We start from the raw sequence: 72,089 nt of genomic DNA on the forward strand, positions 1-72,089 counted from the left end.
AATGAATAAATCGAAGTTTATGTGAAGAACTAGGTCATAAGAGATTCGGAATCGGACCCAAATCGGGTCAACGTATTTGTGAAGAGTTGGGCGTTTGCGCCGTTATGATTTAAGGATGGGTTAAGGTAGGTGGTCTAACAGTTATAAATATAAATGGTTGTAAATGGCGACGACAGTGGGTGGCGGTGGTTGTAGATCTGATGGTTGTAATTGACGGCGGCAGTGGCTAGTGTTAAAAATGGAGATTGAGGTGGGTGAAGGTGGTTTTTCAAACATTCCTATACTGATATTCTTGCCACCGTTGTCGTCTCCAGTCGGAGTTGAAATCCGATCTCTTCTTGCTCTTCGTGTTTATCGAACTCCATTTAATGGTGGTGGTTGGTGGTTGTGATGAACTGCGGTAAGTAGAGAGGGAGAGAGAGCGAGAGTGTGTAACATTTAGGGTTTTTCCATACTCATATTTGTATTCGTTTATCGGGTTATGAACCTTATCGGATCTTTTTCATTAATAAAGTTATGCAGTTATTATTGAAATAATTATTTTTATCTTAGTTTATAATTCCTTAACTTTCAGTTGTGCCAAATAGCCCTTAGAAACTCTTAAAATCGCTTAAAATCGTTTTTGGAACTACAGGGACTAAAACTATCAAAAGTTGTAAGGCCCCGAACCCCGGGAACCCTACAGTTGATATTCATACATAATACTTGTAAAAATACTTAAATTTGAAAACAGTTCATTTCATTAAAACAACCAATTCAGAGTATAATTCAGCGGAAAACCATAATTAATAAAATAAGTTCCCAAAACTCGGGAATAATGCCCAAAAACCAATTTAAATATATTTGATAAAACTTTTAAAAAGAAATGTTTAATATTTAAATCTTCCATCCAAGTATGCCCTTCACCGTCCAAGTAACTTCATGCATGTCTAAGCGGTAAGGCATCCTTCTCCTAACATGAAAACTCACACTAACATGCACACAAAGTCAGCTTGAGCTGAGTGAGTTCAAGTTTTAATAAATAACATCAATGATTAATAATCATAATAGTCAATCCAAGTGTTTAAAAGTAAAAAGGGATTCATCACTTAAGCAATCATCATCGATAAATAATCATCCTTATATATATATATATATATATATATATATATATATATATATATATATATATAACATCCAAGTAATAACATCTGGGTCGAGCAAACGTACAACCCAAACACGTAACATCTCATCAATGTATGCAAACACAAAGTAGGCATCCGTAACATCCGTAGTCGATAAAGACTACTAACATCGCCAAATATTGGCCATACAATATACATACATACATACGATAGTATCATCTCAAGGCCTACCCTATACAAGTAAGCCCATCCAAAATAGTTTTAAACAATCCATCAAGCAAAACGCTTAGGTGTGCATGCTAGCCCAAAATATTAAAAGAGTAAAAAAAGGGGCATCATGAACTCACCTGACACAAGACACGTATTCACCCTGAGCTAGGAAATCCCTAAGTAATCCCAAAACTAAAACACCTGTCGGTTTACATACAAACATTACAATTCACATCGAAAGGACTCGTTTATCCTACGAGACGCTCTAACGTGGTTCGAGTTACCTAAAGCCTCGATCTTATCAAACTCAATCATAACAGCCCCCGGGGCCTTACATGTGACAATCGTCAATTTCAGGTTAACTCCGTTAACTCAACTCCGTCAATTCAAACTTAAGATCACTGAATCTATAACGCACACCTCATTACATTTAAACTAGGGTTTAAATGACGCTTAACACTTACTACATGTATAGTCTTTCGGGAATTGCACCGAAACGCAAACGAGTTGACGCAAATGATTGGTGAATAAACGAAAAACGTCAAAACAGTAATTATGTGATAATTATGTGTTAGACTTATGTGTTGTGTGATAACATCGTTATAAACGTTAACTCAATGTACTAGAACTAGTTAGTTAAGCTAGAAAAGCAACAATTGAAAGTTGAGGGACTTGAGTGTAACATATTATTATTATTAATAATAATAAACCTAAACCCTAACTCATTCTTTCTCTCCTCCCTCTACCCCGATCAGAACCCCTCTCCCTTGGCTCCCTTGGCTGCCGCCATTCACACACACATACAACCAAGTTTTCAAGCTTTTGATTGAAGATTAAGGTGCTAGGAAGGTATAAACGACTATCCCTTGCATCCCTTATACTTAATTTCGATGTTTAATGGGTTAATTGAAAACCCTAGGGGCCGATTTATGTGTGTAATGTGTTCATATGATTGATGTTGATTTGATGATGATTTGATAACTAGAATGGATATTGTTACATGTTAATTGCTTGTGTCTTTGATTTGAGTTCAAACAAAAACCCTAATCATGTATGTAATGTGTAATTGATGTGCATGGATAGTGATTATGGAGTCTAGAGTGTTATATGAATGAATGATGGTCCATAGATAGTTAATATGTTAAGTTTGGATGCAAACAGTTTCTGGACAGATTGTGTTATTGATGTTTAATTGACTGTAACGGGGTGTAAATGTGAAAATTGGTTGAGATTATTGATACTATAGTAAACTAGGTTGAGTCTAGTTTCTAAAGAATATAAATTTGCAATTTTTGGACGTGTAAAAGTTAACTTTTATGATTTTACAAAGACGTTGTGCAAAGCTGAGTTGTTAGACCTGCTGTTAGGTTGTTTTGTAAATATTATATCTCATGAACTACGAGACCAATTGGGTTGGTTCCACTTCTGGAAGTTGACTTATTGAGTTAGAAACCTAACCCAAGTAGTCTTGCATTTATTGGAGTTTTAGTTTAACGGGAATTTCAAATAACATTCTGTTGCGCATGAATTTGACTGTTATGAGTTTGCTGTAATTATTTGATTATTGTGAGAAACCTATGTGGAATAAAAATATAATAAAATATGTTCTGGAAACCTAAGACATATATGCTTTTGTGATGATTTTTGGTAAATTAATTGTGATGCTATGATCGGTGGGATAGACTAGTTTTTCAAGTAGAATTCTGTCGTTAAGAAACTAGTTGCTGAGCTTTGTGAAAGTTGCATGAAACAACGTGATTGCTAATTGATTGTCATGATTTGACCAAATTGCCCTCATGGGGAATAATTGCTAGTTAATTGTTATGTGTTGACCAAATTGCCCTTACGGGGAGTAATTGCTAGTGATGTACATTATGAATACATGACACGTAAATAATTGCTTACACATGTAACGTATAACAAATACACTTGTTAAAGTCACACACGATTCACAAACGAAACACGAAACATGTTGTGTGCATAGGTATTATGTGCCGGGTCTAGAGACTCGATAATATTCCGACACTTAGAAAAATCTCTTTGTTGTTTTAGAACGCTAGAGAGAGTTTTTCTGTGACGCGCATCTTGGTGAATTATTTTGGGAATACTTCGCAAACAGTGAGTTTCACTTTCCCCTTTTTAAACTTTTACACGCTTTTCACTTGGGGGAGATAACATACTCCGAAAACGCATTTAAGATTTTGTTAATATAGATTATATATCACTTGTAAAGACTAAGTGGCAAACGCAATAACTAAAGTCCTTCATTCACATCGAACCGTTTAATATTGGATAATAGCGAGTCATTGTTGAGTAGTACTACTGGGTTTGACAAACCCCACCCAACGCTAAACTCGACTGGAGGTCGAGTGGGTGTAATCTTGGCTAAACACATACCATGGTCGGGATAGACCTGGTGGCAAGGCAAATGATAAACAGTCAGCTTCGGTGTCGAACACTTAGTGATACTTGTTTTATAGGCTAGCTACCTATAGATATATAATTGACATAACACTATCTGGTAACGCAAAACGCTGTAACGCAAAACGTTGAACGCAAACGCTAAACGCTTTATTTTATATAAACTTGTGAACTCACCAACCTTGTGTTGACACTTTTAGTATGTTATTCTCAGGTAGCCGAGGCGGGCGCGCGGTTTAGGATCATGCATTGCTTGAAACACTTTTAATAATTTTTAAACTGTTATCATTGGGTTTTAAGTTGTCCTGTGTGACGCAACTTTGGTTTCTATGGTTTTTACGCTTCCGCATTTAATTACTCGTAAACGTTTTCATGGTTTTGAAACTTTGTTTTATGGTTTGATTATAACTAATGAATCCGATCCTGTTAGTTCACACCCTCTGACGGTAAAACTCCGTTAGTGGATTTTGAGGGTGTGACATTACATTCCCCAACACGACCATTATATACTCCCGAGAATAAGAAATCCCCAATTTACCCCCGGAAGCACTATGTGACACTAACAAGTGCGTCTAAGAGTCGTTTAGGCCATTAACATCCAACTCAGCCCCATGTGGACCCAATATGACAAAATCACAGCCAACAAGTCCACACAACGCTACACGGGTTAAATGGGCCGGTAACTCGCAAGTACAACGCACCAACTATTCAATAAACGAAATTGCGCGTTGTACAGACCTGTTTGAGCAACCGACAACCAATTCAGCCCCATAACTTATAAAAATGATTTTTCAACAGCCCGTACATCAAAACAAGTTCCCCCGAGCTGAATTGGTCTTTAATCACTTCAACCCTCGCGTTAAACGCATTAAACTACAATTCTAGTCAACCGAACACTAACAATCAAACTACAACTAGTGGACCAATCTAACGAACACCAATGAACATGATTTTTAAGTATGATATACTACACATACCTAGGAGGATTTTGGTGCAAAAACCTCACTCAAAACAGTCCTGGAAATGCTCAATTGGATAGCCACCCGGTTAGCCTACAACAAGCCATTAATCGATCAATACGCGTGTTATAACGACCAATTATGGTGTAAAAGACTTGGGGGATCGTAGGACTAACCTTTAATTGATGTTTTATGCTCACACCGTGGCTGGAAAGAAGAAAATCGCACCGGGGGGGGGACTATGAAGCTGCCGATTGGACCAAGCAATAGGGTTAGGGTTTTTTTTTTTTGTTTATTTTTATAATATAAAATTGTTTCATCCTAGCCCCTCAAATTTGAAAGATATGGCAACTTGAAAGGAAAGTTAAATGTTTTAACGTACCGGGATGACGAAAAGGTTTCTGGGAGATGTCGGTTAAATCCCGAGAATTGTACATACTTTACAAGCCCCGAATCCTTGAACCGAAATTAACGGGCGTTACAAAAGTTGAAAGTCTGATGAAGCTGCACCTTGACGCGGCGCGAAGCTGTCAGCCTTGCATCTTAGCGCGGAGCGAAGATGTCACCAGATCAACCATTTTCGTTTCAGATCTTCGTTTAATGCTAAATCTTTCCTAAATCAACCCTAAATCACGAAAATTGATCCACAAGTTATTGTATTTAGTGTGTAATAATGTCTAGGTTCATATTCAGTAATTTGGTTAATATATCGATGATTATATGACACGATTTCATTCTTAATTGTGTGATTCGGTTACCAAAATCGACCCATTTCTTGTTCAACAAGTTGATTTAACCTCTATTTAAACCCATCATAACTCCAAACCCTAAAGGTTACTGAAACTAAGCATTCTCAGCCGTCACCTATCATCAACTGACGTTTGTTTGCTCGTTTTTGCTCTTTTACGTGAAGTATTGAAGCTGCAGTTTGACTTTGTTGTTTAGTTAAACCTTTGACCTCGATTTCTCGCTAATACAAACACCATCCGGGTAAGTTGTTAACTGATCAAATGTTCATTAATACTCACTTTCCGATAACCCTTAATCAATTTATGAGATTGAGGAATATTGATGGGCCCGTTTAAGGGCAAAATAGTCAATAACTTTGACTATCCGTTTTCTCATACTTCTGGTCGGATTCGATGTTCGGTCCATAAGACTTTTATTCTCATAACGAAATTTTAAGGCTATTAACCAAAACCCAAATTCCGACTCGCTGTTCGGATTCTGGTCAGTACCAGCTCGCTTAAATCTTAAAGATAACATAACTTGAATTCTAAACATCCGTTTGGGTTGATTCTAGCGGAAACAATTTCGTTTTTATCTATATTATCATATCTCAAAGATTCAGATTCTGATTGTTTATATCGTTTGATGTGTAGTGGACGACTCGCTTATTCATTAGCTCGTTTAATCGCATTTATTAATCGCTTGTCATTAATCTAAGGTGAGTTTTATCATTCCCCTATTTTACTCAGTTTTCTAAAACGTTTTGGGGACATATGCGTATATATATATATATATATATATATATATATATCAAACAATAGCAAACGTGTAATTGTTTGTGATTAATCAAATATACTTGTTATGTGCTTACTTGTTTATGTGCGCATTCATGTTCGGGAGGTCCCGCATATCCTCTTGTATAGGGTTCTCATTATTATTGACCAACGCCCGATTAGCCTGGAAACGGTCTTATTATTACTTGCTCATGGTTGATTTACTGGCGCCCGATTCGCTTGACAATGGTTTAATCGACAACTTATTTACTCATGGTTTGATTTCATTACCGCATTTATTACGTTTTGTTTATTTCTTTTATCTATTTTATTAACATTATTTTATTGCAAACACTGGTGATAAACTCACTCAATATGTGTTGTTGACAAACTCTGTTTTCTACGCATATGTAGGTTGCTATTGAATTGAAGTCGAAGTATGGACACTTAGAAAGACCTTAGGGTTTTAATGAAGACAAACATGAATTTAAATTTGTTATATATACTTATTGAATGGTTTTGTTATATTTGAATATTGTGTGTACATTTGAAATAAAATAATTAAATAGATATTGTCACATTTATATTATCATAGTATCTTTGAGCTGTGAGCAATCGGATCACGCCCCGGCATTTTCGCCTTAGGTTGGGGTGTGACAGAGTCTTTATTCTTTAACTTTTATTTATTAACTAAATTGTGAAATTACAAAACTACCCTCATGTGCCTTGCACATGTCAAGATTTAACGAAAAAAAATTAACGTGGTTAGTGTCAAATGACGTAACATGAAAGAAATTTGAAACTCTGCCATTTCTTTTGTTAAAGGACGTCTACTGAAAAAACGATCAAACGTAAAGGACGTCTTTTGCTATTTTGTCTTAAATTTATATACGTGTTTGGAGTGGTTTAGGAGTCTCGCCGGAGCCGTCGGCCTTGCCGGAATCATGGCCGGAACTTCCATCAGGAATGCGGGGGGAACTGGTTGGTTTGTTTTAATTTCATTAATTTAAAATACTTACACATTGTACCCCTGATCTTTCAAGATTTATCAAAATAGAAAATAAAATAGAATTGCATTATTAACCCCTCAAGTTTCATGTTTCTTTTAAATCCAATTTAAACTATAATTAATATTTTACATCTTGAACTTTGAAGTATATTGAAGATGAAATAAAAGTTATTAATTTCGATAATTTCCTTATTATACCCGAAAGTTTGTAAATCATTTAATTGAGAACTTTAAACAAAAACGTTAATCCCGGAATTTCGTTTATCGAACCAAATGAATAGAAAACAAACTAACAACAATCTTAAATCATCGGGAATATAATATAAATGAGGAACATCGAACTAGAATACATTGAAACGATGAAGCGTGTCAGTTTTAACGATTACGAGTATAAATTCAAATAATAATTAGCGAATATCGCATAAATGCATTAAATGAGCTTGAGAACATTATAATATATATAAACAAAACCGAAAAATTCGAAATGGGTCGGGTTTTTATTCGGGTTTGAAAAATAACGAATGATACAATTAGCAACAAACAACGAGTGACTTTCATATTAGCATTTTATTTTTGTCACTGATTATGAAAGTGCACTCAAACATAATATGCTTTGAGATGCGAAGAGCTTTTCATGGGAAAAATGAAAGAGAATGTCACATACAAAATATGAGAAAAGATCACACGAATATCGTATCATATTGGGTAATCAGCACATAAAATTTATATATATATATATATATATATATATATATATATATATATATATATGAAAGTACTAGTCTTCGCATGTGTCTATTTTATATAGGTATTGAGCGCGCTTACCCCGATGTATTTTTTAAAAAACTAACGGTCACCGCTTAAATTTTTTTTATAGTAACCCCGCGTTTTTTTTTCTTTTTATAAAACATCGCATTTTTTATAAACAAATACTCTTCAAATACTAAAAGCTTTGTTTTTATAAAACTCAAACTTGAAGGGGACTATTTATAATAATAATAGTAATAATAATAATAAACTTGTTTAAACAAAAAGCAAATAAATAAAAAAGACTCGGGATGCCATTGGGCATAGGGTTTGGAAACCATCTAACATTCATTCAGTTCATAACTCAAAGGCACACACCTTCGTCCGCCGCCCACCAATGTCAGACACCGCCTTGGAGACAACCAGCCACCGCACACAGGACAGCGCCTTCAGCTTTGGAGACACCATACATGTCGCAACACTGAGTAATCGCACATCACAATCACTAATCATCAAGGTAATTGTTAATTTTAGTTTATTATTGAGTTGTTAAACATTGCATTGCATCTATATTGATTATTGTTCAAGGATTTAAAAAAATTAGCGTTTATAATTGTGGAATTGAGGATTTAGGAAAATTGATCAATAAGCTTATAATTGGTATTGTATGGTGAAATTTTGGCTTGACTCAATCCTATAGAATCTTTTTAATTAGGTAAATAATGGGAAAGCAAGACACTTTTCATTCTTTTTTCAAAAAAAAAAAAGGATGATGAACAAACGGATAATTCTTCTTCAAGGTACTCACTCTTCCACTCGCAATAACACGAATATTTTAGGTATTTATTGTTAAAAATTTACCTAGTTTTTGTTTTTTTATTATTATAAGAGCAATCGTTTGAATTTTGAATGAATGAAGAAAAATTAGATATTTATATTCCATATTGTTGACCCGACCCAAACCGAATCACCGACTAGAAAAATTTTGGGTCCATTACTTCGGTCAGTGTTATGACTATGGCCAAGCTTCGTCAATGTTGGGGCATTCTTATTTATTCACTCGTAGTTAATTTGTGTACAGATTAAAGTTACACCATTGTCTTTGTAACAAGCAACATCTTGTTTGGAGTGATCGGGAAAGGAGGTAGAAGGTCAATTTGATGGTAGTTGGATGTAACTTAAAGGGGTTGTATTTAAGTCCTTTTAGTGGGTTATTTTCTTATTTATCATCATTATACTTTTATTTTTCACTTTGTTCCCTCTTAAATTAAAATTTCTATTTGGATTCTTTTTGGGTAAGTCGTTTTAAGGATCCCCGCATATATGTATCTAACGACTAACACGTTAGATTTTTGGTCACTTGTTTAAGATTTGATTTTTTTGATTGATTTTTTTGATTGTTGGAATGGCCTAGACGTTCTAACTAGAAATTTGGTATATGAAAGTGTGTGTAAAACCACAAATAAGTTGTTTATGAATAAATTACAATCAGTCTAGGTGACAGGCTAAAGTTCAACCTTAAAACTTCTTAAGTAATCAAATTATTATATACTATATGTTTAATTATTTTTATAAAACTTCATTTCAACTTTACAATTTGGTGTTTACAATTGATTTTTTGAAAAATCAAGAGTAGAAAAAAAAATTGAAGGTATTTTTTAAATTTATATTAGTTTTCATTTTTTATTACATAACATAAAAGCCTTGTAAATTTAAAACTCCAATTTTCTGGGCTAGCCCAGTTGGCTATGACAATAACGAAAAGAACTAGACTTGATACGGGAGGTCACCAGTTTGAATCTGAGCCACACAGGGGGTTTTATCCTGCCGGCGTTTCGCTAAAGGGTTTCGACTCTTATGGCGGCGATGCCAAGTGGCATAAGAGGAGAGGGTTTTTTCTAGGACGCTGGGAGGACCCGGTTACTAGAGCTTATGCTCTTTGGGAGAAACTATCTGTTGTTCCAAACTAAAAGTTGACATTAAGGGAATGAAAAGACAGCTGGAAAGTGGAGTGAGCGAAAGAGAATGAGGCAAAAGACGCTTTAGCAGCTGGTGAAAGTGAGATTTATTTTGAGTGAGGGGTCAGTCAGTAAAGAATAGAATGGAGAAGGCATTGGTTAAGGTTGGAAGCATCTCCAAGAAGGCCAAAGAAGAGATCAACAACATTTCTCAAGATCTTACGGTATGTATGTATGTATGTATCTACGAATTTACTTCGAGTAGGAGCTCAATTGTGGATCTGCATTACTGATGGACTTGGAGAATTCATTCCTTTAGGTTAGGGTTTTCACTCCCAAGTTTTACTATACAATTGAAGATTTAGTATTAATATTCTGTGAAATTTTGATATCAATAGCATCGGAATTCATTGCTATTCTATTGCATAAATCATTTTCGCTTTGTTTTAATGTGGGATTTTCGTCATTATTATTATTATTATTATTATTATTTTTATTATTATTATTATTATTATGCTCCAACTTTAGGGTACAAAATCACGCTCTATTCATCTCTCCCACCATTTGTGATGTGACTGAGCTATAGAAAATAACAGAAATTTGTGAAGAAACATCTAAGGAGGTAGTAGGAATTGGTTCATGATCTTGATTATCATCCGAGGGGGTGTACTGACGAACACGCCACTATATAATGATTTGATCCATCAAGGTTAACTTTTGATTTAAGCTAATTAGAATTGGTACAATAATATGGCATTTAACATTTTTAAGACCGGCCTTTATGGGACCTGGATTGATGTGGCGACCAGAAACCGTTAGTCTTAGACAATTACCTTATATAAGTTACTTTTTTGATCATTTTTACAGGCCTAATGTGTGTGTTTGACTTTTGATCACCAATCATACACATGAGCTTTCCTGAAGTTCATGACTGCAGTGATGCACCAACAAGATCAATATAATTTTTGAATTTTTCGTTTAATCTTTTTATATTGTTGAAATTTGCTTTCATGTTGCAGACGTTCTCAAACACTGTGGAAAAGAAGGCTAAATGGGTGTTTGACAAGCTAAAAGGTAATAAATTACTTCTCCTGGTGACACGGTTTAACCACCATAATGCATAAAATCTCTTAAATCATTTAAATTCAAATTAGAACTTACTATAATAATATAGTTTTTGTAGTTACATCTTACAATTTAATTATTTTCCAAAAAAAAAAACTCTTGAGTGCAAATTCCAAATTAGCAGGATAGGGTCACACGACAGAAAAAAGTAAATGAAAATAAATAAACGGGCCAAATTTCTTTTGCGAGTTAAAAGATTATAATTGTTGTATAATAACTGATATTTCTTCGCAGGCAAGCCGTTGAAACCGTTGCCTGATTTCCTGAGAGAATACAACCTTCCACCGGGATTATTCCCACAAAACATTACCTGCTACGAGTTTTGACGAGTCAAAGCTAAAGCTCGTGGTCCACTTACCTTCACCTTGTGAGGTGGTTTTTAAGGACCAATCAGTCATAAGGTATGCGACTCGGGTCAAAGGGCTTGTGTCAAGGGGAAAGTTCACGGTGATTGAAGGAATGAAGACCAAAGTGGTGGTTTGGGTTAAAGTTTCGAGCATGGTGGTGGAGAATTATCGGTCTGATAAAGTCTGGTTCACGGCCGGCGTGAAAAAGTCACGGCCTCGAGAGGCTTACGAGACGCCTCGTGATGCTACTCGAGTTGAGGAATACTAAAGTGACAAGAGAATTATATTATTTTTCTCGTGATTTTGCATTTGTGTTGTTAATATTTGGTGTTTATGACTTATTCATTGGGAGGTCCTTGTTCCTGAATAACCTTTTATGGAAACTTATTCTTATGATTATTGATATATTCTTTTTTTCAAATTTTTAGTGTTTTTTAGCCTATTTGAGATTTTATTTTTTGTGATTAATTAAAGTATTGAGTACTTGAAATGTTACTGAATAAATAGTCCACGACAATCGGAAAACCTTCTGGCTCAACCCAGAACAAAATGCTCTTGACGAGTAGGCTAGACTCGAACCATGACCTCTCAAAAGGAAAGTCATGGGGCTACCGTTGAACCAATTGGTCCTTGATTATAACATTTATTACTAATTTTACTACTTAACAACGAATCACTACTGCTTTCTCACCGGCAAAACCGGATTGATTATCTTATGCTTCTGATGATCATCGATGCGATATTCGTTCTCGAATTTGCGCTTGACAAAGCGTACTATTCTTTTATATTTTGGTGGTGGTCGGATATGTTTACTAAGGTGGTGTTTGTTTTTTTACAAAAGATCTTCCTGGCCTTTTTTGTCTGCAGCGCGCAGACCACGCGCAGACATTGCCCACTGCAGATTGTTTGTTTTTTCGAAGACGTTTCATTAAAAAACGTCTGCACGCCCTCTTCTTGGTGCAGACTTGGACCATAGTCTTCCAACCTCTTCTAAACTCATTATTTTCATCAGATATCAATTAAGTTATTAAGTTCTTGTTAATTGAGTAGGTTTTTTTTTTTTTTTGTTCAATTATAATTTGCATAATTGTTCTAAGTATTATTAGTTTTTAGTTTAAAAAAGTTTGTAGAAAGTTTAGGATTATAAAAAGTCTATAGAAAGTTTTTAGTTGAAAAGGATTTGTAGAAAGTTTAGGTTTATGTCATCGGCTTGTGAGTTGTTTTAAGCCCGTTTCATTCATTATGTATGAACTATCTACTTTCTAAAACAATTGAAGAAACTTTTGGAGGAAAAAATATTCACGTGGAAAATTGTTAATGTAAGTTTTATAATTTGCTAGTTCAAAGGTATAGAATTTGGATTTACATATTTTTAATTGTTGCTGGATAATTTGTGTTTTTGATATAGAGCTTATATTGAAAGTTTTAACAGTCTGCGAACGTTAAAAAACAAACAGTTTTTTTCTTGCAGAGTGCAGAGGTTTGGTCCACCTCTTCTACTACAGATGTGTGTAGATGTGGTCCGCAGACTGTAGGCATTTTACCTCTGAAAAAACAAACAACACCTAATTATGTGAGACAAGAAAGACCAATAAAATTTTGATTGATTTCATGCCGAAGTAGCACGTGACGGCAAAACTAAAAAGTACGTACTAACATACAAAGAATGGCAGTGTAGGTGATCATATGTTACATAACATGGTAAAATCTAAAATTCTGACATATTAAAGTTCGTTACGAAAGGGTTATTAACAACATGTGAAGTTGCATACATTTTATATATATAGTTAACATAAACTCTTTTATAATTCTTAATTTCGGTTTGGACTTTAAGTGATTGTTCTCTAACTTTGGTGTATCAAAATTACTCATGTTGAAGTGGTTTGGGCTCTTAAGTGACTGTTCTCTAACTTTGGTGTATCAAAAATTACTCATGTTGAATAGGGTTGTTCACGAGCCGAGTCAAACCGAGCGACGAGCTGAACCGATGCTTGGATCCTTTACAACCGAACTGAACCGAACGGCTGAAATTCGAACCGAACCAAAATCGAAACGAGCCAAAATCGAATCGTTTTTCGCTCGAACATCAAGCGATTTTTGAGTATTATTTATTTAACTTTCACTCTAAAAATTTCAATAAGAAACAAGTTTGATTGCTATAAATAATATATTTTGTAAATAAATTAGTAGTTTTTAGACAAACGCGTAATAAGTTGTAAATTTTTAGGAGAAAAAAGTTTGAAGTAAGATATAATGAATATGCAAACAAACTTCTAGTATTATGAAAACTTGAATCGAACTAATGAAACTATAAAACTGACGGAATAGAAAAATTTTAAAAGAGTTTAAACAATTGTATACTAATATTTTGTGTGTGTTGTGTATATATTTATATATTTGTTCATATATAATTATATAAAAATAAATTAAAAATATTCGAGTCGAACCGAACTGAGCAGACCTTTGCTCGATGATGGGCCCGCTTACAAACCGAGCCGAACAGAGCGACTCGTTTACAACTGAGTGCAAAAACGAGCGAGTTCGAGCGGCGAGCGGTTTGCACGGCCCTAATGTTGAAGTGATTGTATTACTATAATGTTGACGATGAGGAAAATATTACATTTTAGCATCAACTTGCAACGTATCACTGTAACGTATTATAAAATCAAGTCGTCGCTAACTTGAATATTGCTAAAGTGACGGTGGAAATAAGAAACACATATATCTTATCATTTGGTCTATCAATTATTAAAGCTAGCATTGGTTTTGTCTTTTGCAACCATAACTATTGAGGGATTTTTTTTTGGCATCATGTTCATACAATCGTATTGGTGTTATTTTCTTATGTAATTTGTGATATATGAAAAAAAATAGACTTGTCAATGCTACTAACTTCAAAACACCCCAAACCCATGTAGTTTTTTGTTGGATTTAATCATCAGACATCATTCTCAAACTACAGAAATTTAATAAATTTATGTAACATAAACATATATAAATCATAGAGCATTCAACATAATGTATTGTCTTAAACAAAACATAAGTTCCACATAAAACTTCTTAAATAGATGTTGGTCTCTGGTTTGGATCGCTCACTGATGCAGTGACGCGCTCTTTGATGTGGTCTAAAATATACATAATATTATATAAATATTTCCTATACTTTCAAGTATTTTGAGTAAGGTTTTTAATGAATATATTTCTATTTGGCTCATATTTGAATTTTAAAGATTTCAAGATTGAACGAGCTATAAAGTACTTTTACTAAACTTAAACTGACGAGGGATAACTTTTGTTATTTAATTGATATTATAAGTTTGTTGTTTAATATAAACGTAACATGTTTATAGAATAGAACTATTCTAACTTCTATTATATGAAGTTAATTTAATATTGAGAGAATTCAATAATTAATGCATATTTTGTGATGTATCAGATATTTGTGAATAGAAAGCATGGGCTACGGTTTGAGAAAGAATTAATCTTTAAAGTCCTACCTGATAGCCCATGTACACATATGGGTTTAAACCCATCATTGAAGGCTAATAAAAAGAAAGATATAGGGCAGATTGAGGACGCCAATTAAGAGGCTGTAGGGAATTCACCCTTTGGTTCGACCAATGGAGGTTTTAGAAACAGAACAATAAGTTGTCACAAGGAGAGAAAGAGCAAGTCTTTGGTTCAAGTAGAGAGTGTCCGAGTTCAACACCTTCTCATCCAAACAATGTTATAATTCGGTTTGAATTTATTATTTTCGTCATGAATTTATTGTTTTAACCTATTTATTATCTTTTGGTCTTGAATATGGTTATTGGCTAAACCTTTAGACTGCCTAGGCTTATGGTGAACCTTTGATTGACGTTTGATTTTATTTGGGATTTGCTTTTCGTTATGGGTTTATGAATCAGTAAAGAGTTTAATATTATTTATTTGATGCATATATGTGCTTGGTTTTATTTGGTGAATTTTATTGTTTCACAGAGTCTTTGGTGATTGCCTGTCATATAATAGGATTCTCTTAGGTCATTTACTGTGTATTCTTGACCAGTTTATGATTGATTTATAGTAAGATCATAGAAACAATATTATTAATCAAATAAATAAAAGTGTGCTGCTAACCTAAAAAGGTGTAAGGTGATAGGTTATTTGATAGGTCTTGGTTGATTAAGATTGCTAGATTTAGTTCTTCGTAAGGAATCCGCCTAGGTTTGATTTTTCAACTTTGTCTATTAATGTTGAATAAATTTATTAATTGCCTTTGATTTCTGCGCTGTAAGGTAGGATTTCGAATAAAGGTACTCGTTCATAATTAATTAGATAACAGTAAGGAAGTTTAATATTAAAGCTGGTGTTTTTAAGAACTTAGTAGAAATCCATAGGTGTCTTTTTGAGAAGGTTCAGGGGTATGTTCGGGTTTTATTTTAAGTGAGTATTTTATGATCCCAGTTCCATAACAAGCATTTTCCGATTAAGTGATAACTAAAACTTTGAGGATTCTAGCCTAGGTGGTTTTCCATCATTATCTGAATTAAGTCCAAGTTCGAAGTTTAGTCGTCTTAAGTTTTATTAATTAGCTATTAAAATTATTTTATTAGTACCCCCCCCCAATAATAATAAATAAATAATCGTGTATGTAGTTGAGTCTAATTTAGCTAGTTTACGTAATTAAAAGAGTCTCGTGGGTTCGATATCCGGACTCACTAAGTTGTACTAGAGTCGACCGGTTCACTTGCTGGTTAGTAGTTTTAGTTAAGTTAAGAGTCTAGAATTATTACTTAGTGTCTATATTAGCGTTCATTTAGTTAATAAATTAATAACTACTTTTAGCACATCATTCCTCCCTGGCTTAAACACATATGCAATCAACCTGATGTGCATACCAAAAGAAAGCGTCACACCCCCCCCGCACATGGTATTAAATGTTAAAACTCATATTAAAATAAACCAACATATTGTTCAAACCAAACATAATCCAAATAGAAAATATGACATAGCAATTTATTCATTAAACCTCTAAGTCTGACTCATGCCTTATATGAAACTTCAAGAAACATCATAACTTAATTTTCATCACCTGAAAAACATGCGAGAGTGTCAACTAAAATAGTTTGTGAGAATATAGGTTTTAAAAATAAATTTTATGTTGAAACATTCCATATGTGTTAAGTCACTTGTATACTTTTGTGATTACAACCAAACCTTTGACACGTTAAGCAAGTCGTCTAATCCACGATTAGACTATTATGTTTAATGTTTAATGTTTAATGATCATCGGATTCTAAACACACAAGCCTCTACCCAAGGCCTGAGTGGGCGGGTCAGGCCAATAGATCTATCATCATACTACCACGGGCTTAACAAGTTAATGGTTATCAATGCAAATATGTATACACACTTGTAATGATCACACATAATGAATATTATGAAATAAAGCTCGAATCAAATACCATTTATAAAACACAGAATAAATAAGTTGCATGATTTCACCTTAAAGTATAAAGCGTTAAAAAGCATGTAAAAAGGTTTATTGAGCAAGAACATGAGCCATTTGAGCAAGAACACGAGCAAGAGTTTATTGAACCGGTCAAGCGATGCCCTAGATTTAGTTTTGATTTTTAAATTAGTTAGACTGTCGCATACTATAATGCTTTAAACCAAGAGCATGACCTCCAGCAAGTTGATTCCCAGGTAAGAGTCATGGGTCCAATGGGATTATTGTAGGTTCCCAGCCGGATCTACACGAGATATCGCGTTCTACGTAGGTGCGGAATCCCTACGTAAGACGTTACGAGTATAGAAAACAATACGAGCTAACACACGATACGATAACCAAACACACGTTGTATTCCAACCGTAAACACGTGATACAATGACCACTGAATACAAAACTCTCTGACTCGAATACACGAATAAACTCTGATTCTATATTATAAGCCGTATACAAGATAGCTTATATAGACACGACAACTTCGCCTGGCATGTTCAGGCGAAGTTGTCCCTAACTTCGCTTGTCTAACAAGTTCGCCCATATAAGCGAACTTGTTAGTAACTTCGCTTACATACAAAACTCAAATCTAACTAACACGATTACAGACACTCGACACTGAACTACTGACATCATGCACCAACAGACTCCCCCTTGGCAGTAGCTTCATCTCTTTAGCTTCAAACACGTGTCTTGTAATCTTCAATCTTCTATCTTCAAGCATGTACTCCTTCTCGAACACAAACCGAGACAACTCTTTGATATTTCCTCGCTTCGTCCTTCCAAGCAGGAATATAAAATATCTTCTTGTCATTCAACACCTGCAAATCAGCTTGCGATAAGTTTACCAAGTGCATCGGATCGTACACTCTAAGCAGCTCTTGTTCATCTTCGTCTTCCATCACTGCCTCAGCTGTCTCACAATCTACAAACCACCACTTCAGGTCTTTAAGCACATCCTTGGGCATTAGCTTCATCGGTACTTCTTTCAAACACCGGATCGGTTTATACTTCATGATCATCCAAGGCTTTCCATCAGCTCTCAAACCTCTATCCTTGTCTTCAACAAGTTTTCCCTTTTGTGGCTTCAACAGCTCAAATTTCTTCTCTTTTATACTCTCTTTCCACACAATTTTCCCAATGACTCTAGCCATATTATCGTCACTTCTGTTTATCAATCCCAATCTGGCTAAGTCTTTCACTTCACATTCTGGCAGTGTATTCAACGATCTTAACATCCTTCTAAAGTACTGAACACCGTCATACCTTTTAATCACGAAGAGCCTCAACTGCTCATCATATATCCAGCAAATAATCCCTTTATTCGCTTCAGCATAGCCTTTAATGTTGTAACTCTTCTTAAACATTGTAGGGACCGCCGGTTTCTTTGTTTTGACGAACCACTGAGCATAGCCTTCCTTCCATCTAGGCTGCTCTTCCCATTCAGACTCATCACTTGCCATCTCTTTACTCATATCTTCTTTCTCAACATCTGGAATGTCATGCTCAATATTTTCCTCAACTATCTCTCCCTCTTCTATCTCTGTATCAATCACAATCTCTTCACCAATCTTCTCTATCACATTACTCGGTAGTACATCATCATCACCAACCAAAACATCATCCATCTCCTCTACATCCACCACCACCACATCATCACCACCAGCTGCAGTTGTCGACTCCCCCTGAGTTGTGGAAGTTCCAAGAGCTTGATCAGTTCTTGGCAACTCACCACCTGCATCTTTCGATGCATTGGGATCATCGTCTCTATCATTTCGTCTCTTGGTCCTCAACTCGTCGACTTTACAGCTCGTCTCCCCCTGAGATGCCAAGAACTCCTTGAAAGCATCTATGATTTTTCCATGTTGTACCAGCAGGGACGACTGCATCTGATTCTCTGTAACCAGGCGCTGAATAGCCTGGGTCTGGATAAGATTAATCCTTGACTGCTCTGCCACGACCTGTTCCAGTGCTGCTATTCGTTCAGAGTCTGATAGGGTTGCATCGAAATCGAACCTCATATGTGATATATCTTGAGTGTACTGAGGAGGGATTTCCGATGTCACCGGGACCTCAGAAGTAGAAATAGACGTAACCGCAGGTGGTATCGTCACCGATAGCCCTGCAGTGGCCACAACAGTCGACTCTATAAATTGTGCCACGACCTCCGATGGAGTAACGGTCGGAGGCGGCAATGAAACGATCTCAGGAGTCGAAAGTTGGAAAGTAGTTGGTGGGAGGCCAAATGTAGACGAGGTAGCCACCACGGGAACACTCGTAGCGCTTGGCCTTGTAACCTGTAGTGATGAGGGAACCATTGTCATACCAGATAGTGCTGGTGGAGTGAAACATACCACCCCAGAGCTCTCACCGGCTCCTGATCCTGCACCTATCCGTTCCCTTCTTGACCTCCGGATCAACTGTTGTACCTCTTCCTCATAATCAGACTCGCTATCATCAACAGTTCTCTTTCTCTTCCCATGTAGTCTTTCTCGAGTTACCATAATCCTTCTTGCCTCTGCCACTTCATCATCAGAATCTGAGCCAGCCACCGTTGTAGCTGCCCTAGTAACATTCACAGTCGAAGTACGCTCAACCGGAACCTGAACGTTCTCCTCTGGATCCACCCGATCCATATCAAAGAAGCCTTGACCACCAAATTCTGCATCAAGGTCCACGTTCTCCTCCGGTGACACAACAGGAGCAGCAGGTATAGCTTGAGGTGCTCCTGCCTGTTGTGGTGCCGGGTCCCTAAACTCGTCCCCTTGAGCAGGCACATACCCCGGGTTGATCAAGTACCCAAAGAGTGGAGTATGTCGAGGACGGAGCTCAGGTTTGCTCCTCGCACTGGAGGATCTACATTGGGCGAAGATCCGTTTGTTCACACTCTCAACGTATCGGATCGGACGGCGCTGAGGAAGCGTTGGAGCAACATGATTCAAGATCATTTGTAGGAATCTTGGATACATGATGAATCGCTCACGCGCCATCGCTCTTCTTGGACGATCAATCTCATAAAAGACCATCTGACTAAAGCTGAATCGCTTGTTGTATGTCAGAGCAGTCATCGCTGACTGCATGGTCGCGCCCATGCCATCAGTGCCCGCCTTTCTCCCTGACATGCAAACGATCATAACATGCATGAGAAAGCGCCACTGGTCAAGTAAAAATCCTTTCCTCCTCTGTGTATCCCCCAAGGGACCAGAGTATCCCATCCTCAAAAACGCTCCATCACGGAAAGGAGCTACAAACTCTGTTGGGTCATCCCTTGTCTCATTCCCAAATCGTAAAGCCGCCCAGATTTGTTCAGAAGAGAACTGAACAATCTGATTGTTGACTGTTGCGTGCATCACCGGGGGCTCGACTCTACAGTCGTATTCCACTGTCTGCCAGAAATCCTCAATATTGGGCAAGGATATTGACAGAGTTGTTGTAATCGCGTGGAATATCCTTGAGCGTAAAAGAAAAGTGATGATTTCGCGGAAATCATCAACTCCGCTCGCCTCCGGGTCTAATGTTATGTACATGTTGTGACCCGGGAAGAACTGTCTCTGGTGATCACCTCCGTCATCACCGCCTGCACCACCTGCTCCAGCAACAGCAGCCATATCTGCAACAAACAGGTTAAGTTAGATAGACTTCAAAGCGAATCACAAGTTCGCCTGTTACCATGAGCGAAGTTGTGATCAATTCTGTATAGGCGAAGTTAAAGGTGAGGCGAAGTTGGGAAACAACTTCGCTTCAACTTGAACTTCGTCTGATAATAGTTAAGTAAAATGGTCCAGGCGAAGTTACGGATAACTTCGCCTAATCACAACATCGCCTCATAAACTGTTTCAAAATCAATAATCAGGCGAAGTTACGGATAACTTCGCCTAAACTGTAACTTTGCCGAATTCGAATCGGCAACAGTTAGGATTTACGAACGACGTGTAGATGATGATTTCGGAGATCGAGGACTCCGAAATACATGAATTTATGAAGTTTTAGACGTTCAAGTAGTTTACTATCACGTAAAAACAAGTTTGAAATCGGGTGTTTAAAGTTTCGAAAGACGAGGTCGAGAATCGAGTCGAAACGACCGATGATTAACCTCAAAGGACATTGATAATATGATAAACAAACCCTACACACCTTGAATTTGATTAGAATCGAAGTAACAAAAACAGATGATTGATATCGATAAGTTCGCTGATGTTTCAGAGAGTATAAGTTCGCTGAATGTGGAATAATGAAGCTGTTTGACCTATAAACTTCTTTATATAGGGTCACAGTTAGTACAGGCGAAGTTATCGATAACTTCGCCTATTCCAGGCGAAGTTATAAACAAGTTCGCCTGTATTTACAAAACAAACCCCTATACTTTTAACGATTTTCAATAAAGTTTTAAAAACATCCTTTAAAGCGTTAAATGATACGATCAAGACCAAGTAACCAGGTATAAAATCAACCAATTACAAAAGTAACAAAAATTTGAAAAATTAAAGTACACGGGATCAAATTTCAGTCTCGACAAGGACTACCATGTTTTAGAAAAGATCCGAACAGCAATCATACTAATTTCGTGACTGTCACACAGATCCGTGTTCAGCTGTATTATGACATAAAGAAACAGGTTGTAAGCAGGTAATCTACTTAAAATGGTTTTCATCGTTTCTGTGATACGAGTTTGGTTCAATTAAGCTCAAAACTTAAGTGGGCAACAACTCAGAGATTATGATGCCTCCTATCTATTCTCAAGGCGTATTAGGCTTTCCCCAAGTCACCCCGAATTGACCTCAACCCGTAGTGTCTGATTAAGTAGTAATTACTCTTCGATCTTAGACTCTGTTTCCCGTTCACCTTCTTGTGTCTTGATTGATAATCATTATCATTATGAACTCTAGAATTTTTTTTTTTTTAATCTAACATGTATATACACAACTTCAAGTAGAAAATAACTGCAAGTCCCGAATCTGGATCACTGCAGCGTCTTGACACGCTATCTTCACGGGAATCAGAACACTCACGGGCTCGTGTATGACTGGGTAATCGCTTTTCTGCCTATCATTCGGAAATATATGTATGAAGACATGCACAACTCTTAAGGAGTTTCCACATAAAATCGAGTAGATTTAGTTAGTATCACTTCTACTTTTACGCACCATAAAAAGCTACCATGACATACAATGACTGTTCTAAAGTCTTTTAGGCCTAATAACTTCACTGGTTAAGCACACAGAAACAGTATATCTATCATTTTCCAAGGTTGGATCAATTTTCTGATAATCATAGTAAAGTAACTTCTTACGAAGTAGTAGACTTGAAAAATAATTTCATCTCCCCAAAAGAAAAAATTTTAACATCAATCGCCCCGACCAAATCAAAGTCTTCAGGTGAACGGCTATCCCGAAGATCCAATGGATCAGCTGGACTGACCACATACTAGTATGTGTCCTTCTAACTAAGTATGATCGACTAATTTTCAGTGAAAGAATGAAAACTCACCATAAACCGCCCCGGTCACTTTCAGTCATCTGGTTAATGGCTATCCTCATATTCTACAAATAGAAATGAGGACCAAACATATCCTGAAGACATGTCCTTCAAACTGAGGCAACCGACATAATTCTAAGCGATAGTGACGTTTTTTTTTTTTTTTACACACAAACATATGACATGGTTACTCGGGATTGATCATCCCATTCAGCTCAACAAGGTTTTGAAATCTAGTTTTGTCAAGCGCTTTCGTGAACAAGTCAGCGAAATTATCTAACGTGTCAACCTTTTCGAGCTCAATCAGTTTCTTCTCAGCACAATCCCGTATAAAGTGATGACGTATGTCAATATGTTTAGTTTTACTGTGCTTAACAGGATTGTTAGTTACTGAGATAGCAGCAGTGTTATCAATGCAAATAGGAGTAAGTGAGAAATTCAGACCATAATCGCGCAACTGTTGTTGAATCCAAAGAACCTGGGAGCAGCAGTTGGATGCTGCCATGTATTCTGCTTCACAGGTTGAAATTGCGACTGAGGTCTGCTTCTTGCATTGCCACGACACTAGTCTGCCACCAAGAAACTGACATCCACCAGTTGTAGACTTCCGACTCTGATTGCACCCTCCATAATCAGAATCTGTGTAAGCGACTAGCTCCAAGTCTCCTCCTCTCGAGTACCACAACCCCAGCTTCGGCTTGCCTTTGAGATACCGCAGTATCCTCTTCGCACCCTTCAAATGAGATTCTTTTGGGTTTGCCTGAAAGCGTGCACAAAGACAAACAGCAAACATTATATCAGGCCTAGAAGCAGTTAAGTACATTAAAGAACCTATAATTGCCCGATATTGGGTTGGGTCCACGTCTGCATCGTTGTCTGAATCAGCACCCAATTCTGTGATTGACGCAGACTGGAGTATCATATGGAGTGCTGTCCTCCATCTTGAAGCGTTTGAGAACATCATGGACATACTTCGTCTGATGAATGAACATCCCGTCTTTCTTCTGATCAACCTGCAATCCTAAAAAGAAAGTTAGTTCACCCATAGCACTCATTTCAAATCTCTTCTTCATGACGGCCTCAAACTCCTGACACATGGCGACCTTTGATGCAGCAAAGATAATGTCGTCCACGTAGACTTGCACCAGAAGAAAGTCGCTACCCTTTCTCTTGAAGAACAATGTGCTATCAATTTTACCTCTTTCAAACTCATTCTCAAGCAAGTAATCTGATAAGGTTGAATACCAGGCACGAGGTGCCTGATGTAGTCCATACAGCGCTTTACTTAGCTTGTACACGTGATCGGGAAAGTCAGGGTCAGGAAAACCCGGAGGTTGCTCAACATACACAACCTCATCGACTTTACCGTTTAGGAACGCGCTCTTCACATCCAACTGAAAGACCTTCATCTCCTTATGAGCAGCAAATGCCAAAAACAAACGAATGGCTTCCAATCTTGCTACAGGAGCAAACACCTCATTGTAATCAATCCCCTCTTGTTGATTAAAGCCTTTAACAACCAGCCTCGCCTTGTTCCTGATAACAATCCCTTTCTCACCTCTCTTACATTTGAAGACCCATTTCGTGCCAATCGCATGCACATTTCTTGGTTTTGCAACCAAGTTCGATACTTCCATTTTCTTAAACTGAGCTAACTCTTCTTGCATGGCCTCGACCCACGAGCTGTCCTTAAGAGCCATTTGATAGTTCTTTGGTTCAATCTGGCTGATAAAGCAGGTGTACAAGCACTCGTTGATTATGCCTGATTCTTTAATGCTTGTGTAAACACAGGTGTGCTCATTCAAGCTTTGTCTTGTTTGTACACCGGCGGACAGATCACCTATCACATTCTCCAAAGGATGATCTTTGTGAATTCTCGTAGTCAGAACCGAACTGACATTCAGATTATCTTCCAAGTTCGAAGATAGCTCATCAATGGGTGATTGATGTTGAGAGTGAAACGGATTGATGAATTCTTCTTCAGTAGAGGCAGCAGGGGTATTGACAGCATTTGACGAGGAAGGCTGACATCCATCATACTGTGGTCGTTGCACCAAAGTGTCTTCCTCATCGCATATCATCTTCGTAGCAATTCTTTCCTCAACTTCTGCAAAATCCAGATAAGGTATGTTAAAAGATTTAAAAGTCTATCATAGTCGAAAACCCCAGCGGGTCCCGAGCTTGGTTTTGGTGATTTGTAACTTGTGATATCAGTGTTACACACCACCTCAACCTTGCTGTTCGATGTATTAAAGACCCGTCTGTTGGGAGTCCCAACAACGTATCCGACTAAGATTCCTTCGTCGGCTACTTCACCGAATTTAGAATTGGTCTTTAATATCGAACATGGGGACCCGAATGGTTCAAGGCCACTCAAGTTTGGCTTTCTCCCATGCATAAGTTCATAACAGGTTTTATTTAATCTTTTGACAGTTAACACTCTATTAAGGATATAACAGGCTGTTGCAACAGCTTCAGCCCAGAACACCACGGGAAGTTTCGAATCAGCCAGCATAGTTCTGGCTCCTTCAATTAAGGTTCTGTTCTTCCTCTCAGCCACTCCATTTTGTTGCGGTGTATACGGTGCGCTGTATTGGTGTTCTATCCCCTTCTGTAAGCAGAAGATCTCCATCTCATAGTTCTTGAACTCAGTTCCATTGTCACTCCTGATGAATTTAACCCGTTTCCCCATGATATTCTCAACCTTGGTAATCAAATTCTTTACCATCTGCACTGTTTCATCCTTTGACTTCAGGAAATATACCCAGGAATATCGAGAGAAATCATCAGTGATCACCAAGCAATACGATGTTCCTCCTAGACTTCTTACATTCACGGGACCGAAGAGATCCATGTGAAGTAATTCTAGGGTACTGACAATTGAATTGACCTTCTTGGTGTGATGTGATTTCTTATGTTGCTTTCCCTTTTTGCATGATAAACATTTGTCTTCAAAGTTGAAATTCTTCAAGGGAACACCCAGCACAAGCCCATTTTTGACAAGGTAGTTCATTTTCCGAAGATGAATGTGCCCCATTCTCCTATGCCACAACTCGGACTCCGATTCAGTTGCTTTTGACAGAAGACACGATTCTTCTGTGGCCATCTCAGTCGATCTCATATCCATGATATACGTATTCTTCACTCTTGGAGCCTTCATAACAATCCAATCCTCTGGTATCTTAAAACCAGGATACAACACAATCGCTTCATTCTTTGTAAACTGTACGGTGTAGTCTTTGTCACAAATCTGCGAAACACTCAGCAGATTGTGCTTCAGTTCTTCAACAAAATTTACTTTCTCCAAAGTCATCTTTCCATTCGACACCGTCCCTATTCCTGTAATCCTTCCACCGCTCTCTCCTGCGAAACTCACTCTTCCTCCTTGAACAGGTTTCATGTCGTGTAACAAATTCTTGTTACCCGTCATGTGCCGGGAACAGCCGCTATCCACAACCCATTGATTGTTGGCAGCCCTGTTCAACTGTTCCTGCACGATTAAAGCAGATGATTAAAATCTGGGGACCCAAGACCGATTGGTCTTGGGTCGATACATTCCGTACCTTGGCTGTCCAAAGTTAGTATCATAATAATTTCTGTGAGTCCTAACAGAATACCTTCTTGTGGATTGTCTATGAGGCCATCCAAACCTTCGTGAATTAAAAGAATTATTACTTAAGGTTTGGTTGTTAGCAGTGTAAAACTGAGATCTATTTTTTTGAAAACCTGAATTAGTCCATTTTCTGAAATTTGATGGGTTTTCATTTTTACCATTATATTGATTACTGTTAGTTCTTTTCTCAGATTTTGAAGTCTTCACACCTCTGAATTTCTGCTTTAGAGGGCAATCAGCAACAAGGTGTCCTATTTGATTACATCTAAAACAACTCCTGTGTTCAACTTTCTTATCAATAGTTGTCTTAGATGTTGAGGCTGTATTACTGCCCGTTTATCTCACATATGGTGGGACATACGGGTTTAGTGGAGACTTCTTTTCAGGTGTTTTATTTTTCTCTCCACTTTTCGGTAACACTTCCTCTTGTTTTGTCTCACACGACTCAGAGGACTTGTCTGAGTTAGATGAGACAGGACTCGGAGCAGAAATCTTAACACTTGCAACAGACTTACTAACTTCTGGTTCTTTAGTAGTAACTTGAACTGGAACTGTCTGACCATAGTCAACATCAACAGATTTCTGATTACTAGGGTCATAAGTGTAATTATGATTGAAAGGTGGTGGAACTTCATGATAACCAATTCCTCCCCTTTTTGGGGAACCTTGATCACTAACGAGGTGATCAAGTATAGCGGAGGAATTTCTGAATTGCTCCAGTTTCCTGTTAAGTTCCACCACTTTTACCTGGTGATCAGCTATCTGTTTTTCCCTTTCAGCTATTAGTTTGGTTTTCTCTTCTAGAACCTCATAGCTAAGATCAATCACTTGAATTTTTTCAGCAAGCTTTGCTTTAAGACTTTTAATATCTTTCTCACTAGCTTTAATTTTTACTTTGTAACTATTTTCTCTAGCTTTAGTGAAATGATGATCTTCTTTTAAAGTTTTAAATTGCGCATCCAAACTAACAAACTGATCAGTTATAGTTGTCAGTTGTTCAGACAGATGTTCACACTTAGTACAAGGGAGTTCGGTACTTACCTCGGAGAGCTGGTCTGCTACATCTGCCATGTAAGCTTCATTTTCACCAGTTCCCTTCTTCTCACTATCTGCAGTTTCGATGTTTGCCAAATTGGCCTGTTCAAATACTTCTTCAACATGCAGATTCCAGTTGTACTCCTCATTCTATCTGGAAATCATGGCTCTATAGTCATTACCACTACCACTTTGCTGTGTAGATCTGTTTTGACTGCGTTCTACACGTTCATTTTTGCATTCTTTTGCAAAGTGGCCATTCTGCTGACAGTTGTAACAGCGTACCTTCGACTTATCAAACCCTGGCCTCTCTCCGACAAACTTCCTGCCAGTCTTCTTCATGAACCTCTTAACTCTTCTGACAATCATAGCCATCTGCCATTGCAGATCCATCTCCTCCAGATCATCAGCATCGATCTGATCATAGTCTTCATCCAAAATTGCAGGATCAACAATCTTACCCTGAATGTAGTTCTCATATGAAGCAATAAAAGATGCATAGAGAGCAAACTGCTGTTCAGCAGATTTAACACTCATGGGCATCTTCGAGTAGTTGTTGTTTGACACACTTGGGGAAAAACTACTCTTGGTCGCTTGAGGTTGAGAAGCAGTTGATCCTCCAGCTACAAAGCACACATCACCGTTCATGTTGAGAGATACATGACCTTCATGTGTTGAGCTAGCGCCTGACTCTCCCTTAGAGTAATAAGCAAATGATTCAGTTTTCGAACTTGATCCAGAGTTAACCTTTGCACCATACATACCCGGATCTTGAACCTGATCGGTAGGTGTCTCCTTTCGTACCATGTTCAGTTCAAACGTTCTTAGCTTGTTAACTGCTGTCTCCAGGTCATAGTCAGCAAAGTCTTTGTCTTCTCTCATCAACACAGTATACATCTCCCATTTCGGTGGGAGAGCATCAAGAAGCTTTTCTACTATCTCATCTTCTTTGTAAACAATTGAATAGTTGCTGAGTTCAGTCATCAGATGATAATATCTAGTGATGATATCATCAAGTGATTCATTCTTCAGATACTTGAAGACCGATTAATTTTCGTGGCACGAATTCCCACATTGCCCTCAAACCGGTTTTCAAGTGCTTCCCAAAGCTCTCTAGCAGTTTTATACTTTAGGAAGGTGTGAAGTATCTCTTGTGGAAGAGCCATTGTAATTGCTGCATGAGCTTTGCTTTCGGCCTCATACATTTTCTTCTCCTCTTCTTCCATCTCTTTGTATTTCTTGATCTGATCACGACCCTCATACTCAGCAGTAGGTGGAATGTAACCATCTTGTATGCACGCCCACATCTTGTCATCTTGATACTTGACATATTGTTCAAAACGATCTTTCCACGCTACATAATCAGTTTTCTTAAGCATCTTAGGTGCCTTTGTAGCCGAACTCGCTTCTACTTCCATCTTTACCAGTTCAGTAATGTTTATCGAAGACATCTTTCACAAAAACTCAAAGAAATCCGAAAATCAAAAATTTTATTTTTCAAACAGCACTGCAGGCGAAGTTGTGGATAACTTCGCTTAAAACTTAACTTCGCGTGAATTTGTAACTTCGCTCACTTTCTTAAATTCGCCGGATTGGCGAACTTGTTTATAACTTCGCTTAAGTTGAGCGAACTTGGGAGGTAGGCGAAGTTGTGGGTAACTTCGCTTGAGGTAAGCGAACTTGAAGAGGTAGGCGAAGTTGTGGATAACTTCGCTTAACCTTATATCTTCGCCGAAACTCTACTAACAGTGACGGCAACTTCGCTTGATGAACACGAACTTTCTGCAGATTAGATTTCTGGGTTTTTCGAGGTTTGTGAAGGTGTTATGGGTTGTTTAAGATTGTAGGAGGAGAGTATAGCACAAAAGCTCAGAAAACTCGTCCTGCGAATAGTCGAACGGAACGATTTCTATACCCGCGTGATAATCCCGAACCACACAATCGAGCAAATGCTCTGATACCAATTGTAGGTTCCCAGCCGGATCTACACGAGATATCGCGTTCTACGTAGGTGCGGAATCCCTACGTAAGACGTTACGAGTATAGAAAACAATACGAGCTAACACACGATACGATAACCAAACACACGTTGTATTCCAACCGTAAACACGTGATACAATGACCACTGAATACAAAACTCTCTGACTCGAATACACGAATAAACTCTGATTCTATATTATAAGCCGTATACAAGATAGCTTATATAGACACGACAACTTCGCCTGGCATGTTCAGGCGAAGTTGTCCCTAACTTCGCTTGTCTAACAAGTTCGCCCATATAAGCGAACTTGTTAGTAACTTCGCTTACATACAAAACTCAAATCTAACTAACACGATTACAGACACTCGACACTGAACTACTGACATCATGCACCAACAATTATTTACACCACTCTTGCCTTCGACAGAACCGTTTGCTTGTCAGATACATACATAACCGGTTTATACTCTATTTGTATACTAACTCAAAATGTTTTAGAATGGTTTGATAAATAATAAAGTACGAGATTAAAAGTGTAATATCATATAGTTTGGGTGTTTATTGACATTTAGGAAAGTATAGGGTTCAAAGTGTGAATATTATAGTTTAGGATGTTCATTAACACTTATGAAAGTATAGGATTTAAAGTGTAAATATTATAATTTAGGATATTTATTGACATTTATGAAAGTATTGGGTTTAAAGTGTAAATATTATAATTTAGGATTTTATTGGCATTTATGAAAGTATAAGGACTAATTATGTAAATATAATTTTTAGTTATGATAACTTTATGAATTTTTTTTAAGATCATAAGAATATTCATAGTTGTTCATTAAAAAAATTATACTTTGATCCAAGATTTTGAGAAAATAATTGTGATTCCTTGAAAAACATGATCATCATAATTTTTTAAAGTAAAAAGTAAGGGTTTTATTAACAATTTATGATGATCATGGTGACGGTATATAAGCAAATATGAAGATTCAAAAGAAACTTAAAAACATAAGAACAAACAAAAAAAAATTCATAAGAACAAGATTAAAATCAAATAAATATGAAGAACAACAAAGAAAACATGTAAAACTCACTTGATTATGCTAGAAGGAATATAGACAATGAGAATTTGGTATGAAAAATAATGAGAATGAGAGGCTCTATTTATAATGAAGTGTAGGAGTTTGAATACCATAAAGATAGAGATAAAACTTGTTTAAAACAAAAAGCATAACCTTAATAATAATTAATTTTAATAATAATGAGAACATAAAGAATATATATATACACTAGTTTGAGGCCTGTGTATTACACAGGTAGTTGATGAAAATTTTAAATTTTAGTCATTAAATGAAATACAGTCAACAAAATGATCATATATTGTTAATACAATTACAATTTACATTAAAATTAAAGAAATTGCATAACTAATTACACAAATATGTTACAAATAAGTAAAACCTTCCTTGTACACAACATTTGTGATTGTATTGGTCGGCATACATTATTTATCACAAATCAAAATCTTTGGTTTATGTCTGCTTGTAACTCTTGATAAGGTAACATATAGTCCTGCTTATAACTCTTCCGTGTGACAAGTAAGGTTTTTCAAGTACATACCAACCCTATATAAATGATAATGTATCCATGAAACTAATAAAATTTTTTTCATATAAATAAAATATCATACCTTTTAATCAACTAATATGATGTGTAACACCCACAAAGTTTAGGTCCAAATTTGACAAGTTTATAAAGATAAAGGACCAAAAATAATTGTGAGAAAGGTAATAGGAAAAAGTATGATTAAGAAAAGAAAGCATATTATGTTAAGGGAATAAGTAAGGAAACTCCATCCCATATGGAAGGTGGAAAAGAAATAAAAGCACTTTATAAGGAAGGAGTTTTCCATGGTAATGTTCTTATGGGGCTAACCACTCTCACTAGTCCTAGCAGAGGGTGCGAAGCACCCGACGCACACGCGCACGGACACGGACTCGGGCGATGGGCGTAATGTGGCGTTTTGATGGCGCACTTGGCACTTAACCAAGGAGTGACGAGTTAACAAAGTCCAGGGGTTGAAAATAAAATTTTTGATTCCTCGACCCATCGCGCTACGCGATGGGTATACAGACTAGATCATCGCGCTACACGATGCAGTTTCCCATGAGTTTAGAAAAAGGGGCGTCGCGCTACGCGATGGTCCAGAAGGAAGGGGGTATCGCGCTACGCGATGACCCGGTTAAGTAACCGGATCAACCACGTGTCAACACGTGGCAACCTCTAGTGGATTGCAGCGTCGCGCTACGCGAGGGGGAAAACCCCATCGCGCTACGCGATGGTGGTCAAAACTTTGCCTATAAAAGGGGGCTACGGGTTTGAAGCATTCTCATCTCAAAAACACCTTTCTTTATACACACATAACCTAGGGAGGCGTTCCCGACGATCGTGAGGTTCCGAGACCTTGATTTCTCGTAAAACGTGCATGAATTGAAGTTCTGACGCTCCGTCGAGTGGTTAAGCGAGTTCGAAACAAGGTTCTGACGGTTTAAGTAGAAGTGCTACTGGTACAAGGCTTAGGAAAATCAAAATGCCCGCGTAAGGTAGGGATTCTGCTTAAGTTATTATTTTATTATTATTTAAAGGCTTAGACCCTAGTCAATGATATAGTCTATACCTTGATCAAGTAAGTAAGTGAAATATAAGCTTTCATAAGATAAGATTTTGATGAGATGTTGCTCTTTATTTTTATAAAGATATTACTTATGAAAGAAGAAACTTGATATATACGTTTCTTCATGATGAAGAAACGTAGCATATAAATGTTTTGTAAAATGAAATGAATATCAAGGTAAAGGTTATGCAAATAGACTTAAGGTCTATAGCTAGATTGTAGATCTAGTTATTTATAGAATGTTATTCTCGTACTATAGGTCCGAGATAAAGATCAGACATTTGTTGATGAGAAATCTTGAATTCAACAAAAGGTGAATACGTCCAAACCTTTTTATAGTGTGAAATATTTTATGACGTGAATACGTCTATGTACTGTATATTTTAAAAAGATATTTACTCTTATAAATTATGGACTGTTATCCATATGTAAAAGAGTTATGGAAATATTTGCATGAGGGTTGGTTCAAATCCTCTAAAACATTTTGATACAAGGTAGTACTAAACACTCAGACTAAAATACACATGTGTCTGGATCCTTACATATATGTACTGTAGTGGGCACACTACAGACATACTGACCATGAGACAAGTGACTGTCTCTAGGGCGAGTGAAGTCCGATTATGTGGTTTGTGCGTATGTTTAGTTCCGATGAGATGGGATTGAGACTCACTGAGTCGTTGAACACTATTGGTGTTGTGTTATTACGAATTGTGAAAATGTTTTATTGAGTCAACGTATTCACCAGCATATAGCTGACGTATTTTCAAACTGTTTTCAGGTAATCAAGAGTAAGGTATAGAGATGGATATGCCAATGGAGATAGAGGATCACTAGGCATAGAATGCAGCTGGTGGCTCAGCTAATTTTGTATTGAGGCATATATATATTAAACTTGTTTTTAAACAAGTAATTTTGTAAAACAAACAAGGATATTTAATTCCCTATGTTATGAAAGTAAATATTTTATAATAACATTTTCCGCTGCAAACTTTGATAAATTGACAAAAGTGGTACCAACTGTGAGTCACACGCCTAGGTCCGAAGGCGGAGTGTGACAGGATGTCATTGAGATCATCTGTTCATGTTTATCCAAAAAATATGATTATCCTAAAAACCAGATTATCTGAACTTAGATAATATAATCATCCTTAGAATCTTTATAATTCGAAATTGATTGATCATGATAAATTTTTTGTCATTAATATTCTGTGTATGGCAAATTTTTAATTGATTTTATATTTTACAATTAACAATTGTATAATCAAGCAACATATAAAACTGAAAATTAAAATATAACCAAATGATTTGTTTCATTTCATGTGAATGCAATTGTCAGGAAAATGGCAAAAGCATACTAATCTTAAAGTTATGTTCAAATAACAGTGATTATTCTGAGTTAGCAAAATATTAGAAAACTTAAAGTTGCATAAAGTGAAGGTAGTGATTTTTATTTATAATAGTTGAAATGATTGGATTAGAATGTTTAAATTTTGAATACTAATCCCGTGTTATTAGTTAATATTATGGGAAGCTACTGAAATATTTAATTAATGGATATATATATATATATATATATATATATATATATATATATATATATTTTAAGAACTTATAGGAAAAAATAAGCAAAGGTTTTGAATTTTATGAAAGTATGGTAAATGACTTTTAACCGGATTAACAATTTTTTTTTAAATAATGTGAGAATGAAATATCCTTGAAATGTAATGAAGAGCATGATTAAGCTACAAATAATAAAAAATAAAAATAAAAACGGTAAATATTTCTATTAAGTTACATTATAATTAAGATGTTAATCATAAATAGCTTTATTATTTTGAATATAAACCATAATAAACACTTTAGTTATGTACTAACCAACAGGTAAAACTAACATAACCTCAATTCCTTTTATTTGTATAAAGATAAAATTAATAAGTTAATATAATATTGAAATTATGTAAGTAACTAACAAAAACGATATTCTGGGTTTCAATATCTTAAATGATTTTTGGAAAGCGAAAATAGTGGAATGGGATTGAAACAGATTTTTTGGTTTAACATTTTGAATGCTTTAATTAAGTAATCGTCCTATAAGGCATATTAAATTTAAAATATATTTAAATGTATAAAAAAAGTATAAATCAAGCCATAAAATATATATATTTCTGAACATTTTGGTCTAAGATATGAAAGAAAATATTGAAAACTAAATATTAATCTTCTTATTGCTGAAACCCTTTATACTACACAAAAAGGTCATATAAATAAATGACAGATGGTTTATATAGTAAATCGTTATACATATGGATTATAATTATAATGTTCAAGGTATATATATATGTGTGTGTGTGTGTGTGCGCGCGCGCGCATGCGCTTGCAATATTTATACAAAATACTTAGAGAAAATTAAAAAAAAATACACATTTTTCTAAGTTCAAATGCATATGAGAAAGTTTTAAATCCAAATTTGAAACCTATCTTATGTAAAAAATTACGCACTACTACTCGAATCACAATTTAAAAACAATTTATAGTTTATCATACAAATCCAAATTATTCGACAATGATGCACCTTTATTTTCTTTAATTTGCAATTACCTGTGACTTTTAAAAATTTATTTTAATAGGCTTGCAACTTCAATTTTCAATTTTCTTATTTTATTATTTCACCGTTAATGTTAATAAATGAGTCGGTTAGTATTTACATTTAATAAAAATAATGAATTGCATATGAGAAAGTTTTAAATCCAAACTTTAAACCAATCTTATGTGAAAAATTATGCGCTGCTGCTCGAATCACAGTTTAAAAACAATTTGTAGTTTACCATACAAATCCAAATTATTTGACAATAATGCACTTTTATTTTCTTTAATTTACAATTACCCGTGACTTTAAAATATTATTTTAACAGGCCTGCAACTTCAATTTTGATATTTCCTTATTTTATTATTTCACCGTTAATGTTAATTAATGAATCGGTTAGGTTTACATTTAATAAAAATACTGAATTAATATATTGAAATAAGTTAAAAGATAAGAACCATATATTAAAATGGGTGTTGCTTTGTGCACCCGACCCTACAACACCCTACACCATATGATCATTAATTAATATATAATAGTTAATAATCTCTTTAATCTATCATTGATTATTAACTTAAAATTAAAAACTCCTTTAATCATTAGTTTCTATATATTATTATTTTTCTTAAACTGCAAATTTATTTACAAGACCAGTGGCCCAATTACAGGTCGAATGCCAAACAAATACAAACAGGCATGGATCTTTCTTTTGAATTATGCTAAATGTAAGTTCTCTATTTTTATTATGTATTAATGTTGTATATTGATTTCTAGAAAAGTTTAAATCAAAACTATGATGCGCGCGAATCATAAAACTATTTAAGACATTTTTAAATATGTAACCTATCCAAACTATCTCATTGATATAGAGCCAAGTCAAAGAAACATAAGTCAGTTCTAAACAGAATAACATTAATTTTTCAAAATAATGGGGTGGTGGTCAATGACAAAGACAAAACTTTTAAATACTTGGGGTTTTGGGTCAAATCCCACAAACGAAAGAGATTAAAAAGAAATTTGCCGTTCAAAAAAATAATACAAAATTAAAAAAACCGTCAGCTTATATATAAAAGAAAATACATTTATATATATTTTAATTTGATATATAAACATTTTTTTAATAAAAGAAATTAAGCAAGCTAACTAATATACCAATAATTGTTCCAAAGATATGCATGCCATTACCAACATGTGCCGACTAATTTTTAGGTTTTTTTAGTGACAGAGATGGGCCATTATTTACATTTAAAAAAAATACTTTTCTAAACAATGAGATTAAATGAAACCAAAGTTTGATTGGTGGATAATGAGATTAAATGAGATTAATCCTTTAGAGTAGGGTGTAAATAGTAAATAGGGTGGGTGCAGTTAGAAAAACTCTACTGAAATTGATTGAAGAAAAGGTGAAGAGTGCTAAGAGAGTGACAAGAATAGGTAGTTATTTATTAGAATAGATATATATGCACAATTCAAAGTGCATGGCACTTTTGATCTTTGATTTTTTTTTTTTTACTTTTTTTTTCAAATTACTAGGAATTAGATAAATTTACTTGTAGAATAAGGTTAAGATAGAAGGTTCTAGAATATTTTATTTTTAAATCACATAATTAATTTAAATACTTAGGATAAAAATAATATGGAAATTTGGAAATAAATAATCCCACCTTTTGTGTATTGACGGATAATAATCTCACCTTTAAAAATCACTTGCAATTGTCCCACCTTTTAACTATTTTTGTCCCACTGGTTCTCCGTTAAAAAATACTTAACGTCGTTATGTTTTTCCCTAGTTTCAAACCGATGTTTTAGGGATTTTGATCGGAAGAACAATAAGAGTCGACTGATGTAAAACTTATGTCGAAACGGTGATTCAAATGGCTTGATTTTTGTTAATTGGAAATTCAAGCACCCGAATTGAAACATTGTTTCATCGTTTGGATCACCATTTTGAGATAAGTTTTACATCGGTCGACTCATATCGTTCTTCCGATCAAAAGCCCTAAAACAACGGTTTGAAACTAGGGAAAAAACCTAACGACGTTAAGTAATTTTTAACAGAGGACCAGTGAGACAAAAATAGTTAAAAGGTGGAACCATTGCTAGTGAGTTTTAAAGGTGAGATTATTATCAGCCAATACACAAAAGGTGGGATTATTTATTTTCAATTTTCCAAATAATATTAACAAAATATTTTGTTATATGTTATAAAATATTAACCTAGGCATCCCGGTTCAACGTGTCATACTAATGATTAAGCACGATTATGATAAAAATGATCATAGGATCATATAAGTACGCATATAAAGATAATGTATTCAATAAATGACACATAATTCAACACTAATAATGTAGAAGATGAAATTAATACGAGAAATTTATTAAATATGAACACAAATGACTAGCGTTTTTGCAAGAAAATCCATAGATGTTATAGAAAGCTACGTCTGAATGAGTTATAAGTTTAAAGGCTGTAACAAACATAACTCATAACAATCGTATTGTACAGGTTGGACATGACACATTCATAAATGTAAATTCAACATGGCATCATTTAATATATACAATCATCATTTTCACATAGTGTACATGCATATTGTTGAAGGTGTTATGTGATGGTCAACCAAAGTCAACTGTTAGTTAATATTGTTAGAACAAGTGCAAGGTGTATATTGTTAATAAGCCAAAGATGTGTAAAGCAGTTAAAGATGTTTCATGTCTTTGTTGTCACTACTTGTGAACTTGATGGGGGTAAAGTGGAATAGATGAAAATCAGTTGTTAACTGATCATCTGATGTTCGTTATAACCGGAATTAGGGTTTCAGTTGGTCTATATAATATAATCAATTCTCTCTCAATAGTTCATCATTCTCTGTAATAGTTAGATCATTAGTTTCGTTTCTTCTTGTTTTCAGAAAGCGCTAATCATTGATTATCGGTGCTCTAGTAGTTCTTTCTAATTCTGAGTTTCAATAAAGATTTGTTCGTAATCACATTTGTCAATTTTGTTCAATTCTGCTTGAAATTGATAACAAGTGGTATCAGAGCCTCGTTGCTTGATTACAAAGACGGTATTCTTGGTCAGATTGAAGGAATTGAAAGATGGTAAACGCAAAGTTTGATTTGGAGAAGTTTGACGGCAAGAATGATTTTAGTTTATGGAGGGTTAAGATGAAGGAATTACTGGTTCATCAGGGAGTCTCAGATGCTCTGTTGGTGAACCGAACATGCCAGAGGCATTGACGGATAAAGAGAAGAAAGATGTTCTTGAGAAAGCACATTCAGCAATAATTCTGAGTCTTGGAGACAGAGTATTCAGGGAGGTTTCAAAAGAGCTCCCAGTAGGTGTATGGGCAAAACTTGAGTCATTATACATGACTAAGTCTTTGGCAAATAGGTTATACTTAAAAAGGAGGTTGTATACTTTCAATATAAATCCGGGAAAATCTCTTGAAGATCATACAGATGAGTTTAACAAACTCATTCTAGATCTTGAGAATATTGAAGTGGTATTAGATGATGAGGATCAGGCCATTATCTTTCTAACATCATTGCCATCTTCTTATGAGCATTTTATAGACACATTAATGTATGGAAGGGAAACCTTAACCATGGATGAAGTCTTGGCAGCTCTGAATTCAAAAGAATTAAAGAAGAGGTCTGATGTTAGAGATGAGTCTAGTGATGGGTTGTTTGTTAGAGGGAGGCCTGAACAAAGATAATCAAGAACAAAACATCAAACAAGGTCTAAGTCAAAAAATAATAAAAGGTGTTACATATGATTCTGATCAACATTTCAAGAAAGATTGTCCTGAAAGAAGGAAGAAAAAGGATAAGGTGAGTTCATCAAAAGGTCACAGCAATCATGCAGGAGAAGATTTTCTAGATGGTCTTGAAAGTGGAGATGCTATGGGGGTCACAAATTCAGATTCAAGTCCTGAATGGGTACTAGATTCTGGTTGTTCCTACCATATGACTCCTAACAAGAGTTATTTCAAGAATTTGGAGATGAAAGATATGGGCATGGTGTAGTTGGGTGATGATAGACCTTGTAAGATTTTTGGTGTTGGATCAGTTTCTTTAAGTCTTGACTGTGGGACCAAGTTTGAATTGAAAGAGGTGAGGTACATTCCTGATTTAAAAAGAAATTTAATTTTATTGGGTTCATTAGAAAGTTATGGATATTCTGTGAGTTTGAGAAATGGAAAGGCCAAGGATGTAAATGAGTCATCGGTTGTGTTGACTAGATCAAGAATGGGAAACAACATATATGTTCTAGATGGAGATGTGGTGCAGGGGATGGTTTCTATTGCTGAGGGCAAAAAGGTCAATATAGCAGAGTTATGGCATAATAGAATGGGCCATATAAGCACTCAAGGTTTAGCTGAATTGAAGAAACAACAAGCCATAGAAGGATTGGGAAACTGTAAAATAGAGTAATGTGAACATTGTGTACTTAGGAAAGCTAAAAGGGTCAGTTTCACAAAAGGGGTACGTAGTTCTAAGGGAATTTTAGGCTATATAAATGTTGATCTATGGGGGCTTACGAAGGTGGCATCTCTAGGTGGAGAAAGTTACTTCTTGAGTATTGTAGATGATTATTCACGAAGAGTTTGGGTATATGTTATAAAATCTAAAGATGAAACTTATGAAAGGTTTAAAGAATGGAAAGTTTTGGTGGAAAATCAGTCTGAGAAGAAGATAAAAAAGCTCAGAATTGATAATGGGTTAGAGTTTTGCAGTGGATGGTTCAACCAATTCTGCAAAGAAAATAGCATTGCAAGGCATCTTACTGTCCCTGGTACCCCTCAACAAAATGGAACTGTTGAAAGAATGAATAGAACTTTATTGGATAAAGTCAGATGCATGTTGTCTAAGTCTCGTTTGCCTAAGACATTTTGGGCTGAGGCTGTATCAACAGCAACCTACTTAATCAATAGATCTCCCTCGTCAGCTTTAGAAATGATGACTCCCATGGAGAAATGGTCTGGTAAGTTGTCTGATTATAGTAACCTTATAATATTTGGGTCACTTGCTATGCTCATGTGAAACAAGGCAAGTTGGAACCAAGAGCATTCAAGTGTGTATTTTTGGGATATCCAGAAGGTGTGAAGGCATATAGGTTATGAAGATTAGATGATGTCAGTCCCAAAGTTATAGTAAGCATGGATGTTGTGTTTAATGAAGGGGTAATGTATAGGGATGTGATGAGTAAGAACAAGGTTGTGTTTGATCAGGGGCAAAGTGGTCAAACTGAGGTGGAGTTTACTCCTGAGGTTGAAAAATACTGTAACAATAGTGATGTTCAATCCACTGATGGTACAGAGTCAAATAGTTATAATCTGGCCAGGGATAGAACAAGAAGAAATATTGTGAAGCCTATAAGGTTCAGAGAATGAGAAGATGTTTCTGCAGTGGTGTTTATGGCTTCAGAAAATGAAGATATTAATGAGCCTCTGACCTATTATGATGCTATTAAATCCAGCAACAAAAGACTATGGATAAAAGCCATGGAAGAAGAGATGGAGCCTTTAATGAAAAACGAGGCTTGGGAGCTGGTGGATAAGCCTGTAAATCAAAAGCTTGTAGACTGCAAATGGATCTACAAGGTGAAAGAAAGAATTTTTGGTGTAGAGGCACCTAGATATAAGGCTAGGTTGGTGGCAAAGGGCTTCACACAGAAAGCAGGTATTGACTATAATGAGATTTTTAGTCATGTGGTGAAGCGTACCTCTATAAAGGTAATTTTGTCATATGTTGCTAGTCATGATCTAGAACTAGAACAGTTAGATGTTAAAACTGCTTTTCTTTATGGTAATTTAGAAGAAGAAAAAATATATATGAGACAACCATTAGGTTTTGAGGAGAAGGGGCAAAATGGAAAAGTTTGTTTGCTAAAAAGGTCCTTGTATGGTTTGAAACAGTCACCTAGATAGTGGTATCTTAGGTTTGATGAGTATATGGTGTCTAAAGGGTTCTCTAGGAGTAAGTATGATACTTGTGTTTACTATAGAGAATGTAGCAGTGGTGATATGTTATATCTTCTACTATATGTAGATGATATGTTAGTAGCATGTAAAAGTAAAGAAGAGCTAAAGGCTACTAAGGAATTTGAAATGAAGGATTTAGGAGAGGCTAAGAAGATTCTGGGAATGGAAATTTATAGAAATAGAGAGGAAAAGGTTATAAAGTTATCCCAGGAATCTTACATAAAGAAGATTCTTAGAAACTTTTTTATGAGTAATAGCAAGCCTGTTGATTCCTATGGGTCAACATTTCAAACTGTCTAACAAGGATTCTCCAAGTTCAGATGTTGAAAAATTGAAGATTGAGGATATTCCTTATGCTAATGTTGTAGGGAGCTTAATGTACTTAATGGTATGTACTAGGCCGGATCTTGGGTATTCTGTAAGTTTTGTAAGCAGATTTCTGTCCAATCCTGGTATGCAGCATTGGGAAGCAGTAAAATGGATTCTTAGGTACTTGAATGGTACAAAGAATGTTGGTTTATTGTTTGGTAAAGGTGATAGTGGTGAGGAGATTGTGAAGGGGTATGTAGATGCAGATTTTGCAAAGGATTTGGACAGGGGTAGATCTGTCACCGGGTATATTTTCAAAGTCTGTGGTGGTGTGGTCAGTTGGAAGTCAACCTTGCAAAAGGTAGTTGCTTTGTCCACAACTGAAAGTGAATATATTGCTTTGACTTAGGCAATAAAAGAAGCAATATGGTTGAAGGGATTTGTGACAGAACATGGTTTTAAAGTTGATAAAGCTTTGGTTTTATGTGATAATCAAGGTGCATTGCAGCTGTCAAGAAATCCCATGTTTCATGAAAGAACCAAACATATAAATGTGAGGCTGCATTTTATAAGGGATGTAATTAGTGCAAAAGAAGTAGAAGTGGAGCATGTGTCTACTGATCAAAATGCATCAGACATGTTGACCAAGGTAGTCTCAAGTATGAAGTTTGATTTATGTTTGAGTCTACTGGGAATTGGTGAGTAAGTTTTGGATTGTATGTTGATCATAACATAAAGGTGGAGATTGTTGGAGGTGTTATGTGATAGTCAACCAAAGTCAACTGTTAGTTAATATTATTAAAACAAGTGCAGGGGTGTATACTGTCAATAAGCCAAAGATGTGCAAAGCAGTGAAAGATGTTTCATGTCTTTGTTGTCACTACTTGTGAACTTGATGGGGGAAAGTGGAATAGATGAAAATCAGTTGTTAACTGATCATCTGATGTTCGTTATAACTAGAATTAGGGTTTCAGTTGGTCTATATAGTATAATCAATTCTCATTCAATAGGTCATCATTCTCTGTAATAGTTAGATCATTAGTTTCGTTTCTTCTTGTTTTCAGAAAGCCCTAATCATTGATTATCGGTGCCCTAGCAGTTCTTTCTAATTCTAAGTTTCAATAAAGATTTGTTCGTAATCACATTTGTCAATTCTAACCAATAGGTCATCATTCTCTGTATGTTGATCGAAGCCCCAAACCCTAGAGAGAGCTTGAATGGATATGAGGTCAAGTCCGGCCGACCCTAACCAAATTAGGGAAATAGGGACCATGAGGACGGTGTCGTAGCGTTGATTTGGGCGATTTGTCCGCCGCCATGGAACTCGTCTCTCTCTCCGTCTATATCTTTCTACCTTCAAATGCATCATAGAGATGAGCAAAGCAAAAAGAAACAAAAGCATAGAGGCCAGGTATGGAACATGCAACCATCCATTTTCACAAAACATAAAGCACAAACTAAAAGTACAACACAAAATGCAGAAAGTACTAACTCTATTGCACAACAAAGTTGCAAATTGTATATATATACCTAAGCTCAGCTGTCGTGGGTGGCTTGAGAATCACCGATCTGAGACATGCAAGCCTTGATCGGTTCATCGGAGCTACGCCGGAACCCTAGGTTTGGTTGCTGGTAGTTCTAACTCCACTCAAGGAACGCTCCCCAACACCTTGGCGTCGCCGATTTATGCTTGAACTATAACCGCCGCCCGTCGCAGAATATGAAACGATACTGCGCCATTGTTGTCTCCCCATGAAAAGCCAAACACTCTTTGTATGCCTGTTGGGACAAACATGAGTTGCCAAATGAATTAGAAATCAAATGAAGCTAGGAGAAGAGGTGTCTAAAAGACTCCAGGTAATAAATGATGAAGATGGGATGGACAGGTGGTTAGCAAACGTAGCAAGGTCAGTGGTGGGGTGAGTAGCAGACAACAGTGTATGAAATGAGAGGATATGGGTACCAAAGAGAAAGCTAAAAGTACAAAAGTCACTGCATGCCGACCTTTGTAATTGTAATATAATATAATATAATATAATATAATATAATATAATATAATATAATATAATATAATATAATATAATATAATATAATATAATAAATGTATATGTCGCAAACCTTTCCTATTATTATATTGTAAATCGTACATACTCCCTTCATAACCATAAGGACATACACATAATTGTTTTATCACGTGCCAAATCAATTTACGAGACCAAAATACTTTATGCCAAAACCAACTCCATTAAAAGCATGTATTTGCTAAAAAGTTGAAATTGAAGTCCATATAATATTAGTAAGAAACATAAGAAAAACAAGTTAGTGATTGAAGGCAAAAGATAATGTTTTGACGCACGTGGGCGAGTGAGTGAACTCGGTTGGCGTCCTGGAGACGCAAAGTAAACCGACACCCGAACCAGTAAGTAAACCCTCGATACAAAGTACACACACCCTCAGCTCCGTCTCTCTCTCTCTGCTGTTAGCATCAATCGATTCATATTAATTATGTCTGACGAAGAGCATCAGTTTGAGTCAAAGGCGGATGCCGGTGCTTCCAAAACCTACCCTCAGTAGGCCGGTACTGTCCGCAAGGGCGGCCACATCGTCATCAAAAATCGCGCTTGCAAGGTTTACCCTTTTACTTGTTCTTTTCATATTGATTTGGGGATAATTTGACCTAGTCTACTCGTCTTGGTTGCTTCTACAGGTTGTAGAAGTTTCTACCTCCAAGACTGGCAAGCATGGTCATGCTAAGTGTCACTTTGTTGCTATTGACATCTTCAATGGCAAGAAGCTTGAAGCTATTGTCCCCTCCTCCCATAACTGTGATGTAATTAACTCTTATTTCTTTTTCTTTTTTTTGATATTGAATTAACTGCTCTTTTGTAGGTTCCTCATGTCAGCCGTACTGATTACCAGCTCATTGATATTTCTGAAGATGGATTTGTATGCCTTGTTATTCTAATAATAATAATTTAGATTAGAAATTGGTTATGATTTCTCATTTATTTTATGATCATCTTGTCTCAGGTGAGTTTGTTGACTGAAAATGGTAACACCAAGGATGATCTCAAGCTCCCAACAGATGATGCTCTCCTGACACAGGTATGTCATGCCATACACATTCTTATATAAGCGGGTGCTGTTATATATGATAATGGTATTTATGTATGTAGATCAAGGATGGATTTGCAGAGGGCAAGGACCTGGTGGTGAGTGTGATGTCAGCAATGGGTGAGGAGCAGATTTGTGCTCTCAAGGACATCGGTCCCAAGTAAACTCAGCAGCACAAGCTTCTGTTTTGATTCTGTTTGGATATGTTAAGGTTTTACTTCCTTTTAATGTACTATGGATTTGTTTTATTGAAAGCATGCAGCGGTTATGATATTTATTGGGTTAGGGCTGCTGCAAATATGATAATGGTGTCTTTGTGTTTGTGTTTTTAAATTCTTACTCTTTTTAAGGCATTTAAATACAAGGGTGTTGTTGCTATGGTCGTTAAAAGAGTCAGGTATATAGTTGGGTACGGAGTCTAATGTTGGTAGAGGTGATGGAGTCGGACCTTATATAGTATAAGTACACTAGTGATTGTTTAAACGAGTTTGAGCGTAATAGAAAGTTTTAATGGTTTGTCACGTTGATGTTGGTTTTAAGCTTGGTTTAGCGCAGTTGATTAAAAATGGGTCCTTTAGGTCGGTTTGAGTGTTATGCAACCTTATTCTGTGTATTGTTTAATTTGTACATGTCTAGATTCGGTTATCTGTCTTCTATATGATATGCTATGTCATTTAGTTTCTAGGCATATATAATGTATCGTAACTGTTTTATTAAAACCTCTTTATTTGGACATGTCATCACCACAATGTCGCGTCGTCTTTGCTTACACAATTACACGTGTGTCGAATTAGATTTTGTTTTTCGGGTGTGTTTGTGAGTTCTTGCTGATGTCAATGGTGGTGATGATGGTGGTGAATGGTGATGATGGTTTTGTTTGTGTGTGTTTGGGTTTTTCGGTTGTGTTTGAGAGTTCTTGCTAATGTCAATGGTGACGATGATGTTGGTGGAGTGTTCATGGTTGCTGAATGCCTGGATGATGATGCTGGTGTTCTACTATACAATGCAAATTTGAGGTAAGATGGGCATAAGATTAATATGAGATTATCATGGTCTGATATAAGATTAACAGCTATAAGCACAAGATGCAGAGCATAGTCACAGAAATCGCTCAGTTACCCGCGAATTTCGTTTTGGTACATTTCGTACCAGGTCGGAATTCGTTTTCGTTCCGATCGTCGGTTCAATTCGCGAACCAAGAACAGCAGTCGTCGATCGAATTGAACCCTAAAACGTGTATTGGAATTGCTAGTACGTCGACTTAATTGAACCCTAATTCGCGAATTAGGAATCAATTGTAGAACACCCCAATTTGATTGGGGTTTTTCCTGAAATCAGTAGTGAATTGGGTTCCAGATTTGGCTGCCATGACCAAAACCCTAAAAACGGTAGTGAAGCGCCGCTGCTTTTTTTCAGTTTTTTTTCCCAGAAAGCTTCATTTTTCACCCTCAAGTTTATATTTTTATTAAATTTAACCCTATACTTTACTACTTACTCAAAATATATTTTACAATATAACATAGCTATTTCATAAAATTGCATTTGAATATCCGTGTATATAAGTATATATAATAAACTGAAAATTATATTTTTAAATAAATAACTTTTATTTTTTAAAGGATATATAACTTATATATTAATTTTTTAATTCCCTTGAACCGGAATACTTGGCACACCGTACCGGTTCGTACCGAAATGAACCTACCCTCTTCCGTACCGAATTCGTCTAGCCTAGCGAACCACGTACCCGAACCGCGTACCCGTACCGGAGCGTACCGCGATTTATGTGACTATGATGCAGAGTCAAACCTAATATTTTAGAATAAGGAATGGTCACTAAACTAGTTTTATAATATTTGGAATGTTCATGGAGTATAGCAATTTTACAAAAACAAACTGAATATTTTATCTTATTATCAATATCAATACCGTAACTACGTTACGCCAGAGCGTTTTGACTCTTCTGGTGTCGTTACTGGTTTCAAGTGGGTATCAGGAAAGACTCTTGAGGACGTGGGAAGGACCTGGAACTAGAGGTTATGCCCTTTGGATGGCAGAAACTCTCTGGGCTCTAAATCAGGATCGATCGAAAGCTGACCAGCCGGTCATCTGGTCTGGTCTTACTGAAGAAAGTCGTCATTTGAAAATAAAAAAAGAAAGAAAAACTACAAAAACCATTGAAGAATAGATTCTCTCTCTGTGTTAACAACGACTTTTAAGCATAAAGGAATATGAGGTGATTGCAATAATAAGTTGAGTCATTATCCGACATAACATATCATTTATAAAAAAGAGTTTATTTTTAATGTTGATTCAATTTGGTTGTTCATTCATATATTATACCCGCACCATAATCGATAAAAATAAACAAAACAAAATGGAGTCATGGGTTTCTCAATTAATTTGGTTAAGATAAGATTGTACGATAATAGCCCTCTTTTTTTTGAACGATCAACTAAGTAACGCTAGGTACTTCGTGCGCGGCCCCTATTGGTTAAAGGTAGCTCGAGCCGGCCACGAGTCCGGACAGACGGAGCCCCTAGCAGTCCACCTATTGAGGGATTCCCGGATAAAACCCAACCCCCACGCTTGCCAAACGGCACGACAGCGAGGAGCCAGTATTACCGGGTGAGATCAGGACTCGAACCCTGACAAACCAGAGGTATCCCTCATATCTTCCATATAAATCGGTGATAGTAAGATTTAAACCCCCACCTCTCACCGGTAGCACATGCAATATAAGTTTCACACAACACACAAAATTTAGTTTGAAATGAGTTAATTATACCTGACCGTCACTTGTAACCTTTTGACATGAAGTCGTATTTCATACACGTATGTATTCATGTATAATCCTAGATCATACGGTCTGTAGTCTGTCGAACACCTTCATTGCTTCAACTCCGTTATCATTTTCCGACAATAATTCTTCTACCAATCAATCAATCATGAGTTCCGGTTCACCTGCCCACCGTCACAGCAACAACGGGAAGGATAAGGATGATAGGCCGAGATTCTTCGACGCCATGGCCAAGAAACTCTGCTGGGCCAAAGCCGACATTGTCCCCGGCCGCCATCCCGAACGCTGGCGTAAAGACGCCGCCGGCAACGTCGTCTGCAAGCGCTTCTGCAATTGTCAGGGATGCCTCTGCTTCGAATACGATCACATTCTTCCTTTCTCCAAAGGTATAGGTATATTATATATACATTTACAATCTGTCTTCTTCAATCATTCATTGTGTTTGTGTAGGTGGTGATTCGGTGGTTGAAAATTGCCAGATTCTTCAAACTAGGGTTAATAGATACAAAGCGGATAAGGATCATCTTGACAACACTCAGCTCCGCGCTTACTCGTGCGATATTAGTTTCACTGGTATGTTTTCTGCCTCCTCAGTTTATCACTTCACTTCTAGGTGTAATTAGGGTTTTTAGTTCAAATGCAAACTTCATGAGAACTCGATATTGCTTTGCTGAACATGCCCTCAAATCTAATGGATATGTGAACACCAGATTAGCTTCTTGAATATCATGATTCACTTGATTTATTGGAACTTCCTTCATCTCCCAAACTGACATCATTTCAAAAGAAAGAGTGCGACGCACTGCCAAAAATAAAGCCTAATTTCAAATCATACAGTAGGGATGGTCAATGTGATTACCTCAGGATTGGATTTACAATAACTCTAAAGCACTAAAGTGTCTGGGAGATGAATATGACTTTTAGTAAATCCAATGGTATATTACAGGGTTACATTCTTCTTTAATGATGCTACTTTTTATCATGAGTGAGATGAAGTTCTAGAGGAGAAGTAAATTGATCCCTTTAATCAATCAAGCAGATCTTCATATTCAGCACCAATTCATTAAACTAAAATGAACTCAGTTCAATTTAACATATTCAGACCAAAATAATCTCGATCAAATATTGCCACATAGTTTTTATTCAATTTCTCAACGTTTTGATGTTCAATACAGAAAAAAAGTCAATGTCATAAGGTCTGACACGAGTGGAATCACTTGGTGTTTATTACATGGCAGACAGTAATTTGTGGAAACATGTAATAAGTCTGATAGAAACTCGAATGACAGGATTAAAATAGGCGAGATTTTTGTTAGAAATATGATACTGGTTGGCCCTGTTCGAGTGGGGCTACTCTCCAAATTACAATACGAATAAATAATTTTGATAGCTTACACAATGGACGCTAAACAATGATCTAGCTTTATTTATACCAAAAGGTCACACGGAATTTTCTTCACTAAACTCGCCTCTCGACTTTGATGTCTCTAAATCAGCCCTTGACTTTGACTACTTGTTGGATACGATCTTTAGAGTCCACAACAGATTGTACTCTCTCATGCCTCTCCTGTAATTGGTGTCACACCTCCACCGCCTCTCGGATTGCACACTCAACATACTGATCAGGCGTCATGGGATAAGGCCTGGAGGGTGATAAGGATCCTTCGCAGTGGGGTGATAGGTGAAGCTAGCTCGCAGGCTGCTAGAGGGATATGTGTCATACCGTTGGAAGTGGCCGATTTGAAAGCTACTTTGGGCAAGATCCTCCCCCTCTAGCATAGTAGCATGCCCCTAGTAACCATTTGAGCAGAAGGCTCGGTAGGCACATGGATAGGGGGCTTGCTTATGGTCTCCGTAACTAAGGGATGTTGCCAGCCGGACCGACTTCCTCGGTGTGTTAGTGATACGGGTGCCTTAGGCATCTTGCAACAGCAAGTAGGAATCTAAATGGTGAAGGAGACATACCCTATGGGCACTTGGCGCCTAAAGCTGGATGATCCAGCTCCCTGATACAACTCTTTACCTCTTTCGTTGTTTCCAGACTTCCAGTCATAATCTGCATCAGTGTAGAAGTCAACGTCTTATAACGTATAGTTGTTCTCTAGTCAGGTCGTGGTTACCACTTAATGGTCAGAATCGTAGCAGTCAAAACCTTAAGAAGAGATCACGTACTTAGTAAAGTCATAGCTTAGTGTTGTCATAGTCCTATTAGTCTTGGTCCCTAATGTATTACGTTTAAAGCCTAGATAAATATGAAGTACGTAGTTTGCTAAAACTTTCACCAATTTGTCACACCTTGGTTCCCCGAGGCTTCACGTGACCAGTTGGTACCAAACTTAAGGCAGTGGAAAGTATTTAAATGGCATAATGCGAGGTGCCCGTGAAAGTACTAATCACGAGATCACGTCAAACCATAAACAAATCACAAATGTCTAATCAACACAATCATTAACATTACATGTCTAAATGTCAAGTCTTTAAGTTTTCTCAAATGATGGTCCAATTTCGACCGTCTGTCAATTATATAAAATCGCATTGGTAGAGTCCCAGTTAGTGATTAATCACTGATTAGTCGGCAATTAATCCCAATTTTGACAACACTGGTTCTAGCTTTTTCTAACCTCATAGTCTTGCCTAAGTCAACGCTCTGAAACACATGTAACATGCTCATAATATACATTAGCTAAAGAAGTAGTGAGTTTGTAACAGGATGCATAAGTCAACAATGATGAAACAGCAGAGTGGGTGTATGTATGCAGATAAAATTTGTGTTTACCAATCAAGCCGCATTCGAGGCCGCAAACAGTAGTAAGTAAATGTCTAAACTCTAAATGTTAACCCTATAAACATTACATCCTAATCCACACATATATGATACGAAATTACGAATTGTGGTATATGGGACGACTGTCAACACTGTGTATACAAGGTCAACAGTAACAGCAAGTGGCCCATTATGTGTTGGCCAAAAGTCTAGTATCCTTGATCCCTTTAGGGAAGCACCATGTAGAGGTGGGCACTTACGACCCATGCAAAGTAGTACTACCCGCATACGCGTGTGGCTCCATAGAGCTAATGATTATATAAACTTTATGTAAGTTACGAGACTTATCAGCTCTAATAGGAGAAGGTTAAACTAAGCTTGTGAGTTGGTTGGTGATCTTCTTGTTGATGAGCTTCCTATGTTAAATATAAACAGGCTATTCTATATATTTATATTAAAGTTTCCATTTATGGAAACTTTGTGGATTTTGGTCTAGTTTGTAGTTTTGATAGGTTATTTAGTGAAAATGGGTTTTAATTATCAAATAACATGATTAACTTATTAATGATTTAATATTAGTTAAGTTCTGGTTAAATGACTATTTTATATACTCAAATCTCAAGCTTTATAATAAAAATGTTTGTTTGTCCTGTTTTGGAGATACGGTTTTGAACCGTAAGTGTAGTTCAAGCTCGTGTAAGAGTTTGGTTATATAAAATCTGGTTAGATGTATTTATTTTCGGTCTAAAACAGTCCTGAAACGTGTGTTTGTCAGTTTTAACCATTGTAGTCCCTAACTTGTTAAAATGACTTAAATTATCCGAAAATGCGATTTAACGTCTAACCACTTGGATAGTATCATTTCAAGTGCTTTTAACCTATTAAAACCATTTTTATATGATTTTGATACCATAATAAACTGTTAGAAAAGATCAGCCCCGAAATCTAAATGGTAGTTGTTAATCACATTAAAATGCTACAAACTTAGTTTTAATCGTATGGGCCGATTTAGTGAGTAAACGTTGATGTTTTTCTATTTATTTTTCATTATATAAGTTGATTAAGTTCCAAACATTTTGAAAATGGTTAAGTTTAAGATTATGCGTATGCATGCAGGGCCGTCCCCGAGAATTGTTAAAATATTTTGGGCCGAAGACGAGAAAAAATTTGGGTCTTTAGTAAAAAATAATTATTGGGCTTTAACAATTATATGTTTAAATGGGCTTATTTTTTTATGATTTGGGTTGTGCAAACAATTTGTTTCATACGCCCTGCTTGCGGTGCGCGCATATAATGTATATATGTGTGAACCCTCGGGTGGGCAAAAGTAAAATTGCACTAATTTTGACGTTATTTTACTAATCTCGTGAAAATAACGTTAAAAGTGGCGGAAGGTTAATCAGGCATCATGTGGTGGCGTTGATAGCCGAAAGACAAGGGCACATGCACCAATCAGCCGGTGTCCCGATGATTGAGTGCTATGTGCCTTATGTCCAAGGCTTGATGCAAAACTACTATCGAGCCGGGGGTCTCACCGGAAGCAGCCTCTCTATCCCTATGGGATAGAGGTAAGGCTGTCTACATCTTACCCTCCTCAGACCCTACCATAGCATTGCTATTGGTGGGATATACTGAGTACGATGATGATGATGATGATGATGAAACAATTTGTTTCATACAGAAATGAGCTTAAATAAGTTGAGAAATTGGGTTTAAACATTAAAAATACATTTTTTTTTTAAAATATATATATATATATTTTTTTAAAATATTTCGGCACTACCGGGTGAGCGGGCCGGGCCGCGTCGACCCCCCTTCCCCCCCCCCAAAAAAAAAAGATGGCCATGTATGCATTAAGTTTCAAATACACTTCACCTTTTTCATTGGTTGCATGCTCTTTCTGAGTGTCAACTGAATTCAAGGTGGTCAATTTAGTATTGAGGTGCAAATTCTTTAGTGAGGAAATGGGTGGTGAGTGTCATGGGGTTGTCCTCTGGGTTTGGTTAGACGTTAGGTTGCGCCTTTATTATTATTTGGGGTGATTTCACATTGAGTATGGTCTGATTTCTTTGAGCCTCAATCAGGTTTGATACATAGCAATGGCATACGGGATCCTAGTTGATGTTTGATAACTGAATTCAAGGTGGTCAATTTAGTATTGAGCTTGTAACAATGCATGTAAGCATATCACATGTGTTTAAATGCTGACAAGGGAAAGAAACTCATGGCTTTGTCAATGAATGCAAACTGTAGAGCATGAGAAGTATTAGGACATTACAGATAGAACTTTTTTCTTGTTACATGTGATTGTAGATCTACGCAACAAGATATTTTATCTTGAATATTGTTTGGATTTGATTTATGGTAAAACTGCTTTGAAGACTAAGGAAGTTCTGGATCCGGTGATTAAATTTTTATATGAATTATTGAAAGATAATAGCAAATTCTTGGAACCCAAAGGCCAAAGTTATCAAACATGTAAATTCTGGGAAGAGAGAATCTTGTAAGAATTACCCTCATTTTATTTCATTTAAGCAGGCTAGTTTAAGGTCAAAGTTATCAAATATGTGGTTCCACGTCCACTTCAATAGTTGAATTTATGCTACATCATGGGTTTGGCAACATTACATTATTATTATGTCTTTAAATCATATAGAATATCTTTGTGTGGGTCTAAATGGGTCGATTTGGTTGTATTTTTTTTTTCTGTCAGGTCAACTAGGTTACGCTAAAAGGTAAAGGTTGAAATACATAATCTTCAAAAAATAGGGAGTCGTAGGTGTGGTATCAAACGAGACTCTGATTGAACTCAAACTAGCGGCATTGGAACCGTCTCGTCAAACTCTACGATATTAGATTTTCGCTTTTTGATTTCTAGCTTATAGATTTTAGATTTTTTGTTCATATCATTGTCTTTTTATTTATCATTGTGTCTTTTTATTCATTATTGTGTCTTATGTTTATTTTGGTTATTGTGTCTTTGTTCCTCAACATTGTTTTTTACCTCGACATTGTGTTATATAACTCAGCGTTGTGTTATATTTTGCGAACCATTGTGTCTTTGTACCCTTCCTAGATTTTGGGCACTATGTAGGATAAGTAACCAATAAAAGATTGAACTAAACGGGCCAAATGGGTTGAAGACCTTCTAAACTATTATTGTAATGATTGATGATGATCTCAGTTGAAAGGACTTTATTTGAATATAAAGAGTCAACAATTACAAATTAAATGTTGATTAAACTAGTATATTTTCAACAGGCAAGACAACACTAAACAATAAAAACTCCCAACATTAATGTTTCTGGTGGAGCTCAACTAAGATAATAATTAAACAAACATAAAAACTTGTTTTAATGAGGCAATAAACTCTGACTTTATTATATTGTTATATTTTTATCAGTTAATATATGACATTATTCAATTTGCAGATAAAGAGCTTGACGTTATTGAAATGGCAGTATATGGTGATGTAACGCGGCCTGGAAATCAATGTCGTTGCAGAAGTGTCACTGAATTGCTCGGAAATCACAAGCCCAAAGACCATTCAGCTCCCTGTAAACTACCTTGATTATTGTTATCCTATTTCCCAACTGTTGTTAATTTATTGTATGTGCCAATCTTTATACCCAAAAATTACAGAAATTGGGAAAATTGAAACAAAAGTTATTAATAATTCAAATTTTATTTTAGTTAAGTTTTTTCTTACAAATCTCTCTATTTTTTAAATGGTGATTGTTTACCCACTTTATAAAACGTAGTCGCTTGCTTTTATACTTTAGGTTGCTAAGATTATTTATATAAAATTGAGGCAACATGCATTAAATAACTAAATAAATAATAACCAAACGATTCTGAATGTTCTAGTTTGGCTGGTTCATAAATTTGTGTCGTTGTGACAGATTAATTCTCTGTTCTTCAAGTTACCAAAATGCCCCTTATCTTGATCCTATTTTTCTGTTTTATTGGTGATCATTGATTCATTGTGGTGGTTAAAACAATATAAAGTGACCAAAACACATTTATGAAGGTTGATTGGTATTTGGTCATGGTTGCTGTCAATGATGAAGAACATGCCGAAATGGATATTGTTTCAAAAGAAAGTTAATGCTATCATAAGTAATTGTATACATGATGCGTACAATAATCAAATAAATGAGTTAGGGTTATCTGTTTTTTTTTTTTTATTTTATTGTAATCATAAATTAAAATCTAAAAGCATAAAAATATAAGTTTAACTTGTCAACCTGAACATGACTAAGCATGCAAGTTTTGAGAAATTTGGGTTACACTTTTCTTTTGAAGCGATTTATTAAACGTGTTGTATATGTATTTTGAATATGTGATAACCTCCATATTCCATATCACACCCACCTTACCTACTCGGCTATTTATAAATCACTAAGTTTTGTAATCTTACCTTTCTACTCTTATAAACATCGTTATGTCCATAACTAGTCTCATCTAATAATAATACAACAACAAGCGTACCTAGTAAAAATCTCATCAATAGCAAAGCTATTATCAGGGTCTGTGGAGGGTGGGATGTAGACAAATCGTATATCTATCCAAAGAATAGAGAGGTTGCTTCCAGAGAGACCCCCAGCTCTAAAAGAATATGTATGAAACCGTATAAAGGAAAACATAAGTGTAACACTAGGCTACTATATAGCAAATAAATAAATAAATAAGATAAAATAAAAAAGGAAAAAAAAATAATTTATTATGATAATGCTAATAATAATAGTCTAATACTAAATAGATACATGAAAGCGTTAATAATAGTGTTAGATATTAAAATACTAGAAAATACTGTATAAATAAAATAAAATATTATAATAGCATATCATTCAGACCTTACAAATAAATAGATGAATACTTAAACATATTACATCAGGTTGAATTAAAAACAAGAAGAAAATATGACAACAAATAAAGCGTCACAAAAGAAAAAGGAAAAGAAAAACCCTAAAATTTGTTAACAATTTGAGCTTAAGAATTATTATTTAATTTCCTAACCATTACTTTTGCTGTAAGAACATACTTGTTTTAAGAAAGTAAAATATTAGAACTATTTATTTAAACTTACGAGATTTATTTCTTCAAACACACAATTGACTAGATTAAAATAACATGTTTTTTTTAATACTTTTAAAAGATTTAAATGTGAGTGGATCTCATTTTCAAAATGCTTTATGTTTGCCATCCATGAAAATGTGTCATGCTAAAGCTTTTAATTGGATATGTAGTAGTAATTTGTGGGGTCAAAATGTAAATGGTGGTTTTGATTTGCATGGTCAAAATGTGAAAAGTGAAAGCTTAGCATACTATCCTATCTCCGTTGTCCCTTTATTTCCTATCTCCGTTGTAGTAGTAATGTTTTTCGACGTTACCCGCTTTTCTCAATTTAATTTTTGCATATTAAAAGGTTTTAATCCGTTTAAAAATAGATGCACTTATTATAGTAATAAGTTTTTTTTTCTCTGTAAGTACTTGTTACCCTAAAAATGATTGAAATTTGATCATTTTCATATACTTGAGACGTTATAGATAAATATACAGCCTTCACGTATGAGATGACTACTAGTGAGCCATGCTTATCATTATTCATTAATTTCACATTTTCATGTATATGTTGTTTCACGATTTTAATGTGTAATGAGTTAAGTGAGCTAATTATCTGCAAAGCAAAAAAGTATATATTTTTTTCTATGCCATTAAGCGTAAATAACCAAAGATCCCATATTTGATTCTTGTATTTTTTTTTTTTTGAAATTTAAACAAATTAAATTTACATTTTCACTCTTTTTTGATACGAGTGTTTTTTTTGTTCCTCGCATTTTTATTTTGAAATCTTTGGTTTTGATTTTTTTATAAAATATTAAAAACAAAATTTATTTAATAAATCAATTTAGCTAGATAAATAGGGGTAAATCATAAATGGCCTAATCCACTAGTCAACTGTCAACACCTAAAAAAGTATAAAACCCAACATAATACATGCTCTTCACACCTAAAGCACTTAACTCGCTATGCTATTGTTAGGAGATACATATGTGGGCTACTCTCTCTTGTTGTTCACATGTGAAATAGGCTTGACTCTATCAGACTGCTAACTGTATTATTTTAACTGGTTAATACGAACATGACAATAAGGTAACTTGTCAACCTGACACCTATAAATTTAACACCCATATTATTTGAGGATATAAATTGGATAAACCCCAGTTGTCAACTCTCCAATTAACTTGGCCTCACCTATGCTCTATCCCTTTTGGTGCTTGAATGCTTTCTATTGTAAGTGGCAACACCTCTTTGTTTAAATCCCTTTTGGAGCCTAAATACTTTCTATTGTAAGTGACAACGCCTATATGTTTGAAACCCTTTTTGGTGAGTAGATTATGGCAATGTAGTTAAAAGGTTAGTCTATTAATATTCAAATATTACTTAGAGGTGGTAATTTTTGAAACGACACGAAACGAAAATAATTAGGTGTTGGATTGCCATGTCTAACTTGTTTAATAAACGTGTCATGTTTGGATTGATCCATTTAAGTAAATGGGTTGTGTTATGGTTACAAGATTTTAAGTGTGTGCGCTTATGATTGATGATTTTTACACAATATAATATTGCCATGTTTGGGTTTAACAATTCAACCCGCAACCCGTCAATCCACTAACCCCCCACGACTAACAGGCCGTGTTATGATTGCGAGTCCCTCACAAAAACTTCAAACACACTTTATTTGGAGAAGAGTAAGATTGAATCGTTTACTAAACTGTTAATGTGGGTTAGAACTAATCTTCGGATATAAAAATTGTTGGGCGAACAAGCAATGAAATCTTTTTTAAACGGACTTGAATGAACCTCGTAAAAAAATTACAAATATTAGTTTATTGTAAAAAAAACTATAAATAGTTAACAAATTTGTAAGTATGGTCGAAAACTCATAATGATATGGCACATTTTTTGTAATGTATAATTCGAGTCGAGAGATGATCACCAAACTTACAAGTTCATTGATGTAAGGCATACCTTGATACGGTGCTTCAAACGACCATCGGAAGCAGGAAACAAGCATTTAAAGTTTCAATTAATCAAGTTGATTGCTGTTTGAAGCACCAATTTAAGGTAAGTTTTATATGTTAAATATTCAACTAAAAAATACATGTAAAATCGATTCCAACTTTGGCCGGGTGCTAAAGACTTACATTTTGGAAAGAAGACCATGTGTAAATTATTCTTTAGATTAGTTTAAGATTATAAAGTAGATGAGTGCTTGAGTTGCGGTTAAAAGAAAAATACTTCAATTGTCAATAAAGGCCGTTAATTGTTCTATAAAGATCGTTTTCGTCGTGGTTTTTTTTTCTGTTTGAAGACTATAATGTATATTCAACTTATTATATATTAATATTTTATCAAACTACAACAATAAAAGTTTATGGGAGGAGAGTTCATAAGATCGTGACACCAATTCACATATACTTTTTAATAAACTAATAACATCTCTATGCAATAAGGATGCAATCAATTAAAAAAATTATTTGTTGAAAATAAAAATGTAACATAAGCAAATTGTAACGATCAACAAAAAATAATATATAATATTTTCTCGTGTTGATATTTATGTTTACTTGATAAAACTACAATTACAATTTTATATGTTTTTTGATATAAAAGTCACAATGTGATCATTTTTATATACATTTTGATATAAAAGTCACAATATGGCTGTGAGATTCCAATATACTTCACGACTATTTCGACATAGTCTAAGATATTTTACTTTTTCTTTATACATGTCCATCATATTTTACAACAGTTCATGATAAAGTTTGAAAATATCATTTGGTTCAAGATAGAATTATGAATCCACAATGGTCGTTATATTTATATATGAAATTTGACATATATAGATTCAAGAATGATGACATAAGGACCCTTTGGTGATTTTCTATTCACTTTTATTCGACAAGGGCAGTCAAGGTCGTATAGAATGATCACAAACATGGTGTTGGTAAGGTTTTGTTTGATGACCACAGTCGATATTATAAGTTTTGAGTAAAAAACTTTTACATCATTTCTACATTCGATAAAAACTTAAGATTAGTAGTTTTATGATAATATGCTTTCCCTCACAGTATACCTAGGGATAAGAATTAGTGATCTCTAATTTGTTAGACAAATACATGTGGTCTCTGGTTGAATTAATTTGATCAACTACACACTGTAAAAACTAGGTTTTGTGATCCAACTTAGGGAGGCGAAAACTCCAACTCGCTCACCAAGACTATTAACTAGACTCATACTATGAAACCAAATAAACAAATTAAAGATAAAAAGTTATCTGTGTATCTCTGATATCTTATATATATTTTCTTTTAATTTATCTCTTCCCATAATTTTAACTTTGACCCTCTTCTTTCTCGGTTTAACCATTTAGCCCATTCACTTGTGAACAATTATAATCAACCCTTCAATCTCTGCCATCTTAAAAGAATATAGTTGTATAGTGATCGGTGGTTGTCTTATTGAGAAGTGAAGAAGTGACCACTATCTTAATAGTGAGAAGATGATATAATCTATATAGTTTAAAGAGAAGCGTAGAGGAGAAAAACTTTTGATTGAAAACAAAAGAGTGGACGTAACGTGAACTCGATTCATCGAACCATCATACATCACTTGTTTGTGTAGTGATATCTTTCGTCTCTTATTTATTTAGCCGGACATCAAATATTAACAAAATCTTGGCTACAATTTCTTTTAAAGCTTAAAGAAAAACTTATAAAATTAAAGTAACATATTAACTCTTTTAGGTTTCAATAATCATCATCATCATCATCATCGTACTCAGTATATCCCACCAATAGCAATGCTATGGTAGGGTCTGAGGAGGGTAAGATGTAGACAGTCTTACCTCTATCCCATAGGGATAGTGAGGCTGCTTCCGGTGAGACCCCCGGCTCGATAGTAGTTTTGCATCAAGCCTTGGACATAAGGCACATAGCACTCAATCATCAGGGACACCGGCTGATTGGTGCATGTGCCCTTGTCTTTCGGCTATCAACGCCACCACATGATGCCTGATTAACCTTCCGCCACTTTTAACGTTATTTTCACGAGATTAGTAAAATAACGTCTTATTAGTGCACTTTTACTTTTGCCCACCCGAGGGTTCACACATATATACATTATATGCGCGCACCGCAAGCAGGGCGTTCAATAATGATAATTATAAAAATGTCATTTGAATCAGTGGTGGAACTTAAACTTTTATATTGGAGGGGCCGAAAATAATCGAGCATCCAAATCATCAAACTTTAAATCACAACCAGTGGATAATGCTTGACGTAGATAAAAGGCTTTTAAAAATGTTAGTATAAGCCTTTTTTTTTTAAATATGTTTAGAATAAGAAAATATTAGATTAAAAAGGTTATCATCATTCAAAAAAAAATTCACATCATTACAATATTTTAAAAATTGCCAGAAAACTAAAACAATAAATATGAATCTAAAGCAATAAAATGCTATGCGAGAATAAAACAAAATAAAAAGAAATAAAAATCAAAGCACTTATTAAAGGGCTACAACTTCTAAGGCATCAACGCTTTCCCCATAGTAAATTAACTTTTTGTTTTGACTTTTATGATACTTTTTAACACTTCATCTTTTACACTTCAAAAAACCTGCAACTATATCTTTCGAGAGCTCACTCAAAGACGTTCTTGTTCGTCGGAAAAAGTAATTCATGTTCTTTTCATACTACTATTTTCTATCAATTCTTTAAAACACAACGATTCAAGGGCCAAAGTTCAAACCCTAAAAAACCAACTTCCACAAAAACCCATATTAATAAAAGTTTTGGTCGGAAAACAGGAGGGCCCACGACCCCTCCCCGCTCCTATAAAGGTCCGCCTGTGATTTGAATATTATACGTTTAGTTGCAAAAGTTAAAAGATGAATCGACGAAACATTAATCTATTTTGTAGTTTTTTATAATTACTAATCCACACACACTCTCTAATTCTACTTCTAAATGTATTTTGTCTACCTTAGTATCACTAGACCAACCACTCGTTGGTATAACAGTTAACTTCAACTACTATAGAAGGTAAACCAACGACGCGTCCTTTAATTATCATATTTTCTTAATCCTCGTACAATAAAATGAACTCACAAAGCATGCATTATTAATTTAGAAATATTTCAACACCATAGATTCTTTAATGAATGTGTTCACGATAAGGTTCACTGAGAAGTTAAAAATGATTGATCGCATGTGACCTGATGTTAAACGACTTGATAGTTACTTTAGATTCCAAAGTCTCTAAATGGAGACATGTACCTGCTAATGCATATGTCGTAATAGACTAAAAGAAACACATGGACCAATACGATATTAAAAACTATGAATTGAATGCCCACACTTCATTGCACAACTTGTGCACAGGCTAGCGACAAGTGTATCCCCATATTATTATATTTTATCGGTTTTGCTACTTTGCTACTGATGCATCACCTGCATGATACGAGTTATTTATTGACAATGACGGAGCCAGGAATTTTTTTTTATGGGTTCGGAAATTTTTTAGCGCTTGATTTTTTTCCAGCGTCAAAGTTTTCGGACCTGAATGGGTCGGGTCGGGTCGGGTCGGGTCGGGTCGGGTCATTGGGTCCGATAAATAAAATACAATATCACTATCATAACAAAAATATATCTTTAACAATCAATAAAATACAAAGTCATATTAAATTAAAAGATATTAAATATCATAATTGTTCTCTACGCGCTTATATGTTTTGAAAACGATATCTTCAATCATGACTTTAAAAAAGAACTCATTTTTAATATAACAAATACAAGCATCATTCATATAATTGTCACCCAAATAATTACGCAAATTCGTCTTCACATACTTCATTGAAAAAAAACATTTCAGAAACGATAGACCAATGGATATTGGTAGTTGGCGATCGTTAAAACCTTGAGGCAAACCGGCAAAGACGATGAGGCAATGATCGTTTGGTCAACATAAAGAAGCTGATTGGTTGCTGAAGCAATGACCGATGTTTTTGTTTGTTTATTTATTTATTATTTAGGTAATATGTTTAAAAATGCTAATTGGGTTGGGCTTTTGACCCATTTTATGAGTAATTTTGGGTTTTTAATAATCTATATATGGATTATTATTAGCCCATATATGATGTTTGTTAATAAAATTTATAGTTTTTCTAAAAGCTTTTTGTATTTTATAAAAAGAATATTCATTACTAAAAGAATATAACTAAATTTTTCACAAACAATGGGTTCGAATATATTCTTTTAGAATGGTACTGGGTTCGTTCGCCGAAAAAGAATTGGTTCACTCGTTAATTTGACACTATTGGTTATATATAAAACCGAAAAAATACCGGATTCGGCCGAACCCGGTGGAAAGAATGTGGCCCCGCCACTGTTTATAGATGCATTGTTACTTAACCATAACATCACTTGTAGTGATGTTTAAGTGTGATTATTCTTTCTTTATTTATTGTTTTAATTTCATTTATAAAAAATAGATTGTAGGCTGGCCGCATGGTTGTAAAATCCTAACTAGGCTCTGATTAAGTGTTGACTAATTGCTAGTCTGTACCTCACCGATTAGTTGCTGATTGTAATTGCTATTTGATCAAACTCGATCAAAAATGAAATTTTTATATATAAAATTTGGTATATATTTGTATATTTCAAAAACAACTTATAAATTCAAATCCGATTATGTCACACCCCAACCAATGAAGGCGGAAACGTCGATGCGCGACACGATTGTTCATTGCACAACGACACTATAAAGTGACAATATTTAAACAACTCATTTAAATCCATATCATCATAAATAACACAACAATTGTTCATACAAAATGCCAAATATATAGATAAACAAATAACTTATTCTTTCATTTTTCTAATATCCTAAAGCCAAGATGATAAGTTTCTTCAAGTAATCCAATCAAGCTAACATCAAACCTGTAACATTGCATAAAATAGAGATTGATGTTAGCTTAATTGGATTACTTGAAAAAACTTATCATCTTGGCTTTAAGATATTAGAAAATGAAAGAACAAGTTATTTGTTTATCTATCTATTTGGCATTTTTTATGAACAATTTTTGTGTTATTTATGATGTTATGGATTTAAATGAGTTGTTTAAATATTGTCACTTTATAGTGTCGTTGTGCAATGAACAATCATGTCGCGCCTCGACATTTCCGCCTTCATTGGTCGGGGTGTGACAGATTGGTATCAGAGCCATCAACTATAGGATAGGTGGTTAGACGTAACAGCCTAGTATAGTTTATGCTCTAGGGTCCCTATACGTGTGCTCATACGTGTTTACCCTAATTGATTGTTTATTGCATTTATTTAATTATTTATAAACTTTTTTAAAAATCTATCTCATCATAAATGTACACATACACACACTTTCAATAGTATTCTAAGGTATTTTTACCTTAAAACAAAACATTAGTTTTTATATTGTGTTTTATGGATCATAAGCTTAACTTGGATCTCGTTGTTTACAATCTCCTTAAAGCTAGGTTCTATAATTTGTTTTGTGATGACCGTAGGGAACGAAACACTTGATTCGATCATTTGACAAAAAGATTCCAAGAATCGAAGGTGATTTACTTACCTGGGATGATTAGGTTTAGTGTTGGTTTCTAGGTTAAGCAACTCGAGTTATATGAGCCGACACTTTAAGTTGTCGAATGCGAGCGTTCCGGTCGCCTCCTTATTTTTGGTGTTGAAAACATAAAAGCCACGGTGATACGTGGACAAGTGTTTTTAACATCTCGTTGTATCTCCGTTTTATTGTATGTTATTATCATGATTTGAGTCAACAACATGAAAGACGCGGTGATATGTGCACATGTTCGACTCCATATATATTACTTTTACATAAGTTTTTATTGCCGGGATATCAAATCATCGTGGTTCATGTACGATTTTCCCGACTATATATATGTTTACAAGAAATTTTGTTATTTTTTTTCAGAATATCAAATCATGGTAGTTCATGTACAATACAAATTTCAACACTTCAAAACGTCCAAATTTCAAATTCTCGAAACTTTGAAACATAAACTTATATATACGTTTTTATCATTTGGTTTATGTATAAACTTTATTTCTACTAACATTCTAATCCTCATGACACTAGGATTCACGTAAAAAAATGATTACATACATCTTCTATTTTAAACTCAATGCTCTCAAACTCACTACAATTATTTATAATTTTTAGAATGCCTCCGCTACGACGCCACTACCGCAAGGACTCCAAACGCAAGATGGCCGCTTTAGTTGCCGAACAAGTCGCCGCTGTGATTCCCGAACTCCTAACTCACTTGCAAGCAAACGCCACCCGTTGTAGCACCGTTGTTGCACCCCTTGAACCCAAACCCGCTCCCTACTTGTACAAACAATTTACCGGTACTAACCCAACCAAATTCCTTGGTACGAACTGTGCGACTACCTTCTTGCAATGGTTTGAAAAGATGGAAAGTGTGTTCCGACACAGCGAGTGCCCCGAAGCGAAGAAAACTAATTTCGCTTCGAGCATGTTTGAGGAAACCGCTCTTACATGGTGGGGTAGTGTTATGCATCTCCAAGGGACGGAAATCGCCATGGCTCTCCCATGGACCAAGCTTAAAGAACTTATGATGAAGAAGTTCTACCCAAACACGAGCTCCAAAAGCTCGAAGCCGAGTTTTGGGAACTTAAGCAAGAAAGTGGTGATAATACAGCCTACTCACTCTGTTTTCACGAGTTGAGCACTCTTGTTCCTCACTTGGTCACCCCGCTCGAACGCAAAATTGGCAAATACATCGGGGGTTTGCTCATGCTAATCCGTGACTCGGTAATGAGTAGTAAACCGGCAAACCTTGAAGACGCTATTACGCTAGCCGGAGCCCTCTCCGAAAACCATGTCAAGGCGGGTACACTTTCGATCAAGAAAAAGTGTGACAAGAGTAAACCCGAACCAACCCCTCAAATCAAAGTTGATCCACCGCCTCAAGCCATAAATTACTCCAACTCATCCCACCAAGCCAAGAAGAAATTTAAGCCCAATCACCGAAACTATGCCGTCACCCACCCACAACAAACCCAACAACAATCTCAAGCTCCTCCAAACCAAAAACCCTACACTGGTCCTCATCCATTATGCAACAAATGTCAATTTCACCATCCCTCAAACATGACTTGTTGCCATTGCACCATTTGCAACCGTTATGGTCACTTCAATACCACATGTCGAAACACACCTCGTGGACATCCCGCTCCACCAAGAAACAACCCTCAAATCCCGCAAAACCCACAACAACCCCGAGCTTGCTATAATTATGGAGACCCTAACCATTTCCGCAACAATTGTCCCCAACTCGTTTACACAAACCAAGCCCAATCCGTAACCGTGCCTTATTACCAAACCCAAGCTTACCAAGTCCAAACCTACCAACCTCAAATCCCACAACTAAATGCACCTCTCATCCAACCAATTCAAGCCATCCAAGCACCTCCTCCTCCACCCCAAGCACCACAAGGAAATCCCAGTAACCAAGGGCGTGCTTTCATGATAAATGCCAATCAAGCTCAAGTCGCAAACAACGTTGTGAACGGTATGTTTCTAGTGAATGAACATTTGGCTTCAATTTTATTTGACACTGGTGCCGATATGAGTTTTATTTCATTAAAATTTGAGTCTATACTTGCCGTACCTCGCACTAAACTCTCTGGACCTTTTTCCGTCGAAGTCGCCAACCGAAATTCCATCACAATCAACTCGGTCATTCGTGATTGTGTTCTCACTCTTTGTAAGCGAAAATTTTCGATCGATCTTATCCTGATGCAAATGGGAAGTTTCGATGTCATAGTAGGCATGGATTGGTTATCTTTGCACCGTGCCGAAGTCTTTTGTTACGATAAAATCATTCAAATCCCGCTTGTAAACGGTAAAACACTCAAGGTCCACGGAAAGACTACTCCTAAAAGGCTCAACCTTATGTTATACTCTCAATCCCAAAAATATTTGCGCCAAACGTATGTTCCGTTCCTAGCTCAAGTGGTGGTTAAAGACCTTAAGGAAAGAAAAATCCAAGACATCTCAATCGCCTGTGACTTCCTCGATGTCTTTCTCGAAGACGTCACCGGTCTTCCACCCATTCGCCCGGTAGAATTCCGAATCGATCTTGTGCCCGGAGCAATGCCTGTAGCCAAAGCTCCTTACCGTTTAGCCCTGTCGGAAATGCAAGAGTTATCAAACCAACTCGAAGAACTTTCCGACAAAGGCTTTATTCGTCCAAGCTCTTCTCCTTAAGGCGCACCCGTCCTCTTCGTGAAAAAGAAAGATGGTTTGTTTCGTATGTGCATCGATTATCGTGAGCTTAAAAAACTTACTATTAAAAATCGTTATCCTTTGTCACGAATCGACGACCTCTTCGATCAACTTCAAGGCGCAACGTGTTTCACAAAAATCGATCTTCGATCGGGATATCACCAATTGTGTATTCGCGAAGAAGACATCCCAAAAACCGCATTCCATACTAGATATAGACATTTCGAATTCCTAGTCATGCCTTTCAGTTTAACCAACGCACCCGCGGTATTTATGGATCTCATGAACCGCGTTTGCAAACCATTTCTAGATAAATTTGTGACGTTCGTCAATTTCGGGTCTTGTTTGTATTCGTTTTTGTATTTGTTTATTATGTAAACCGACCCGATTTGTAAACCGAAGCTTATATCAAAATGATGGATTTATGTTACAATATTGTTTCACACTTGTTGAGTCTTGAAAACATCCTATTTTTATTTTTATTTATTTGTTTATTTATTTTTGTTGTTTTGTGTTTTCGTCTTGATCCATTTTGCATGAAAACTTTTGTGTCTCACACCCATATTTGACCACCAACATTACCCTATATATACACCACCTTTACTCTTCATTTTCCCTTGTTACAACTCCAAAAAAAAAACTCTCTCAAACATCAAAGATTCAAGGTTATCTTCTTAAGTGTTCTTGAAGGTTTTTAGTCTTTCATCTTAATTAGTTTATATAGCCTTATTAATATTTGTTTATGGTTGTGCAACATATATATAATATACACCTCTTGTTTACCTTTGGTAGTTACTTCTCCGATTCCGGTCGGTAAGGTTTCGGACCTCATAAGGCAAGGCTTCATGGAGGAATTTGTGTCCTTAAAATATATACATCTATATAACTTGTTCATACATATTAATCTTGCTTATTTTAGTTTGTTGGTCATGTTTACAAGTTCCATGGTTATGGGTTTTTAAGAGTCTATGCTTCGGCTTAACCGTAAATAGCTCTAAACCGTAAACCGAACTTTGTTACTAGTTTTGTTAAATAATTGTTTAAACATGCTTATTGTTAGATCTAAGTTTTTAAAATCATTTTTACAAATTCTATGGTTATGGGTTTGTAGAATCTTACCTCGGTCTTAACCCGAAACACGATCCGAACCGAAAACCGAACTTTTGTTTAAAGACTTTATTGTTAACTTTTGGTTGTAAAACTTAAAGTATTTTTTTTATTTGTACATTATTATACAAGTCTTTAGTGGTTGGATATGTGGAAACCAAACCGATTCTTACTCGCTTAAGACACACAATTTTTTTTAAGCCATCAAGACTTGTATATTTCTTTAAAAATAGTTACAAATTGATTTTTAAATATTTTCTTAAGTACTTGGAAATGTTGGATCCAACTTGATCTCATAACAAAGTTTGGACCGACAAAACCGAACACTTGCTTAACGTGCGTTGTTAGTTCTAAAACAATGAAACTACATACTTGGTTAAGTCTTATTAAATTTTATTGAGTTATCTCATAATACTCAATATTTTGGAAAGTTGACTTTGGGTTTGACCAATTATCAAGACCCGAACCGACAACCCGAACACTCGATAAAAAAAACCGTTTTAGTATCTTTATTCCAAAGGGATTTGCATTCTTGCATTTTACCCACCTTATTACTTAACATAGGTTGAGTAAATATTAAGGTTAGATACTCTAACCCGGTTTCGAGCAAACTTACATTTTTAAAGGGTTATTATTATAAATTCTTAAATAGTTACATTTTAAACCTTGAACTTTAATTATTTACATTTCTCAACATTTATTTTGTTTAAAGACCTTCAAGACAACGTTTCTAAATTCAAGACTTCTTTTCTTTTTAGGCATTGTGCGTTAAACTCGTCGTTCTGACAAATCTCCAAATTATCATCTTTCAAGTTTACTACTTGAAGGTGAGTACTTCATACCCCATTTTTTCATCTTTTATTTTGGGGGTGACATTTCATATTTATTCAACAAAATGCTTTATATTTGAATCTTAAACCACAAACGTAGTTGTATACTTTACCTAAATAATTGCTCGATTTGGCGTTCTATGCTTATATGCCTATGTGTTTATCGCTTTTGGTTGGTGGAACTATAAAATCCTAGACTATTTGGCATCCCCTTATAGCAAGGTGTCGTTAACGTAATGCACTTAACGATAACTATAAAATCCTAGACTATTTGGCATCCCCTTATAGCTAGGTGTCGCTAATGTGTTTAGCGATATCTATTTATCCAAATTACCACTTTTATTTATCGTTTCGTATGCAAGTTTTGTGGCTATCTTTATTATATACTAATATGATTAAACTTATGAATTGCTCACCAACCTTTGTGTTGACAAACTTTATTTTATGAAATGTTGCAGGTTTGCATCTTGGTTGATTTATGACTGTGAAGAAAACGACATCAAAGACCTTAGGATATTAGTAAAAATGAACAATATCAAATTTGCCATATTTTGTAATATCTTGTTTATGGTTATTTTATGGATAATTGTTATGTGACATTTTCGATGTTATGAAATGAAATGAGTTTATTAAATACTGTCACTTTAATTAGTGTCATGTGCTTATGGACAATCGTTACACCTCGGCATGTTCCGCCGCCTTTGGTCAGTGTGTGACAGATTGGTATCAGAGCCATGACAATAGGATAGGTGGTTAGACGTAACGACCTAGTATTGTTATGCTTAGGGTCCTATACGTGTGCTCATACGTGTTTACTCTATTTTCATTGTTCATATCGCATATTATTTATAAACTTGTTTAAAATTCACCAATATCCCCAATGTTCACATACACACACTTTCATAGTATTTCCAAGGTATCCTTACCTTAAAACGCAAAAAGTAGATTTTCATTGTGTTTTATGGATTACAAGATTAACTTGGATCCCGTTGTTTATAATCCCTTAAAGGTTTCATTTATATCGAGTTCGTAGCCCTCATAGGAAGCGAGACATTATAAAACGACCATTTGACAAAAAGATTCCAAGAATCGAAGGTGATTTACTTACCTGGAATGGTGGGATTATAATGCTCGTTTTCTAGGCCACAAACCATGTTATACATGTCAATACTTTAAGTAGTCGAATGCGAGCGTTCTGGTCGCCATCCTAATTTTTCGGTGTCAAAACAATAGAACTACGGTGATTCATGGACTAGTGCTTTGACATGACGTTGTATCCCGATTTATGGTGTTATTATCGTTATTTGTGTCGAAAACATGAAAAAGTTGCGGTGATTCGTGCACATGTTTAGACTCCAACGTTGTGTTTTATAAAATTTTTTTTTTGAGTTGGAATATCAAATCATGGTGGTTCATGTACGATTTTTTCGACTCTATAAACCTCAAAATCTCAAATTTTTAAGCTTTAACCCCTCAAAATCTCAAAATCATTTACGATTATTTCCGGTTTGTTGTTTATATACAAAGATTTATATTTTATCTAACACTAACATCTACTCCTCACTAACTTTAGGATTCACAATTAAAAAGAAAATTTAACTTCACCTTATTCTTATTTTATACACTCTCATATCCATTTCTTTTTACCTAAAACTTATTCCATTTCTTTATAATCTTTTAGTATGCCTCCACTAAGACCGCGCAAGAGCACCAACTGACGTATGGCTGCTTTTATCGTCAAGCAAATGGCCGCTGTGATTCCCGAACTTGTAACTCAAATCCAAGCTACCCAACCTCCTCCACCCGTTGTTGCACCCGTTGAACCCAAACCCGTATCCTACCCATATAAGCAATTTACTATTGCCAACCCAACCGAATTCTGGGGTACGAATTGTGCGACTACCTTGTTGCAATGGTTCGAGTCTATGGAGAATGTGTTTAGATATAGCGAGTGCCCCGAAGCGAAAAAGATAAATTTCGCTTCAAGCATGTTTAGAAAAACCGCTCTAACATGGTGGGGTAGTGTCATGCATCTCCAAGGGTCGGAAACGGCTATGGCTCTTCCATGGTCCGACCTTAAGGCACTCATGATGAAGAAGTTTTGTCCCAAACACGAACTTCAAAAGCTTGAGGAGGAATTTTGGAACCTCAAGCAAGATAGTGGTGATAACGCCGCTTACTCACTCCGTTTCCACGAGTTGAGCATTCTCGTCCCTCATTTGGTTACCCCGGCTGAGCGTGAGCTTGACAAATACATTGGGGGTTTACCTATGCAAATCTGGGACTCAGTTATGAGTAGCAAACTCGTGAATCTTGAGGATGCCATTACTCTAGCCGGTGCGCTATCGGAGAATCATGTGAAAGCGGGTACCCTAACCCTCAAGAAACCAAACGAAAAGGCCAAACCCGAGCCCGCACCACAAGCCAAGGTTGAACCCGCACCATAAGCCATTAACTACTCCAACTTTTCCCGTCACAACAATAACAACAACAACAAGAAACCCAAAACCAACTACCGAAACTATGCCGTTACCCAACCCCAACCTCAACAAAAAACCCAAATTCCACCCCAAACCCGAAAACCCTATACCGGTACCGCCCCACTATGCAACATTTGCCAACTCCATCACCCACCAAACATGCCTTGTCGCCATTGTACCATTTGTAAGCGACTTGGTCATCTCAACACCACATGCCGGTCCGCATAACAAACCCAACCAAACCAACCAAGAACTTTTCCCCAAAATACTCAACACCGATATGCACCCTACCCACCAAACCAACCTCAACAACCCCGAGCTTGCTACAATTGCGGTGACCCTAACCATTTCCGCAAAAATTGTCCTCGCCTCATCCTTACTAACCAAACCATGACCGCACCTTACTACCAAACTCAATCTTACCAAGTTCAAACCTACCAACCTCAACTTTCCCAACACAATGCACCACTCATCCAAGCAATACAAGCACCACCTCTTCCACCACCGCAAGCACCTCAAGTCAACCAAGGCAATCAAGGACGAGCTTTCATGATGAATGTTAATCAAGCTCAAGCGGCAAACGATGTTGTGAACGGTACCAACATTTCGAATTCCTAGTCATGCCTTTCAGTTTAACCAACGTACCCGCGGTATTTATGGATCTCATGAACCGCGTTTGCAAACCATTTCTAGATAAATTTGTGACATTCGTCAATTTCGGGTCTTGTTTGTATTCGTTTTTGTATTTGTTTATTATGTAAACCGACCCGATTTATAAACCGAAGCTTATGTTATAATCAAAATGATGGATTTATGTTACAATATTGTTTCACACTTGTTGAGTCTTGAAAACATCCTATTTTTATTTTTATTTATTTGTTTATTTATTTATTATTTATTTATTTATTTTTGTTGTTTTGTGTTTTTGTCTTGATCCATTTTGCATGAAAATTCTTGTGTCTCACACCCATATTTGACCACCAACATTACCATATATATACACCACCTTTCTTCTTCATTTTCCCTTGTTACAACTCCAAAAAAAAAAAAAAAAACTCTCTCAAACATCAAAGATTCAAGGTTATCTTCTTAAGTGTTCTTGAAGGTTTTAGTCTTTCATCTTAATTAGTTTATGTAGCCTTATTAATACTTGTTTATGGTTGTGCAACATATATATAATATACACCTCTTGTTTACCTTTGGTAGTTACTTCTCCGATTCCGGTCGGTAAGGTTTCGGACCTCATAAGGCAAGGCTTCATGGAGGAATTCGTGTCCTTGATATATATACATCTATATAACTTGCTCATACATATTAATCTTGCTTATTTTAGTTTGTTGGTCATGTTTACAAGTTCCATGGTTATGGGTTTTTAAGAGTCTATGCTTCGGCTTAACCGTAAATAGCTTTAAACCGTAAACCGAACTTTGTTACTAGTTTTGTTAAAATAATTGTTTAAACATGCTTATTGTTAGATCTAAGTTTCTAAAATCATTTTTACAAATTCTATGGCTATGGGTTTGTAGAATCTTACCTCGGTCTTAACCCGAAACACGATCCGAACCGAAAACCGAACTTTTGTTTAAAGACTTTATTGTTAACTTTTGGTTGTAAAACTTAAAGTATTTTTTTTATTTGTACATTATTATACAAGTCTTTAGTGGTTGGACATGTGGAAACCAAACCGATTCTTACTCGCTTAAGACACACAATTTTTTTTAAGCCATCAAGACTTGTATATTTCTTTAAAAATAGTTACAAATTGATTTTTAAATATTTTCTTAAGTACTTGGAAATGTTGGATCCAACTTGATCTCATAACAAAGTTTGGACCGACAAAACCGAACACTCGCTTAACGAGCGTTGTTAGTTCTAAAACAATGAAACTACATACTTGGTTAAGTCTTATTAAATTTTATTGAGTTATCTCATAATACTCAATAATTTGGAAAGTTGACTTTGGGTTTGACCAATTATCAAGACCCGAACCGACAATCCGAACACTCGATAAAAAAAAACCGTTTTAGTATCTTTATTCCAAAGGGATTTGCATTCTTGCATTTTACCCACCTTATTACTTAACATAGGTTGAGTAAATATTAAGGTTAGATACTCTAACCCGGTTTCGAGCAAACTTACATTTTTAAAGGGTTATTATTATAAATTCATAAATAGTTACATTTTAAACCTTGAACTTTAATTATTTACATTTCTCAACATTTATTTTGTTTAAAGACCTTCAAGACAACGTTTCTAAATTCAAGACTTCTTTTCTTTTTAGGTATTATGCGTTAAACTCGTCGTTCTGACAAATCTCCAAATTATCATCTTTCAAGTTTACTACTTGAAGGTGAGTACTTCATACCCCATTTTTTCATCTTTTATTTTGGGGGTGACATTTCATATTTATTCAACAAAATGCTTTATATTTGAATCTTAAACCACAAACGTAGTTGTATACTTTACCTAAATAATTGCTCGATTTGGCGTTCTATGCTTATATGCCTATGTGTTTATCGCTTTTGGTTGGTGGAACTATAAAATCCTAGACTATTTGGCATCCCCTTATAGCAAGGTGTCGTTAACGTAATGCACTTAACGATAACTATAAAATCCTAGACTATTTGGCATCCCCTTATAGCTAGGTGTCGCTAATGTGTTTAGCGATATCTATTTATCCAAATTACCACTTTTATTTATCGTTTCGTATGCAAGTTTTGTGGCTATCTTTATTATATACTAATATGATTAAACTTATGAATTGCTCACCAACCTCTGTGTTGACAAACTTTATTTTATGAAATGTTGCAGGTTTGCATCTTGGTTGATTTATGACTGTGAAGAAAACGACATCAAAGACCTTAGGATATTAGTAAAAATGAACAATATCAAATTTGCCATATTTTGTAATATCTTGTTTATGGTTATTTTATGGATAATTGTTATGTGACATTTTCGATGTTATGAAATGAAATGAGTTTATTAAATACTGTCACTTTAATTAGTGTCATGTGCTTATGGACAATCGTTACACCTCGGCATGTTCCGCCGCATTTGGTCTGGGTGTGAC

At 35.7% G+C, this 72,089-nt stretch overlaps 1 protein-coding gene and 2 pseudogenes across 3 annotated transcripts; all 3 read left to right on the plus strand.

The window, feature by feature from the left end:
• Nucleotides 1-10,073: 10,073 nt before the first annotated feature.
• On the plus strand, nucleotides 10,074-11,751 carry LOC143628282 (uncharacterized protein At5g01610-like; annotated as a pseudogene). The gene is made up of 3 exons (XR_013152722.1): nucleotides 10,074-10,154; nucleotides 10,950-11,004; nucleotides 11,290-11,751. The product of XR_013152722.1 is annotated as an uncharacterized protein At5g01610-like (transcript).
• Nucleotides 11,752-43,050: 31,299 nt separating this feature from the next.
• LOC143628283 (eukaryotic translation initiation factor 5A-like) lies at nucleotides 43,051-44,039 on the plus strand (annotated as a pseudogene). The gene is made up of 5 exons (XR_013152723.1): nucleotides 43,051-43,173; nucleotides 43,253-43,375; nucleotides 43,435-43,491; nucleotides 43,576-43,650; nucleotides 43,722-44,039. The product of XR_013152723.1 is annotated as a eukaryotic translation initiation factor 5A-like (transcript).
• A 2,622-nt stretch (nucleotides 44,040-46,661) lies between these two features.
• On the plus strand, nucleotides 46,662-52,880 carry LOC143628284 (uncharacterized). The gene is made up of 3 exons (XM_077097916.1): nucleotides 46,662-46,845; nucleotides 46,910-47,032; nucleotides 52,655-52,880. Exons 1-3 carry the CDS (start codon nucleotides 46,686-46,688, stop codon nucleotides 52,792-52,794), a joined length of 423 nt encoding a protein of 140 aa, XP_076954031.1. The 5' UTR covers nucleotides 46,662-46,685; the 3' UTR covers nucleotides 52,795-52,880.
• Nucleotides 52,881-72,089: the final 19,209 nt, after the last annotated feature.

The sequence above is a fragment of the Bidens hawaiensis genome, unplaced genomic scaffold (genome assembly GCF_021521415.1).
Source record: "Bidens hawaiensis isolate Kalapana, Puna unplaced genomic scaffold, B.hawaiensis_p1.1 tig00004864_1, whole genome shotgun sequence".
Lineage (NCBI taxonomy): Eukaryota > Viridiplantae > Streptophyta > Magnoliopsida > Asterales > Asteraceae > Bidens > Bidens hawaiensis.

Excerpts from the sequence above, each read along its gene's own strand:
- LOC143628284 (XM_077097916.1), top strand. The coding sequence starts at position 46,686 with ATGGCCAAGAAACTCTGCTGGGCCAAAGCCGACATTGTCCCCGGCCGC. Across the intron at positions 46,846-46,909 it reads CATTCTTCCTTTCTCCAAAG|GTGGTGATTCGGTGGTTGAA; the intron begins GTATAGGTATAT and ends GTGTTTGTGTAG. Across the intron at positions 47,033-52,654 it reads GTGCGATATTAGTTTCACTG|ATAAAGAGCTTGACGTTATT; the intron begins GTATGTTTTCTG and ends TTCAATTTGCAG.